The sequence below is a fragment of the Pistacia vera genome, unplaced genomic scaffold, assembly GCF_008641045.1.
Source record: "Pistacia vera cultivar Batoury unplaced genomic scaffold, PisVer_v2 Contig811, whole genome shotgun sequence".
In the NCBI taxonomy this organism is placed as follows: domain Eukaryota; kingdom Viridiplantae; phylum Streptophyta; class Magnoliopsida; order Sapindales; family Anacardiaceae; genus Pistacia; species Pistacia vera.
The window spans coordinates 188,708-255,793 of NW_022196681.1; the positions used below are offsets into that span (position 1 = coordinate 188,708).

At 35.9% G+C, this 67,086-nt stretch overlaps 4 protein-coding genes across 5 annotated transcripts; 3 read left to right on the forward strand and 1 right to left on the reverse strand.

Annotated features, from left to right (window-relative positions):
- Positions 1-7,787: 7,787 nt before the first annotated feature.
- On the reverse strand, positions 7,788-17,035 carry LOC116117466 (mitogen-activated protein kinase 9-like). 2 transcript variants are annotated; one of them, XM_031403489.1, is made up of 11 exons: positions 16,524-17,035; positions 12,763-13,171; positions 12,566-12,693; positions 12,382-12,441; positions 10,624-10,773; positions 10,215-10,370; positions 9,295-9,432; positions 9,134-9,207; positions 8,539-8,643; positions 8,230-8,461; positions 7,788-8,143 (listed from the first exon to the last, which is right to left on the reverse strand). In XM_031403489.1, the coding sequence occupies exons 1-11, from the start codon at positions 16,758-16,760 to the stop codon at positions 8,066-8,068; spliced, it is 1,767 nt and encodes a 588-aa protein (XP_031259349.1). In that variant the 5' UTR covers positions 16,761-17,035; the 3' UTR covers positions 7,788-8,065. The 2 variants fall into 2 exon arrangements, with proteins under 2 accessions (XP_031259349.1, XP_031259350.1); XM_031403490.1 differs by lacking the exons at positions 12,382-12,441; positions 12,566-12,693; positions 12,763-13,171 and adding exons at positions 14,545-14,604; positions 14,729-14,856; positions 14,927-15,335.
- Positions 17,036-27,914: 10,879 nt separating this feature from the next.
- Positions 27,915-30,735, forward strand: LOC116117473 (histone H1-II-like). Its single transcript, XM_031403495.1, has 5 exons — positions 27,915-27,929; positions 28,430-28,675; positions 28,788-29,531; positions 30,061-30,135; positions 30,260-30,735. Exons 1-5 carry the CDS (start codon positions 27,915-27,917, stop codon positions 30,488-30,490), a joined length of 1,311 nt encoding a protein of 436 aa, XP_031259355.1. The 3' UTR covers positions 30,491-30,735.
- A 1,125-nt stretch (positions 30,736-31,860) lies between these two features.
- LOC116117474 (putative disease resistance protein RGA3) lies at positions 31,861-35,156 on the forward strand. The gene is made up of 5 exons (XM_031403496.1): positions 31,861-32,973; positions 33,056-33,365; positions 33,474-34,396; positions 34,768-34,845; positions 34,959-35,156. The coding sequence occupies exons 1-5, from the start codon at positions 31,861-31,863 to the stop codon at positions 35,154-35,156; spliced, it is 2,622 nt and encodes an 873-aa protein (XP_031259356.1).
- Positions 35,157-42,382: 7,226 nt separating this feature from the next.
- LOC116117475 (putative disease resistance protein RGA3) lies at positions 42,383-58,455 on the forward strand. Its single transcript, XM_031403497.1, has 3 exons — positions 42,383-42,548; positions 56,590-56,810; positions 56,911-58,455. The coding sequence occupies exons 1-3, from the start codon at positions 42,383-42,385 to the stop codon at positions 58,453-58,455; spliced, it is 1,932 nt and encodes a 643-aa protein (XP_031259357.1).
- The last annotated feature ends 8,631 nt before the right edge of the window (positions 58,456-67,086 follow it).

Consider the following 67,086-nt stretch of genomic DNA (forward strand, 5'->3'; position numbering starts at 1 on the left):
CCGGTTTAACCGATTTGACCGGCGGTCAAACTGATTGATAAAAACTTTTAAAATTTAGCAAATACACCCCTAAAAATTAGCTACATCCCTATAAGTTTGAAATTTAGCAAACACACCCCAAATACAAATTGGTCGACGACTAGTTGGCGACAACGACACCCCAGATGCAACCCCAATTGTTTCTTGAGCCCATTCCCATTAAAATATACCCAAGATTTGGCCGAAATAGGTTCGATTTTGGCCAAATCTCACCAACGCCGGCATTCAAAGCCAGATCTCATCGATGCCAGCGTCGACAACCCTCCCCATCACCCAGAAATTACTCTCCTCTTCCTCCCGACCAAAACCCCCCTCACCCCACCCCCGTTAGCCTCGCCAATTGCTGACAAAAGCCGGTTGTTTCCGTTACCAATTTTGTTTGATTTCTAGTCGATTTACTCACCGAAAATCAACACCGTCACCACCATTGCATTCACTGGCAGTTTCTCTTCAAAAGCCCCAACATCCCGGCCGGCAATTGTTCGCCGATCATCCTCCCAAATCTTAGGATTTTAGGTTAATAGGAAAAACATAAACTCGGCCCGTTGAAGCTTCCGAGTCCCGATTCAATCGGTTAAACCGGCCAGGCCGGGCCGGGTTTTAAAACAATGAACACGATAATTGGTAGGGGTGGAGTGCACGGTGGTTAAACTAGGTCAAACCTGTTTGACAGAAAAGAACAATCAACAAAGTTTGATTTTTTTAAATCTAACTTGGGACTATTTGGTTGGGTGCGATTTAAGCCAGATCGCACCTCGCTTGACAACTTGGCCATCACCACCACGATGAACAATGAATTTCACTAACGCATCTTAACAATGAGTTGAAAATTGGTTTTTTCAAACTTTTTTGGTGGAAAATTTAGTTACGCCAAACCTTGGGTGGGAAATTGTTATTCTCTCCATAATTTTTTTATTCATATCATACTCTAATCCAATGGTTGATAAAGTTCCATAATTTTTATTTATTATTTCAAAGTTAGTATTTCTTGAAATAAATAGACATGTAGGGTGCGTTTGGTTTAGTATTTTGGGTAGGATTTTGAGGATAGTATTGGATAGTTGGATAGGGTTATGATTACGAGAATATGATTTTCAGAATATGTGTTTGGTAGAGTATTTTGATCTTGATATTTGTGTTAAATATTTGATTAATATATTTGTTTATAAATGATTTATTAATAAATATTTTATTGTATTTTGTTAAAATAATGTATTATTATATATATATAACTTATCACCTCACATTTTATAATACCAAATATTTTATTGATAATTTTGTTACCCTATTATTTAAAACAAAAACCCATATTAATTTCAGTAGTATCCAACAGTTTAAAACATCACATTATACATATATGACAAAAATACTAATTATCAACCCTTAAATCATTATTACACGTTACTCCAGTAACAACTATGACATGTCCACTGTGCTACCCACATGCATTCGTTATGTTATCCCGTACAGTCATCATGTTGTCTATAATACCTTGTTGCGGTTGACTCGATCCTTCTCCATTTCGCCATATTCTGCCCGTTTGGATGATCACATATGCTTGCTCATTACCCATACTATTATTGGTTTGTTCGAAGATACGGTCGTCCATATTGTACATTCTTATAAATTATGAAGTACACAACATGCCATGACAATCTTCCCTTGTTTGTCCAACGGATAATTGTTCATTCCATTTAGAATACGGAACCGTTTTTTCAAAACACCAAAGGTTCTCTCGATAACATTGCGGAGTGAAGCATGTCTGTAATTAAACAACTCTTGGTCCCCTTCGATTACGGCGGTGATCAGAAATATGGTAAGCCACTTGCCTATGAGGGCAGGAACCCATCCCTATTTGCATAACCCGCATCAACCAATATATTTCCCTGTAATAATATCAGACTTTATTTGAATTACGGGCCTCAACAGTGGATGTAATACGCTGTAATACGTCAGAAAATACTATACCTGGTGGAGGATATGGGAATCCAGAATTAGGATCATCAAATTTGAATTAAAACTCTTGAATCTGCGCTCTCTTCCCATCCAGTAACACATAAGTGAACCATGTTAATCATACAGCCATGTTATCTGTGACATCGATCCTTTGCGTTCCGGTACCTAATGCAAATTCACGTGGACCGAAGCGTATACATGTGTGCCATCTATGGCTCCAATACAGTCCTATCATGAAAATGAGTCATTTCACTAAATTAACCTACTAAACAAATTAATAATACAATGAACTTACTATCTACTAATACCAACTAATGAACCGTACCTTAAAGAAAGGGTAATATTTTCTGTTGGCTGATATTTCCCATGGAACATCATTGAAGTCAGGTGGTCTGATAAACTCTGTCTTCAACTCACATATAGCATCGCAAACTGCGGTAACATGTCAGAAATCGTCTCACCCAGTTGGAAATCCTCCATCATCGTTCTGATTGTCTCATTTTTTCCAACGATTGTTAGAAATATCATAACTTGTTCTTCTAAACTCGTTCTCCTGGTGTGGTGCAATTTGCCTTGATCGGACAAAAATTCACATAACAATGTAAACATTCTCTGTCCATGCGGCACTTGTCATAGATCCTGTAGATGACCGTTGAGTACTTCCAACTGTACTGATGACCAGTTAATACAGATGTATGTCGTGTGTTGAGGTCGACTTGCTTCTAACGCGGCACACCGCATGTGCAAGGCTATATCTGTCAGTATTTCTTCTTCGTCTCTCTCATCTGTAGCACGTTGTCTTCTTCCTGTACGGCTAGACACGCCATTTAAACCTACACTTTTGCAAAACATTTATCACAATTAATAGTTGTTGTACTACTTTGAAAAATATAACAGTCATATTTAATTGCAATGACAATCTAAAACGTGTTTCCACATTACAATATCACATAAATAAGTTCATACAGTAACGTTATAAATTGTAATTGTAATGACAACTGCCCACTGACGCATACAAATTGTTGCCAACAATTATAAAATATAGTGTCATCTACGAATTATTTGAAAAAGTTTTGTGAATCCTTAGCCCTTTCGTCCAGTGGGAGTTTCACAAATATCTCGCGCCACCCTGATTTTCATATAAGTACGTGACAGTCGGCAGGAAAAACTGTGTCGTACTTGCATGGCCGTCATGATGTCAATACAATTGCTCATGGAGAAAGGATCAGATGAGCACTGGTGTTCGCTTCTTCCCTCTCATCTCTAGGACGAGTCGAAGCCCTGGATCCCATTGTCCGCTTTTCCGCATCACCATCCATCAGCTATAAATGGCATCCGCAATTGTATGTCCGGCCCCCTTCATGCCTCCGATTTCTCGCTCCTCCTGACCGATATGTTTGGCCGTTTTTCCCCTGTCAAACGATCAGGATCAGTTCAAAGTCGCTATCATCCATAGGAACCGAGCCGATTGGAATAACTGGAGCTCCACCTGTTGGGATGTAGATGTGTACGCATATCTTCCAGTGGCAGTTTGCTTCTCATATTATTTCATAAAGTTCCTTGTGGGGAAGTCCCTTGTGGTAAAATTGTTGCGCCAGTGGGTTTTGCTGATAGTTAAACGAATAATATATTATATTTAGCAGTCCGAAAAAATGCGTATATTTACAATGACGTTGAATAATAATAGTTAAAAAATATATTTACCTTGACATATTCTTGCCAAACCTCAACGGGACACGTTGGACTTTGTGACTCTTGATCCACCCGAATCCTGTGTGTTGCAGCAATTTCCGCCATGCTTGATAAAGTTTTCGCAGGCGAAAGAACTTAGAGGCTAATTGTGTCACGTTGAGTCTCCTGCCAGCTAATGATGATATGTCTCCAACATTTCTTGGTAATCAGCTGTTTTTATTGCAGTACCATGTGAAGTTTTGGCCCGCTCAGATAGGACCAGAAATCTGTGTTCATCTCAGCAGACCAAGCCACAGAATCACCCACTAAGGACTACGGTGAGGGACAACCAACATTGGGGCACCATACGAATCACCAAGCACATTACACAATATAATAATCACATGTTAACGTAATCAACTAAACACATATAAAAGTACCTCTTTCGATCCGACACTGCTTGAAGACTCAATGCAGGGGAAGATCCAGACACTGTCACCAACAGGGTGTATGACGAACTCCAACTCTAAAAACGTCGAAACTTTCGCCTCTGTCAAGTAATAATCAATCCTGCGACGTCGAGATAAATTATGCTGACATCTATGCATATGAGCGTAATTTCTGGGTACGATTAAAGAACGATGTCAAATCTATAAACAAATAATCAATTAGTGAAACCGAATAAAATATTTCAGTTAACCAAATACAAAACGCATTATTAAAGTCCAAATTCAAAGGATTAATGAAAAAAAAACAAACTAATACAAATTATTTCCAAAAAAATTGAAAAAATAGCGGCTCGGTGTCTTGAAAACAAATAGATAACGAAAACTTACAAAATTGATTTGGATACGTCGTGAGTCTCTTTCCCTTCTCTGAGTCATATAACATCCAAATACAATTAAATGGATCCGTGTGTACACGAGATTAAAAGCTGTCAAACAAAACAAAAACCCAATTAAAACAATCCTGTGCCAATTACCGAATAAATAAAACCGAATTACAATTATATGCCAATAGCCTAATCAAATAAAACCGAATTAAAACAAAATCCCAAAAAACAAGAATTGCCCCAAAAAAAACCCTTAAAAGCCGAAAAAACCAATTGCTTTATATGTGTGGGTTTGGGTTTGTTTTTTAGACAAACAAAGTATGTTATTTTGAGAAAAAAATTCAGTTTCAAAATGGGGGGTGTCTTTACGCAGATATGAGGTGGGTTTGATGGAGATTGGGGTGTGGGTTTGATGGAGATCGTGGTGGCTCGGGGTGGGTGCGTGGTGGCTCGAGGTGGCCTGGGTTGGGGTCGTGGGTGTGCGTGTTGCTTGGGTGGGCTGGTTGGGTCGTGGTGGTGCGGGTTGGCTTGGTTGGGTCGTGGTGGTGCGTGGTGGCTTGGGTGGGCTTGTGTGGGTGATCGGGTCGTGGTGGTGCGTGGTGGCTCGGGGTGGTTGCGTGGTGGCTCGGGTGGGCTGGGTTGGGGTCGTGGTGGTGCGTGGTGGCTCGGGTGGGCTGGGTTGGGGTCGTGTGGTGCGTGGTGGCTCGGTGGGCTGGGTTGGTGTCGTGGTGGCTCGTGGTGGCTTGGGTGGGCTTGTGTGGGGTAGATCGGGTGCGTGGTGGCTTGGGGTGGTGCGGGGTGGCTCGGGTGGGCTGGGTTGGGGTGCGTCGTGGTGCGTGGTGGCTCGGGTGGCTTGTGTGGTGTCGTGGTGGTGCGTGGTGGCTGGGTGGGCTTGTGTGGGGTAATCGGGTGCGTGGTGGCTCGGGTGGCTGCGTGGTGGCTCGGGTGGGCTGGGTTGGGGTGCGTGTGGCTTGGGTGGGCTTGTGTGGGGTAGATCGGGTGCGTGGTGGCTCGGGGTGGCTGCGTGGTGGCTCGGGTGGTTGGGTTGGGTCGTGGTGGCTCGGGTGGCTGGGTGGGGTAGATCTCGGTCGTGGTGGCTCGGGTGGGCTGGGTTGGGGTAGAGATAGGGTCGTTGTGGTGCGTGGAGGCTCGGGGTGGGCTGGTTTCCCGGTTGACGGTGGGTTCACTTTGGGTTACAATGTAGTTTGTGACACAGCATTGGGGTTCACGGTGCTGGTACTGAAACTAAAGGGAGATGGTGGTAATGCAAACTGGAAGTGAAGCATCGAACCTGGTATAGGATTATCAAACTGAAATGGTGACTGAAATGGTGGTGATGGATATTGAGAAAGTGAAGCACTAAAACGGTTATTGAATTGAGAACTGAGCACGGAGAAGAAGTGAAATGGTGAGGATGCAGTGAAAAAAAAAAAGAAAAAAAAATTGTAACGGTCAATGTCAGATTGTGTCAGGATTCTATTATCAAGTTGATTCTTCAAGTAATAAAACAAACACAATTTCAAAAATCGGTCTAAAATACAGATAAAAGTAGTAAGCCAAACACGCACGTATATATTGATTCAAAGATTTCAAAGCCAGTTTTTGGATAATATTTAATTAAATAAAAAAAATTTTGTTTTCTCAGTCATTCTACTAAATGTACTCTTGTGGCCAAATTGAAGAGTTGAGCCAAACAATTAACGAGAAAGTGGGATCTCTTTACACTTAGAAATAGCCTTGTTAAAGCAATAAAGTTATAATTCACTAGTTATTACATATGCTCGCCAAATTTATACTTAGTTAAATCCAATTTTACGCCGGAAAAGTTATACCGACGAGCCTAGTTAGTAAATACGGTACGGCAAAAAAAGGGTACATGAATTTTACTGGTATAATACGCAAACGGTGAAAAATACGTTCATAAACATTCGGCCATAAATTCGGTACGGAAAAAATATGGTACGGTTATATAGGTTTAATACGGCGCATTGTCAATAATATGTTTTGAAAAATACGACAATATCAATCTTAGTTTTAACACTTTTATGGACTATCTGGTTAAAATCAATATAACATTTCAAATGCAAGTATTCAATTAACCAATACCACATACACAATATATAATATACGGATATTCAAATTATAGTCTCCAGACTCATACAATATTTAGCCAAGATTCACCTATAGTGTCAAATCAAACACAGTCATAACAAAACCAATTATTTACAAAAATTACAAATACACCCTGCAGTCAATTTACAAAAATTACAAATGTACCATGTAAAACTATATATTTTATTAAACACATTCTCTTCTCTTCATTTTCTCGTTCTTTTCAAAACTTTCTTCTCCTTTCTTCTGTAAGTTTCTCTTCTTTCTCTTTGTTTTCTCCACCTTCTCTTCACTTCCTTCTTAAACCTTCGTCTCTTTGTATACTTATGTCTATTTTTTTCTCTTCCCTTTTCTTCTCTCCTCTTTCTTCTGTTTCTTCTATTCTCCCTCTGCATTCTTGTCGACTGACAACTGACCACACTTGGCCACTGTGTGGGGACAAGATCTGTGCCCCTCCACACCGTTCTTGGGTTTGGTGTTTTGTGCTTGTGATGGGTTCACATGATTCGGTCGCCGATGTCCACAACCTCGTCGCTCTATTACCCGAGCAACTGTCTTATGGAAATTTGTTTGTTGGAGTCGGGTGGGAGTTGATAGCTGTTTGCTGGAGTTGATTGTGTGTGTTGATTGGGAGTTGATTGCTTGTGGAATTTGTGAAGAACTGAGAAGAAAAGCTGAAGAAGAACTGAGGAAGAGAAGAACCGAACTGAGGAGAAGAACTGAAGAACTGAAGAAGAAACAAAGAAGAGAGATCTATTTTAATTTTTAGTAAAAACCCACTAACACGACATCGTTTTGGGGTGAGATTTTGTTTTGTTTTTTTTTTGTCAATAATTCGCGAATAGTTCGCGAATTATACGAGACTTATTATATGTGAATTATACGACGATTTACAAAATACATATCGTGCGTTTTATACGCGAATTATACAACTGTCCGTACAATTCGCTTATAATACGCATTTTTACTAACTAGGCCAACGAGTCTATAATACTGGAGATAACGTATCTCTAACCGATTACTACATCTTGGTTCACCAGAGTTGCCCCGGGATATACACATTGCTTTCATTTTCACACAAACAATAAAACATATAACTTTTCTTTGAGAGAGATAAATGTATTAAGGGAAGGCAACACTGTTTTTCTTCAAGCCAAAACTTCTCTTCTGCCTGTTGTATAACACTACACAATCGCACAAAGTATACGGTTGCACATAAAGATATAAAATAAGAGTTAAATAAAAAGAGAGCATCTCCTCCGTATTTTGGTAACACAAAAAGGGTAACTATAAGAATGTAGTCCTACTATTAGCTTCTACCTAAAATAAGTGAAGATCTTCTATGCAGGTCATAAGACTCATCATCCCATTTCCAGGTTATGAGTAGAAAATTGGCATTATCACAAATTTATACCACATCTGACACTTTCCGTAGAAGATCGCATTAGTTTGAAATCACGCATGAAGGATTGCCACCTTCTGAGTTAACCCGTCAACCGTCTCATCGTTCGCCTCACGAATTGCTTCCTCGAGCTGTAGGAAAGAGTAAGCACGCCATAAACTAATGAATATGTTAAAGCAAGGGATAAACAAGAGTTATGTAAAATGACAGCATTTACCTCTCCATCTCTTTTTTGTTGCACAACCACACACTTGGAAGCACTAATGCTAGCGCTCTTCAATAGGCTACGAGCACTGCAGTTTGGCTTGTTGATTCCATTTTGCCCGTCCTTGTTTGCATTTTCCGAAACATCAGACGGAGGGCTGTGTAGAGTTGTAGCAACAGAAGCTGCAGTTCTTTCATAATTATTTTCTGCAGCAGTTTCATCCTTAGGAGCAGGAACCCTCTCTCTGAAGATAAGATATATCAATTAGATCTCCTATTTGAAGCACCAAGATAAGCACTAAATTAAGAAAATGGCACATACCTAGGCAAGGAAGCATGCTGCCTTTGGAGTGGGGGGGTGCCCCTTTCACCTTTACCATAATGCTCCTCAAGATGCGCAAATTGTCGCTTGAATCGATCCACACCACTACATAGAATTACAGAAATAACACAAAGTTATCAATGAAATGCTAACACAAAACAGACTAATGTGACTTAAAAACTAATAATTATAGTAATACTAAAATCAACCAACTATTTAGTATTTACTATAAATTTTCTTCATTGAGTTTATATTTTCTTCTTAAGTTGAATAAGTTGAAGTTCTGATTTGCAGAACATCTCCATGCTGACTAAAACAATCACCAGATCATAAAATTTTAAAGTAAAAATGTTTAGGTATCATCCTAATTAGGGGTACCCAAAATAGGAATTCTATTTAGCACCAAAAAAGTGGATCAGGAAGATGAGGACTACAATATTATTATTTAGAGATAAGTACCTTACATCGAATGTATAAGGGATCAAATGCAAAATTATTTCTTTCTTTTTATGCAATTGGTAGAAGATAATGACTAAAACAGCTCTCGCTACTAATGCACAGAATAAATACAGTTCAAAGACAGACAACTGCCTACCTTGGGTACATGAAGCTAGTCTGTTCTCCACCACGAAGATACTCCTGCAGCATCTGAGGATGATACTCTAATATCTGTTTCCCCAAAACATGAATTTCATTAACATCAATAATAAATAAAAGATTTACAATAAATTAAAGCAACAAAGATCATGGTTAGACCTCTCGATAGATCAACTCTCTAACATCATCTCTGGTCAATTTCCTCCTCTCAAACTCAAACTCCAGCTTTGAAATGGGTTGAGTGGATGGTTCACGATCCACATTTGCCAAACCTTGAAAGTAAGGATCAGCCAATGCCTGCAAGCATAAGAATCAGGGACATCAGAAAGCATCATGGTCTTCAAAAAAATTATTTGACAAAACTCCTTTCTCTTTTAGTTTTTTTACATTGACTTGAAGCTAACCACCCAAGAGATTGGGAATTGGAGCCAGTGGATGCATCACTTAATAAACTTAACGAACTGTACATTAAAAGATATAGGAAAGATGAAATTTGTTAGACTAAAAACAATGGGGTTGAATCACATTATATGATTCTGAAGAAACATATGTATTAATCTCCCACAGAAATTTTGGCATACTTGTTCTATTTTTAGAAGGATGCAACTCTTATAGAACCACACACAGATTTTAAGAGGCTCATGGTTGGCTAGTTGCTGACATCTGTAAGTAGAATGGAAAGACTGCAGGTCATCTTCCAATATTATTTCATATGCTAAAGAGCTGTGATCTTTACAGTTAACAGTATCTTGTGCCATTGGCAATAACTCGTATGATGCTCCAATTGTCAAATACTTGGTAGAGAAGATTCAAGAGGAGCTTCAGCCATTTAGATTAGAAAGTGGTTCCCTTATTCTTAATGCAGTGTTTTAGGTTAGACGGGATTCTTCAACATCTATCCCTTTTAGATTTTCTGGATTTACTATTAGTTTGCAGTTTTTTTAAATTAAATTTCAACATTCACTCTCTTACGGTACCCACATACCGGGTTAGTACTCCACTTTTCATTTTGGTACTTTCCAAGTAAAACGTTATTATCAATCAAACAGAAATTTTTATTGATACTGAATCCTACTTACCTCTTCAGCTGTTGGACGATCTTTTGGATCAAATGCAAGCAGGCGTTCCAATAGGCGGAGAGCTAATGGATCTACGTTGGGGAATTTGTGTGTGAATGGAACTGGTTGTTTCTTTCGCATGCTACTAAGATACCTCCTTGCCTTTTCATTACGAATCTGCCAATGTGGTAAAATACTAATCAAACTTTAACTCTAACTTAATTTAAAATAAAAAATAAGAAAGGCTAGAATGATTACTGAATATATTTTAAGGTCAAAGCTGAATAATGGAAAATTAACAGAAAGAAATATAGCAGAAAAGCTGCACGGTCAAAAAACATATAATAAGGAACATTTCAGAGCATCTGATTACATTTAACAATTAGTTTCTGATGATGACAGAAAATCAGTACTAGACTGGATTACCAACCCTTGAAATGGATTCAGCAGAAGGAGTGCCAAGTAAATCAGTCATGAGATCCAATTGGTGAACCACGTTCTTTCCAGGAAAAAGTGGTTTTCCTGTAAGCATTTCAGCAAATATGCATCCTATGCTCCATATATCAATTGCAGGAGTGTACTGAAAAAGAAACAAGTACTTAGAAATTGCAGACATCTTAATGAAATCCAATGCAAATCCTATAAACCAGAAAGGAAGTATTTCATACAAGAAACCGCTCACAGGGCTTAAAAAGAAAGATGCAATGTCATATTTATTTTATCAGAGGATAGACCCTCAACAAAATAGCAAAGCCAAAAAATTTATCAGCATACCAATAAAGCAAAAACAACTGTCAGAAATGAATAATACACTACAGTTCCCTAGATTGCAGATAATAGCATGAAGCCAAATATAAAATAGTTCTTTGTTAGAAAATATATTAAGGTTAAGGCACAGAATAAACTATAAATCAGTTGGGCAACTTAGCACTCTATAGGCCAATTTAGCAGATAAAAGATTATATGGCCACTATAAGATAATTATAGAAACTCATCAAATTTCAGTGCACAGCAAAGTAAAAATAGAGAATTCCTATCCGAGAACAAAAGAGCCTTTGCTTCAACAAGCACTACGACATCCACCAGGTAGGACATCAAATATGATACAAATGCTCAAATCCTAAAATGCACAATCTCAATTGTCAATGCAGCGAGAATTTGACTTTTATTAGGTGACATTCCTGAAAGTAGACCAAAGATGCCCTCATTATTGACAAGTAGCCAGCCAACATCACTTCAAAGAGCAAAAATTATTAAAAAACAAATGATTGCCTAACACTAATTTTCGACCTAGATCTCATAATGTTGGTTGATCTTTAAAAAAAAGGGGGAAGAGAAGTAAAGATTTGAGAATAAAGGTAAGCAATGAACTACCTCCATATATAATGTATTAACCAACATGTGTATATACATATTGGGAAGGATCTACTTCGTCACATTTTTACAAAAATTCTTACACTATTTCTAGACCACTATATCAAAGCAATTTAAAAGGTTGGTATTAGATCTAGAATGCACAGCGATCCAATTGTCTAAAATGGTATAACAGATATGTAAATTTATCAAGGCACACCTGTTGTTAGTATTAATTCTAGCATATAACAACTCTAACAATTCAAAAATAGGATCTTCATAAAAAGGAGAAGAGCTGATGGATAGTGAAAAGGTTTTGATAGATGAGTGATCCAAGTTTAGATTTTAGTTAAAATGTGCAACAGCCAAACGAGCTAACTTAGGTACAAGGAACTCCATATTGTAATTTCAATGGGGCAGAAAAAATATGCATCTAACAACATGAAACTTGCAAATGTTTATCATATTAATGGATCATCACTGGAATAAAATTATATAAGAGGTTTAGAAAGGGTACAACTACAGTTGGTCCAATAAATCAATAGAATTTCAACTACCGTACACAACATAATCAAATAATATCTTACTAAACAGTAGATTTTACCAAAAAGTTGCGGTGACCAATAATGAAAATGTACCCAAAAATCCACTTTGGAAACAAATCAATATAGACAAAGCCAAAGCATAGAAGCTTCCCTATTTGTCCCAGTTATTAGAATATGATAACCAAATATTTTCCATTCCTCAGGCCAACCTCAGAAACTAGAAACGGGATAGGATAGCAGAAGGAAAGGTCAAAGTATCATCATAGGTAAAGTCGTAAAGAATAACTTACCTTGGAGAAAAAAGATCCGCAAAGTTCAGGAGCACGGTACCACCGAGTTGCTACGTAGTCCTGTGCAAATTTTAGAAATTTTACTTAGAAAATAGCATTATATAGAAATAACTTAGTAACTTAAAATTAAGTAAAATATTTGAATTAGATGAAAATTCATGATTTGTATGACAGAAAACCGTACAGTCCAGAAAATGGCTGATGGAGCGTCATTGAAAGATACTCGAGCAAGCCCAAAATCACATATCTTCAATTTGCAATCAGCATTGGCAAGAATGTTCTTTGGTTTTAAATCTCTATGAAACACATTTGCTGCAAAAAATCAAAAGAAATCAGTAATTTTCAAAAGTATTAAGCCGAAAAGCAATACACTGGACCAACCTGTATGTGTATATTTCAGACCACGGAGAAGCTGGTACAAGAAAAACTGATAATGCTCAGGAGTAAGGTCATCATTTGCCTTAATTACTTGATGAAGATCAGATTCCATCAACTCAAAAACAACATAAATATCCCTGAATTCACGTCGTGAAGGTGGAAGCATAATATGCTTTATTTCTACAATATCAGGATGACGAAGCAACCGAAGGAGTTTAATTTCTCTCAAAATGCGAGTGGCATCAGAGACATGCTCGAAAACATCATTTATCTTCTTAATTGCAACCCTTTCTCCAGTATGTGTGTCAACTGCAGAACCAACAACACCATAGCTTCCTTTCCCAATGACTTCTTGAATTTGGTATCGGCTTGCCTCTCCGTACTCAGTGAAAAATTCTGTTTCTAGTGCACCCTGCATAAAGATTAGCAACCAGTATTTATGGAGTTAAAAATAAAAACATTACAGGGGATTAAAAATGTGAACATATGAAAATAAGGAGATAATTGAAAAAAAAAAAAATCATGTTGTTGCACTGCTGAAGTATAAAACAGAATATTCTAAAATGGAGACCAGTGGAACATGAGTATCAACTGAACAACCCATCACTCCTCTAGCAGTAAGTAATGCAAGATCCAAAAAATCAGTAAAGGAAACTCGCAATACCATAGAGGACCAAATTTTATTTTAAAGTTTAAAATCATCAGAAACATCAGGATGAGACATGCATCTTCTCACCCTTCTCCACAAAAATCATAGCTCTCCAAGAAGCTCATTAAGCCATCCCAAGTATCAATTAAACGATTTCTAATATGCCAAAATGGTTAGAAAGCAGCTTATTTTCCTAGCATCCGAACCTGCTTGTAAAACTCAAAACATTAAAGAAAGTGCCATTGTCTATTTCTACTTAGTCCTATTCCTAAAAGGCCATAAGATGGTCTCCTCACAAGGTTACTGAGTGAAATTCTATCTTCCAACACTATAAATCAACANCAGCATGTGTATATACATATTGGGAAGGATCTACTTCGTCACATTTTTAAAAAAATTCTTACACTATTTCTAGACCACTATATCAAAGCAATTTAAAAGGTTGGCGTTAGATCTAGAATGTACAGCGATCCAATTGTCTAAAATGGTATAACAGATATGTAAATTTATCAAGGCACACCTGTTGTTAGTATTAATTCTAGCATATAACAACTCTAACAATTCAAAAATAGGATCTTCATAAAAAGGAGAAGAGCTGATGGATAGTGAAAAGGTTTTGATAGATGAGTGATCCAAGTTTAGATTTTAGTTAAAATGTGCAACAGCCAAACGAGCTAACTTAGGTACAAGGAACTCCATATTGTAATTTCAATGGGGCAGAAAAAATATGTACCTAACAAAATGAAACTTGCAAATGTTTATCATATTAATGGATCATCACTGGAATAAAATTATATAAGAGGTTTAGAAAGGGTACAACTACAGTTGGTCCAATAAATCAATAGAATTTCAACTACCGTACACAACATAATCAAATAATATCTTACTAAACAGTAGATTTTACCAAAAAGTTGCGGTGACCAATAATGAAAATGTACCCAAAAATCCACTTTGGAAACAAATCAAATATAGACAAAGCCAAAGCATAGAAGCTTCCCTATTTGTCCCAGTTATTAGAATATGATAACCAAATATTTTCCATTCCTCAGGCCAACCTCAGAAACTAGAAACGGGATAGGAAAGCAGAAGGAAAGGTCAAAGTATCATCATAGGTAAAGTCGTAAAGAATAACTTACCTTGGAGAAAAAAGATCCGCAAAGTTCAGGAGCACGGTACCACCGAGTTGCTACGTAGTCCTGTGCAAATTTTAGAAATTTTACTTAGAAAATAGCATTATATAGAAATAACTTAGTAACTTAAAATTAAGTAAAATATTTGAATTAGATGAAAATTCATGATTTGTATGACAGAAAACCGTACAGTCCAGAAAATGGCTGATGGAGCGTCATTGAAAGATACTCGAGCAAGCCCAAAATCACATATCTTCAATTTGCAATCAGCATTGGCAAGAATGTTCTTTGGTTTTAAATCTCTATGAAACACATTTGCTGCAAAAAATCAAAAGAAATCAGTAATTTTCAAAAGTATTAAAGCCGAAAAGCAATACACTGGACCAACCTGTATGTGTATATTTCAGACCACGGAGAAGCTGGTACAAGAAAAACTGATAATGCTCAGGAGTCAGGTCATCATTTGCCTTAATTACTTGATGAAGATCAGATTCCATCAACTCAAAAACAACATAAATATCCCTGAATTCACGTCGTGAAGGTGGAAGCATAATATGCTTTATTTCTACAATATCAGGATGACGAAGCAACCGAAGGAGTTTAATTTCTCTCAAAATGCGAGTGGCATCAGAGACATGCTCGAAAACATCATTTATCTTCTTAATTGCAACCCTTTCTCCAGTATGTGTGTCAACTGCAGAACCAACAACACCATAGCTTCCTTTCCCAATGACTTCTTGAATTTGGTATCGGCTTGCCTCTCCGTACTCAGTGAAGAATTCTGTTTCTAGTGCACCCTGCATAAAGATTAGCAACCAGTATTTATGGAGTTAAAAATAAAAACATTACAGGGGATTAAAAATGTGAACATATGAAAATAAGGATATAATTGAAAAACAAAAATAAAAATCATGTTGTTGCACTGCTGAAGTATAAAACAGAATATTCTAAAATGGAGACCAGTGGAACATGAGTATCAACTGAACAACCCATCACTCCTCTACTGGTAAGTAATGCAAGATCCAAAAAATCAGTAAAGGAAACTCGCAATACCATAGAGGACCAAATTTTATTTTAAAGTTTAAAATCATCAGAAACATCAGGATGAGAAATGCATCTTCTCACCCTTCTCTACAAAAATCGTAGCTCTCCAAGAAGCTCATCAAGCCATCCCAAGTATCAATTAAAAGATTTCTAATATGCCAAAATGGTTAGAAAGCAGCTTATTTTCCTAGCATCCGAACCTGCTTGTAAAACTCAAAACATTAAAGAAAGTGCCATTGTCTATTTCTACTTAGTCCTATTCCTAAAAGGCCATAAGATGGTCTCCTCACAAGGTTACTGAGTGAAATTCTATCTTCCAACACTATAAATCAACAACATGAAAAAAAAAAATTAACTGGTTAATTGGGCATGAAAAACAGTAAGAAATTATAGGTACATATTGATTATGGGAACAGGTAGATAACACTAAAATGAGACCAGAAAATGAGCAAGAACCGCAAACATCAATGAACTCCTAAAAGGTACAAGATGATTACTAAAGAAGGGGAAACGGGCAAAGAATCAAGCATATCAAATATCCCAACTTGCCAACGCAAATAGCCGCACAAATGCTGAAAAAAAAAACACGAAATTGCACCAAGATGGTAGTAAAATAAAACGACAGAGTAAAACAGAAAAAAAGGTGCCCTAAAAGCATCAATAGTATGAAAGCAATAACAAATTGCATAAGATCGAAACAGACAATTTATTAACTAAGAACGTCATCCATAAAATAAACAAAACCATCAAAACTTAAAATTATATTTTCCCAGCAACTAAACAGAATGAATCCAATAAAGCAGCAAACTCTACCAAACAAAAACAAATCTTGATCAGTTTTATAAACGTCAATGTCATCACCTCTTGCTTAAACACAACGAAAACAAAAACAATATCTAAAACAAAAGGGCAAACAAAAAAATGAGAGATAAAAGAGAAACCTTCTTTTGAGGATCCATAGAGTAGGAAATTGGAAGGTGGTTTCTTTTGGGAACCCTGATGGGCTTTAAGCCAGCAAAATCAAAGTCTTCAACAATGGTAAGAGGACCTTGTTGTTCTTGAGATTGAGATTGAGATTTATTCACAGCATGATTATCAAGATTATTGTTATTAGAATGAAAAGTATGGCGTTGAAACCAGCGACGCACACCGTCCACGAGAGTTCCACTGCCCCCCATATAATCTAGTTAGACTTTGAATTAGAGCCAATCAATTCCAGCATTGCCCTGCTGCTCTCTCTCTCTCTCTCTCACTATAATCTCTCTGTGTTTGCCATCTAATCTCTCTATTCTACAACTCCATGTTTCTCTCTCTCTCTCTTCTCTTCCTTTTTTTTTTTTTTTTGGTTCTCCGATGGTTGCGGACGAGACGAGTGCGAGGGAGAAGAGAATTTTTGGACAAGTCACACTTTTGTCTTTGCTTTGTGTTTGATTTCTCTTTGCGTGGTCGCTATAATGCTACATTTAACTCCATAAAAATACAATAAATAACACCCCTTTCTTATTATATTTTAATCCTTTTTCTCTTATTTAAAAGAGAAAACGATGTCGTTCAACTTATTGTGAGATGTGAAAGTTTTGACAATATTATAATAATAAATTGTTTTAGTAAAACTCATTTTTAAAAACTAATTTAATAAAAGAGATAATTCAACCACATATATATATATATATATATATATATATAACAAATTTTAACAATCTATTAAATTGATGACATAAGATAAATACAACTAAATTAGTGATATAAGGTAAATACAACCTTTAACATAAGTTACGTCTGAATCTTAACTGTTTAAATTATTTGGTTTAATAACTTGAAATGAGAGCGAAAAATTGACAAAATTGGGTGAAAAATAAAATTATAAAAGTACAACTAAAGCTCGGAAAAGGGTTGAGCCTTGAAGGGTTTTTTTAAATAATTGTGAGTAAAAATATATAAATAAGTTTTTGTCAACTCAAATATAAAATGTTTAATTCATTGTGTATATTGATTAAATTCTAATATGAATGATTTAATAAATGGGTTTAATACAACTAATACTTTTTTATGTAAATAATTAACAAAATAAGTTTCACATCGTATTCGTGTCATGTTTTACAAGTTAACTTTATATCGTATTCGTATCATGTTCTAAGTCATGTCACAAATCGTTATCGCTAAATAAAGTTTATTGCTTTTGATTTAGATATAATTTTCATGTGATACGGTTATTTATATATAGAATAGTGAAGTAATATATGATATATTGCACCAAAATTAGCAATTATTTTTCATATTGTTTTCTGGTATTATCTCTTGCAATTTGGTCACGATTAGCTGGATATGTCACATACTCAATTATTTAAATTCATTTATATAATCTTATTTTGTATTATTATTCTTGGCATAAGTTTAGATCTTGTATTAAATTAAATTGAGTTAGATCTTGGGGGTGATAATGACATGGGATTCTTTATTATTTCCTTTAAGTGATCATCACCCCAAATAATTATAAATTACATATGTGTGTAGATATATTTGACTCGAAATTCGAAAATTTTAAAAAGCTACCTCAAAAGACGAAATTGACGATAGAAAACAAATACAATTTCTAACACTATATATATATATATATCATAATAGTCTATCAAATTAGCGAGATGGGATAAATACAATTTTTAATATCACATATATATCACATGACTCTTATGCCATAATATTATATCAAATTAGCAATGCGAGACACCATATATATATCACGTGGTTTTGATGTCATAATAGTCTATTAAATTAACGATATAAGACAAATACAACTTCTAACACCATATATATATTAAATTAATGATATAAGACAAATACAACTTTTAACACACACACACACACACACACACACATATATATATATATATATATATCATACTAGTCTACTAAATTGGCGGGACAAAATAACTTATAACAATTGCTATTAAAAAAAAAAAATTAATATTTTTAATTGTTCATTTTTTATATTGAACGGTGTTGATCTATCTTAATTATAACACCAATTCACTAGTCTACTAAATTGGTGATATGAGACAAAACAATTTATAGCTTCTAAAACATGTTTAAAGTTTTTTGACATAGAACTTTTTGTATTTTCATACTATTATCTAGGGGTGTTCGGTTCCAGGTACCCTGCACTTTTTGTCGGAATCGGAACCGACGATTCCTTGAAATTTGGAACCAAAACCGGAACCGACGGTTACGGTTCCTAGGTACCTAGAACCAGAACCTGTAACAACGGTTCCAGTTATGGTTCTGGGTACTCTGTAAAATTATATGACCCTCTAAAAGTTTTTAAAATGGCAAAAAAACCCTTAAAAACTTACAAATACCCCCCCACCTGGCACTTGTTAACAAAAATAAAATTACAAATTATAAATTCAAAATGAAAAACTTCATTACTTTGTAAAGGTAGATTCTCAAAAGTCAAACCAACTTACTTTAAATGTTATGAAATATAAATATAAATTTATTCACATTACTTTTTCTACAAAAGTTTTTATTAACCCCCCTAATATTTAATTTTATTTTATATTAGTCTCGGTTCCTGGTTCCTGGTTCCGGTTCCTAACTATAGGAACCGGAACCGGAACCGGAACCTACCCATTGATGACTGATTTTGGGTAAGAATCGGAACCAAACCTAGGGTACCCGCCGGTTCCAATCGGTTCTTTTGAACACCCATACTATTATCCTCATAATTATTTCTTTTTTCTTCTTGTTTAATTGTAAAAATGATTTATTCTATTGTTAAAGCATACATGACTTGTTACTCATTTGGATGATTAAGGAAAACATTAATATTCATTCGATTAGTGTAGTGAAGTTGTTAAATCTGATCACTCAATTCTACAATGACTCTTTGATTCTCCTCATCCACTTCATTTGTAACTTGCAATTCATCAATATCGGGGATCCTAATTTTGTAATGCTTAAAACAATTGACAATTGTCTGTAGCTTCACATTAGTTGTCATGCAGCAACTACATTTACAATTCCATCAAAGACTATTATCTTTATTGGTTTTAAAACACGATTTTCTATATGTTTCAAAAGTAGGCAATTAAAGTGTTGAATTGAAACTCTAATATTATTAAAATATGAATTGAAATCCTAATATTATTACTAAAACATGAATTATGAAATAATAAATTTTTTTAACTACACCTCTATTAAGTTATAACCTTCTCATAGTAATAAAATTAATTAATCCTACTATTATGACTATAGAGGTTTTACTGTATTATAAAGTTCTCGTAATAGTGCATTTGCGTAATTAATTGAGATTGTTTTTTAAATTAAAATTTTCGAGAACCATTTGTTATAAGGAATAATGACAATATTATAGAGTTCTTCAAATAATGCATTGGGTAATTGAGATTGTTTTCTAAAAGATAACTTTTTTGATATCATAATAAATTGTTTTGATACAACTAATTTCTAAAAACTAATTTAATAAAAGAGAGAATTCAACCACATATATACACCATAACAAATTTTAATAATCTATTAAATTGACAATATTAGACAAATACAACTAAATTGGCAATATAAGATAAATACAACCTCTTACACAAGTTACGTCTAAATCTTAACTGTTTAAATTGTTTGGTTTAATAACTTGAAATGAAAGGGAAAAAGGGACAAAATTGGGTGAAAAATAAAATTATAAAAGCACAACTAGAGCTCGGAAAAGGGTTGAGCCTTGAAGGGTTAAGCCTTGAATGGTTATTTTAAATAATTATGAGTAAAAAGATATAAATAAGTTTTAGTCAACTCAAATATAAAATGTTTAATTCATTATGTATATTGTTTAAATTCTAATATGAATGATTTAATAAATGGGTTTGATACAACTAATATTGTTTATGTCAACAATTAACAAAATAAGTTTCACATAGTTTTACAAGTTGACTTTACATCGTATTCATATGATGTTCTAAGTCATGTCATAAATCATTATCGCTAAATAAAGTTTATTGCTTTTGATTTAGATATAATTTTCATGTGATACGGTTATTTATATATGGAATAGTGAAGTAATATATGATACATTGCACCAAAATTAGCAATTATTTTTCATAATGTTTTCTAGTATTATCTTTTGCAATTTGTTCACGATTAGCTGGATATGTCACATACTCAATTATTTAAATTCATTTATATAATCTTATTTTGTATTATTATCCTTGGCATAACTTTAGGTCTTGTATTAATTAAATTGAGATAGATCTTGGGGGTGATAATGACATGGGATTCTTTATTATTTCCTTTAAGTGAATCATCACCCCAAATAATTATAAATTTCATATGTGTGTAGATATATTTGACTCTGAAATCCGAAAATGTTAAAAAGCTAACTCAAGAGAAGATTGAAGAAATGAGACAAATATAACTTCTCACAATATATATATAGTCCATCAAATTAGCGATAAGGGACAAATACAACTTCTAATACCACATATATATCATATGGCTCTTATCAATGGTGGATCCAGGATTTTTGTCGAGGGTGGGCCTCCGTGGCTCTGCCATTATTTGCCAAATAACTAATGAAAACATTAAAAAATCTCTAAACCTTAATTAAAAATATAATACAATATTAAAAACCTGAGAAAAAAGAATATATAATAGCACAATATTTTCTTACTTGAATAAATCTATGAGAAGCAAAATTTTGAGTAATAGTATTGAGTAAACCATGAACAAAACATTCTTTTAATATTTTTATTTTTGGCTTTCAAATATTACAATATAAATTTTCTTAGCGTTGATCAAACTTAGCCTAATTAAGCTAAAATCAATCAAAACTTAAATCAAGTTAACGTTACGTTGATTTTTAATATGAATTAATAAAAGAGGGGAATTTTTTTTAGTATAAGCATAGATAGTAACTCAAATTTCTTTAATAATTTTGAATAACTTAACGGTGACGTTTAAAAAGTAAAAAAGTGGTGGGTGAAGGGTGGAGAATAACGTTCTTTAAAATATAGTTAAAGTTTTAATTTGAGAAAGCACATTCATTCTTAGACAGAAAATACAAATAAACTCACAAGATTAATATCTTTTTCTCTCAAATTAGAATAAAAAACCTCAAAAAGAAAAAAAAAATGATTCAATCCTTAAATAAACTAAATTGAAATGAACAATGCACATACCTAAAATCGATAAAACAGAAAACGGAGCTAACCTTGAGTAGTGAAAATTTAATAAATTCAGTCTTCAAAAATTTTAAGAGCGAATAACATGAGAAAGAGAAAAAAAGAGTAAAGAATTTGAGGATAAAATCATAAAAAAACAGGTAAAGCTATGTAGAAAAACACTTAAGAGAGTTTTAAACTTTTAATATGATGTGGGCTTGGAATAATATATATATTAATAATAAGTTTTTTTGTAGACGTAGATATACAGTATGTATAATAGTTCTTATTTTTTTTTTTAAATCTAAAGGTGCATCTGGATATATATGTTAATTAACAATTTTTTATGGCTATCCTCAAATGGGTTGAATCCGCCCCTGGCTCTTATGCCATAATATTATATCAAATTAGCAATACGAGACACCATATATATATCACGTGGCTTTGATATCATAATAGTCTATTAAATTAGTGATATAGGACAAATATAACTTCTAATACATCATATATATTAAATTAATGATATGGGACAAATACAACTTTTAACACCATATATATATATATTATAATATATATATATATATATATATATATATATATATATATTATATATGTTAGTTTACAAAATACTACTTGGCTATGTGGGACAAAACAACTTATAACAATTGCTATTAAAAAAATAATATCATTATTTTTAATTGTTCATTTTTTTATATTGAACGATGTTCATCCATCTCAACTATAACACCAATTCACTGGTTCGATATGAGACAAAACAATTTCTAACAATTGTTATTAAAAAAATAATAATATTATTTTTAATTTTTCAATTTTTATATTGAACAATGTTGGTCCATCTCAATTGTAACATCAATTCAGCATTTCTCAAGGTCTTGGGATTGTAAAAATCCGAATATGAAATGGAAGGTTATAAAATCGTGACGAAAATGTTTTAAAATATAATAAAGGTGGTTTTCTTTCTTCTTTTTCTTTTTACCAACTACACAGATTCTTTTAAAAAAAAGGAAGGAGATGGTCCTGAATTATGCCATATTGTGGTGGCAACCAATTGCGAATTGATAACTACAAGCAATGATTATCTACCAGCTCACAAAAACAAAGTCAATACCTTTTAATTATTTGAATTATTTAAATCAAAGTGTAGGGACATGAACTTACAAAAGCAACCCCTACCCTATGCTGCCACCCATTTCCACCCCGTTGTTTGATTTAGAAGAGGCCCCTCAAGCTTTTGTGACTAGAGGTATTCGGAACAGTTTACACATACTTCAATTAATCTATCAGATCCTGAAATTAACAATCAAGTAAACTCCTCAGTGGTCACCCCTACTAAGACATATAGAGACTCGAACTCAAGAACTCATGAAATCTCTTTTTACTATCTGAGCACCCAATGTTAGTTAACATTATGTCTTACGGTAAAGGAAAGGTTTTGGTAAAACAAACAAACATATATATATATATATATAAAGAAATTCTTTAGTCATGGCCATTATGATAAAATTAGATATACATTATACATGACTAGATAAACATGTTTGCATCCGTTTTAATGAAGATAAAGATGTTTTCTCTATGATCAGGAGCAGAGCCAAAAAAAATTTGTAGGGGGAACAAAAGCAATGTTCAATGAATAAAGGAGTTAGAGAAAAATGACAAAGTTATATATATATATATATACAAATCAACTTTTACACACCACACACACCCACACACACATATAAATATATATATATATATCATCACTGTCTACTAAATTGGCGGGACAAAATAACTTATAACAATTGCTATTAAAAAAAAAAAATTAATATTTTAATTGTTCATTTTTTATATTGAACGGTGTTGATCTATCTTAATTAAACACCAATTCACTAGTCTACTAAATTGGTGATATGGACAAAAACATTTATAGCTTCTAAAACATGTTTAAAGTTTTTTGACATAGAACTTTTTGTATTTTCATACTATTATCTAGGGGTGTCGGTTCCAGGTACCCTGCACTTTTGTGTCGGAATCGGAACCGACGATTCCTTGAAATTTGGAACCAAAACCGGAACCGACGGTTACGGTTCCTAGGTACCTAGAACCAGAACCTGTAACACGGTTCCAGTTGTTTCTGGGTACTCTGTAAAATTATGACCCTCTAAAAGTTTTTAAAATGGCAAAAAAACCCTTAAAACTTACAAATACCCCCCACCTGGCACTTGTTAACAAAAAATAAATTACAAATTATAAATTCAAAATGAAAAACTTCATTACTTTGTAAAGGTAATTCTCAAAAGTCAAACCAACTTACTTAAAATGTATGAAATATAAATATAAATTTATTCACATTACTTTTTCTACAAAAGTTTTTATTAACCCCCCTAATATTTATTTATTTTATATTAGTCTCGGTTCCTGGTTCCTGGTTCCGGTTCCTAACTATAGGAACCGAACCGGAACCGGAACCTACCCATTGATGACGGATTTTGGGTAAGAATCGGAACCAAACCTAGGGTACCCGCCGGTTCCAATCGTTTCTTTGAACACCCATACTATTATCCTCATAATTATTTCTTTTTCTTCTTGTTTAATTGTAAAAATGATTTATTCTATTGTAAGCATACATGACTTGTTCTCATTGGATGATTAAGGAAAACATTAATATTCATTCGATTAGTGGTGTAATTGTTAAATCTATCACTCAATTCTACATGACTCTTTGATTCTCCCATCCACTTCATTTGTAACTTGCAATTCATCATATCGGGGATCCTAATTTTGTAATGCTTAAAACAATTGACACATTGTCTGTAGCTTCACATTAGTTTTGCAGCACACTACATTTACAATTCCATCAAAGACTATTATCTTTATTGGTTTTAAAACACGATTTTCTATATGTTTAAAAATAGGCAATTAAGTGTTGAATTGAAACTCAATATTATTAAATATGAATTGAAATCCTAATTTACTAAAACATGAATTATGAATAATAAATTTTTTTAACTACACCTCATTTAAGTTTAACCTTCTCATAGTAATAAAATTAATTATCCTACTATTATGACTATAGAGGTTTTACTGTATTATAAGTTCTCGTAATAGTGCATTTGCGTAATTAATTGAGATTGTTTTTAAATTAAAATTTTCGAGAACCATTTGTTATAAGGAATAATGACAATATTATAGAGTTCTTCAAATAATGCATTGGGTATTGAGATTGTTTTCTAAAAGATAACTTTTTTGATATCTAATAAATTGTTTTGATACAACTAATTTCTAAAAACTAATTTATAAAAGAGGAATTCAACCACTATATACACCATAACAATTTTAATAATCATAATTGACAATATTAGACAATAAACTAAATTGGCAATATAATAATAACCACTCTTACACAAGTTACGTCTAATCTTAACTGTTTAAATTGTTTGGTTTAATACTTGAAATGAGGAAAAAGACAAATTGGGTGAAAAATAAAATTATAAAGCACAACTAGAGCTCGAAAGGGTTGAGCCTTGAAGGTTGCCTTGAATGGTTATTTTAAATAATTATGAGTAAAAAGATATAATAAGTTTTAGTCACTCAAATATAATGTTTAATTCATTATGTATATGTTTAAATTCTAATATGAATGATTTATAAATGGTTTTGATACAACTAATATTGTTTATGTCACATTAACAAATAAGTTTCACATAGTTTTACAAGTTGACTTTACATCGTATTCATATGATGTTCTAAGTCATGTCATAATCATTATCGCTAAATAAAGTTTATTGCTTTTGATTTAGATATAATTTTCATGTGATACGGTTTTATATATGGAATAGTGAAGTAATATATGAACATTGCACCAAAATTAGCAATTATTTTTCATAATGTTTTCTAGTATATCTTTTGCAATTTGTTCACGATTAGCTGGATATGTCACATACTCAATTATTTAAATTTTATATAATCTTATTTTGTATTATTATCCTTGGCATAACTTTAGGTCTTGTTCACATCGTATTCGTGTCATGTTTTACAAGTTAACTTTATATCGTATTCATATCATGTTCTAAGTCATGTCGCAAATCATTATCGCTAAACAAAGTTTATTGCTTTTGATTTAGATATAATTCTCATGTGATACGGTTATTTATATATGGAATAGTGAAGTAATATATGATATATTGCACCAAAATTAGCAATTATTTTTCATATTGTTTTCTAGTATTATCTCTTGCAATTTGGTCACGATTAGCTGGATATGTCACCATTCACATACTCAATTATTTATATTCATTTGTATAATCTTTTTTTGTATTATTATTCTTGGCATAACTTTAGATCTTGTATTAAATTAAATTGAGATAGATCTTGGGGGTGATAATGACATGGGATTCTTTATTATTTCCTTTAAGTGATCATCACCCCAAATAATTATAAATTACATATGTGTTTATAGATATATTTGACTCGAAATCCGAAAATGTTAAAAAGCTAGCTCAAGAGATGAGATTGACGATATGAGACAAATATAACTTCTAACACCACATATATATACATCATAATAGTACATCAAATTAGCGATATGTGACAAATACAACTTCTAATACCACATATATATTACATGGCTCTTATGCCATAATATTATATCAAATTAGCGATACGAGACACCATATATATATCACATGGCTTTGATGTCATACTAGTCTATTAAATTAGCGATATGGAACACATACAACCTCTAACATTACATATATATTAAATTAGTAATATAAGCAATGTTTTAAAACCTGGCCCGGCCCGGCCGGTTGAACCGATTCAACCGAGACCCGGAAGCTTCAACGGGCCGGATTTAATTTTTTCCTATTCATCCAATACCCTAGGATTTCCGGTGATGATCGGCGAACAATTAACTGTTAGAATGTTGGGGCTTTTGAAGAGCTATTTCCGGTGAATGTAATGGTGGTGAAAGATTTGATTTCCGGTGAGTAAATCGACTGGAAATCGAACAAAACTGGCAGCAGCAACGATGAGATTTTTCCAGCGATTTACGAGGCTAACAGGGGTGGGGTGAGGGGGGCTTTGGTCAGGAAGAAAAGGGGAGCAATTATGGGGTGATGGGAAGGGTTGTTGTTGCCATAATCGATGGGATCTGGCCTGGAATGCCGACGTCGACGTCGATGAGATCTGGCCAAAATCGAACCTATTTCGGCCAGATCTTCGGTATATTTTGATGGAAATGGGCTCTAGGGACGATTGGGGTTGCATTTGGGGTGTCGCCGCCGCTAATCAATCACCAGTCGATTTGCAGTTGGGGTGTGTTTGATAAATTTCAAACTTATAGGGATTTACCTGTAATTTTTAGGGGTATATTTGCTGAATTTTAAAAAAATTTATCAACCAATCAACCTGGGACCCAGAAGCTTTGCTGGGTTTCACCCCAGGTTGGGTTTTAAAACATTGAATATAAGATAAATACAATTTTTAACATCATATATATATATATATATATATATATATGATGATGTTAAAACGTACTTGAGTATAACTTACTTCACACACACACACACACACACACACACACACACACACACATATATATATATATATAATTGTTCATACTAGTCAACTAAATTGGCTATGTGGGACAAAATAACTTATAACAATTGCTATTAAAAAAATAATAGGGTGCGTTTGGTTTAGTATTTTAGGTAGGATTTTGAGGATAGTATTGGATAGTTGGATAGGGTTATGATTACGATAATATGATTTTTATAATATGTGTTTGGTAGAGTATTTTTATCTTGATATTTGTGTTAAATATTTGATTAATATATTTGTTTATAAATGATTTATTAATATAATATTTTATTGTATTTTGTTAAAATAATGTATTATTATATATATATAACTTATCACCTCACATTTTAATAATACTAAATATTTTATTGGTAATTTTGTTACCCATNACAATTACCCATATGAAAATAATTATATAAAATTATTGTTAAAACTAAATTATTGTGTCCACAATTTTTAATTAAATTAATAATAATGCTATGCTTACTCACGAGCTTACTAACTGTCTTACTACCTTTGTTAAAATTACATATGGTACTTATACTATGCGTATGATATCCATATTACATATTATATTTATATAAGATGATTAATAAGATCGTGAGTAAGCATAACATTACTCTTAAATTAATTGTTTATTGAGTAGACCACCTAATCTTTTTAAATAAATGAATGGATAATTTTATTGACTTTTATTCAAGGTTGTAGGCAAATCCCTTCTTCATAATTCAATTCAATGTTTAATTATACTCTTATCTATATCGACAAGTAATTAATGTGTTGATCTTAATCTTATCTTACAATTGTTCACCTCTTGTCTATTTTGTGGGTTTAAAAATAAAAAAAATAAATGTAGTTAAAATAACAAATATTTTCAAATTAAAAAAAAAAAAAAATTTGAAGAAAAAGACAAGATGAAAAAAATAAAATCCACGTCAGCAATCTAAACCCACCCAAACATCTCAACGGTCCAATTCATCTCCCAATCCTTTCATCTTCATCTCCCCCAATTACACATTTCTCCATGACCTAACCTACCACTCTCTTTCTCTCACTCTCTCTTTTTTTCAAACCCGAATATCAAAAATCAAAACTTCGAGAAATTACCAAATTACCTCCTCCATCTCCATGGACCCTTCCTCCTTTCTCCACCTTTCCACCGACCCTCTTCCTCCTCAACCCCCACCGCCTTATCCACCGCCTATTCCTCCCCACCGCCTATTCCTCCCTCCCTCCCCCATCTCCACCACCACGCTCCTCCTCCCCCTCCACCCACATCTGCCACCATCGCCAACCCCACACCTCCCTCTCTCAACCACAACAACAATCACCCTCCTTACACTGAGGTAAAGTTGAAATCTTCGAAACTAACCTAAATTTTTTCACAGCTAACCCAATTTTAGTGTTTTCTGCTCGCTAAACTTTTAGGGTTTTTTTTTTTGTTTTGTTTTGTTTCAGATGATAAGTTCGGCCATCACTGCTTTGAAAGAGAAGGACGGGTCGAGCAAGCGAGCTATCGCGAAGTACATAGAGAAAGTTTACGCGAATCTTCTTCCTCCGAATCACTCGGCCTTGTTGACTCACCACCTCAAGCGGTTGAAGAACACTGGTCAACTTGTTATGGTCAAGAAATCTTACAAGCTTCCTAGATCTGATGATGTTGCTGCTTCAATTATTCCTCCTGAAAGTAATAATGTTATTCCCGAAAATGCCACTGCTGTTAGTTCGGCCCATGGGCCTAAAACAGGCCGAGGACGGGGCCGTCCACCCAAGGCTACTAACAGTGATAGTGTTTTGGCTTCCCTTGGGCTGGTTGATCAGCCCAAGCGAGGTCGAGGTCGTCCGAAGAAGGGTGACGTGGTGGTAGTTGCCCCACGTGGGCCTATGAAGGGGAGGGGTAGACCACCAAAGGCGAAGAAGAGGGGCCCTGGACGTCCGAAAAAGCCGAAAAGTGTGACGGGTAAATTGGGCCCCGGTCGTCCACCTAAAGTTCAAGCCCAAGAGCAGCTTAATCCTGTGGCGGTTACTTATGTTGCAAGTGATACAAATGTGCCTGGGGCAATCCCCAATGTAGCGAAGCCTAGAGGGCGGCCAAGGAAGATTGGCGCAACTCTGGCTGCTGCTGGTAGTGTGAAGCAGCGTGGCCGACCGGCAAAGAAGGCTGTGAGCAGTACTGGAAGGCCGGTGGGTCGTCCCAAGAAGGTATAACTTAAGTGTTTATTTCCTATTTATAACAATGACTAATCTTGGCATTAATATTGGTAAGGTAGTTAGATCACATAAAAATGGTAACATTTATAAGCTAAATTTATATTACCGTTTATATTTTGTAATCAATGTTATAAGTAGGATGTTGCACGTGATGTCGGTTCCCAATTTAGAGGCTTTTGGCATGGTACTTTCACAATTTTATTAGTAGTATGAAAGAAACGTGCTGTGAGATGCTGTGCTAGTCAGCTACAGGGATTAGTGGAATTAGTCAATGTTCGCCCAAGTTGGCCCGGACGTCCTGTTTCAGAAAAAGAAAAAAAACATGTCACATTTTAATAATATTGGTAAAGTTTGCTACTGTTCTTGAGATGTGATTGTTTGGTTTAATCATCTTATGAATTGATTTATAGATAATTGTTTTCTTGAATTTTGTTAAATCTCGCTAGGTTCAAGCACAATGGCTTAAACATTTCATTTTTGTTAACTCTTCTTTAATTGTTCTTGGCATTTTGAAATGAAGAACCCTTCAGGGGCATTAACTGAAACAGCAGGAGCTGCAGCCATTGGGGACCTTAAGAGGAAGCTTGACCTCTTTGTAAGTTTTCATTTTCATTTTCATTTTATTTATTTAAATAATATCTTTGCTGTGTGTGTTCTTATGATACCAGATTGTGTTGGGAACAATCAATTGTTGATCTTACAAGTTCTCTTACGTGCAGCAAACAAAAGTCAGGCGAGCCGTCAGCCTGTTGAAGCCTCATTTAAATAGTCAAAGCCCGATCAGTACAGTGGCAGCAATGCAAGAGCTAGAAGCGCTGGCAATGATGGACATTAGCACGCCATTGAAAGAGGATACTCAAGTAGCAGAATCACAGCCTCCACAACAACAACAACAACCACCACCACCACCACCGCAACCACAACCCGTGGCACCACTGGTTCAGACTTAAGATAAGTAAAAACTGTGCAAAAAGCTTGTGAATTTAATTTATTGTGATGTTTAGGAACCTGAACCTCATTCCCTGGATCAGAGAGAGTTGTAGAAGTATTCTAACTGAGACACCGGAAGGAAAGAGAATCTGTAAAAGGAATAGGATGATGTTGCAAATCTAATTCTCATTGTTTGTGAATTCTATGTTGTTTGTCCAACTGTGTATTCGACATTAGCTTGTGTTTCCATGTTACTGTATCCAGATTTTCTATGCAATTTCAGTACATTTTGACATTTCACTTCTTCTTTAACACCAGATATTCAATCTCTTCTGCGGACGTTATGATTCTTTTGAAAACCGGATCTCAGTTTTCAGTAACAAGCGTTAATTCGTGCATGCACGAGTTAATTCTGTTAGCGAAAATTCAAACTAGTTTGAATTTTACGTCCGCACTTGAGAATTTTCATGAACATGGACAATGAATTCCATATTCAATTATATTTCATCCTCATAGTAGATATGTTTGAACTTTTGAACAAATAATTTAATATGCTTTTTCCATGTATTTCTTTATTTGAATCTAAGATCTGAGTTAAATTTAAATAAACATTATTGGTTTTAGATCTTTATTTGAATCTAGGATCCGAGTTGAATTTGAGTAAATATTATTGGTTTTAGATCTAATTTGTGCTTCAAATTAATTGAAGGGATGAAAGGATTATTTTCTTTATTTATTTTTATTTTCAATATAAATAAGATTTTTGTGTTGTTAAATTTATAAAATAAGAAAGAAAAAAAGGAAAATATATTCAATTGTACGAGGTGGTTGATGGGAATAAATAAAGTGGGCTAAAATAAATAATTAAAAAGGAAAAGGAAACACTAAAAATAAATAATTTTTTAAAAGTATAAAATATGTACCATTAATTGTGAAGAATTGGACCCCCTAATTGCTTACTTGGATTAATTCTATTTACAAATAAAAATCCTTCATCCTCCTCCTTTTTGTAAAATAAAAATGGGAAAATAATTGTACTACACCCATAATTTTTTTGTACAAATTTTCTCTTATAAATTATGTGATAAAATATGATTGAATGATTTTAAATTTAAAATAAACTTTACTTAATCATATTTTATCAAGTAAGTTTATGATAAAAAATTTGAATTATAAGTTTTCCTTCCACTTAACAAAGGTAATTGATTAAACAACAACCGACTCCACAAGGTGTGAGCAAAAGACCAAAACACACTACCACGAAGGTTCGTCGAAGTGGCAGGCTTTCGGTGCCAATTGATAAAGATATTTAACGATATTTTTCCTGCATCACCGATTCAATTATCTTCAACTAGCTTATTCTCGCTCTCTTCGTTTCTTCTGAGAGAAAATGGCAGAATCAATTCTATTTGACATTGCGACTGAGGTTCTGAAGAAGATAGGCTCTCTTGTGGGTCGGCAAGTGTCCTCGTTGTGGAATCTTGAAAGTGATTTAGAAAGCCTTGCGGGAACCCTGAGCACTATCCAAGCCGTGCTCTTGGATGCTGAGAAAAAGCAGGCACACGATCATCAGCTGCGTGACTGGCTTGGGAAGCTTAAGGATGTTCTCCTTGATGCTGAGGACGTTTTAGAAGAATTCGAGTTTCAAGCTCCTGGGAGGGAAGTGGTGAGACAAAAGAGGAGCACATCAAGAAAGGTACGTCAATTCTTTTCAAGCTCCAATCCTGTTGTTCTTCGATCTCAAATTATTCATAAAATCAAGCAGATTAGAGAAAGGCTAGATCGGATTGCAGGTGATAGAAGAAATTTTACTCTTATTGAGAGTACTCCTGTTGAAGTTAGTTATGTGATTCCAAAGGAGAGGGAGACTAATTCCTTCTTGGGGGCTTCTTGTGTTATTGGAAGAGAGAATGATAAAGAAAAGATCATAAGCTTTTTAATGCAACAAACCGACAATAATGTCTCTGTCATTCCAATAGTTGGAATTGGGGGTTTGGGTAAAACTACTCTTACTAAAATGGTTTATAATGATAAAAGGGTAGATAAGTTCTTTCCATTAAAGATGTGGGCATGTGTGTCAGATGACTTCGATGTCATCAGATTGATGAAAGAAATTATTAGATCTGCAACAGATCATGCTCAGGATTGTGGTAAGTTAAAAGGAGATGAAATTCCGAAGCGTTTACAGGAAATTTTGACAGGTAAAAATTTTATGCTTGTCTTGGATGATGTTTGGAATGAGAAGCCGATGAAATGGTTGGAATTGAAAGACTTACTAATGAATGGTGTCAGCGGAAGTAAAATTATTGTGAGCACACGAAGTAAAAGAGTTGCAGAAATAATGAACACTATTCCCTCTCATTTTTTACAAGGTTTTTCCAGTGAGGAATCCTTGTCATTATTTAAGAAGTATGCGTTCAAAGATGGAGAAGGGAAAGATTTTCCAAGGCTTATAAAATTTGGGAAGGACATTGTAGCAAAATGTAAAGGAGTTCCGTTGGCTGTGAGATCTTTAGGGAGCTTACTTTATGCAAATACGGACGAACATGAGTGGTTGAAAATAAAAAAAAAATGACATCTGACAGGTGGATAGAGATAATGAAGACATCTTACCAGTATTGAAATTGAGCTATGATCATTTGCCATCTCCTTTGAAGCGATGTTTTACTTATCTTTGCTTGTTTTCGAAGGATTATAATTATAAAAATGATTATGTGGCCCAATATTGGATGGCGCTTGGACTTCTTAAAACCTCTTATGAAACTGAAGAGCTAGAAGATGTTGCTTCTCAATATATCAAAGATTTATGGTCAAGGGGTTTCTTAGAGGATTTCTGGGATCGAAATTTTTGCTGGCAATTTAGAGTGCATGATCTTGCACTATCAATGACAAAAGGTGAGTCTGCATTCATAAATTTCGGAAGCCAAAAAGTTGATGGGAAATTTCGGCATTTTTCACATGGTGACACAAAGTTATGTGGTGAAGAATTTTGACAACTCATAGTTGATAACTCAAGGAGTGTCCGAAGCGTTATCCTTCCAACAGCAAAGAAATACGGAGATGCGCCTATTCTTGGATCATTTATTAGTGAAGATATATCTAAATTCAAGTACCTCCGACTATTATTCTTGTATGGTATATTTTTCGAAGAGTTGCCAAATTCTATCGGTACATTGAGACATTTGAGATACCTTGATCTAGCTCATAATTCTTCATTGAAGAAGATCTCTGAATCTATTTGCGAGCTTCAAAAATTGCAAATGTTAAGACTTCGTAGTTGTTATCAGCTTAAGAAGTTGCCTAATAACATACGCAAAATAATCTCCCTTAGATACTTGGAAATAACCACACAAGAGGAGGTTCTTCCAGAAAATGAAATTGGATGTTTGGGTTCCCTTCAATATTTGTACTTATATCACTGCTACAATCTAGTAAGTTTGTGTGAAGGGATGCAAGGTCTGAAAAGCCTCCGAGCGTTGCATCTAGAAAACACTTCTGTGAGCTCGTTACCAAATACTATCAAATACCTGACAAAATTAGAGATGTTAGTGATTTCGTTTAGCCGCAAGCTTAATTTGAAGATGGAATTGCAAGCAGAAGATCTTGACCTGAGGCTGAGTCTTAAAAAATTCATAGTTTATGGTTTAGATTCACTAGTGGATTTGCCCCAGCTTCTTTTTCAAGCATCTGCTGGCACTCTGAAGTACATAGAGATTGGAACGTGTAAAAACTTAGAAGCACTACCGGAGTGGTTTGAAAATCTCACATCACTTGAAAAACTTCAGATTAAAGACTGCCCCAGATTGTCATCTCTTCCAGAAGGGATAAAACGCCTTACTTCCCTTAAGGAATTGGTGATTAGAGACTGTCCTGATCTGATTGAAAGCTGCAGAAATGATGAGTCGAAGATTGCTCATATTCAACTGGTTCGTCTTCTTTAAATAATGCAAAAGTGAATTAGTTGTATGAACTTTATAACATAAAACCATGCCTAACTGAAAGACAATTTAAATAACTGAATTGCATTTAAATATTCTTAATATCTTAAACATGATTTTAATATTTAAAATCAGTTTTTTCCCCATAGTTTTTTTTTTTTTTTAAATCATTTTCAAGTAGTTCTGAAAGTTTGCTAGTATTCTTGAGATGAGATTGTTTGGTTCAATCATCTTATGAATTGCATTTTAGATAATTGTTTTGTTGCATTTTGTTCAATCTCGCTAGGTTTAAGCACACTGGCTTACATTCTTTTGTTTAATTCATTTTTGTTAATTGTTCTTGGCATTTTGAAATGAAGAACCTTTCAGAGCCATTAACTGAAACAGCAGGAGCTGATGAAGTCATTGGAGACCTTAGGAGGAAGCTTGAACTCTTTGTAAGTTTTTTATTTTTATTTTATTTATCTAAATATATCTTTGCTGTGTGTGTTCTTATGATCCAGATTGTGCTGGGAACAATCGTTGATCTTACAAGTTCTCTTACTTGCAGCAAACAAAAGTCGGTCAAGCCGTCAGCGTGTTGAAGCCTCAGTTAAGCAGTGAAAGCCAGAGCAGTGCAGTGGCAGCAATCCAAGAGCTAGAAGCGCTGGCAAAGATGGACATTAGCACGCCATTGAAAGAGGATACTCAAGTAGCACAATCACAGCCTCCAGAACAACAACCACCACCGCAACCACCGCCGTTGTAAAAGGAATAGGATGATGTTGCAAATCTAATTCTCATTGTTTGTGAATTCTATGCTGTTTGTCCAACTGTGTATTTGACATTACCTTGTGTTTCCACTTACTGTATCCAGATTTTCTATGCAATTTCAGTACATTTTGACATTTCACTTCTTCTTAAACACCAGATATTCAATCTCTTCTGCGGACGTTATTCAAATTTGACTAATTGAATTCCAGATTCAAATATCCCTACTCAGTATTTCTAGGACCTGTAAAAGTACTGGACCTGTAATGGTCTGGCAGCCCTTGGATGGGCATATTCAAAAACAGATCATTGAATTTGGACGGCAGCTCATCCAAGTGGACCAGCAATTCTGAACCGCCTGGAAAACAAATTGAAATTAAACAATGAGCAGCTGGAATATAGCAGGAAGGCTTTAAAGGGACTGCTGTCCACATTAGATGCATATATGTCCATCTAGTGTGCTTAATTGGACGGTCGTCCATATTAAAAGGACGCTCGTCCCTAGTATTTGGACGAAAGTCCATTGATTTTTTATTTATTTTTTATGGACCGTCGTCTATTTCTGATGGCCGTCCAAAAATACTAAGCGGCTGTCTATTTACGGCAATCTTCTATCGTCTTACGAGGTGACATCCGAGTCACATGACACGTATTTCGATACCAACTTTCGGTATACATAGCATTTTTGCTCAATTAATAAAATCTTGACTCAAAATCCAATCCAATTAAAAAACTAAACTTGATTAAACAACCCCAATTTTAAATAGATTGAAATCCTATTTAATTAAATTTCATCCTCATAGTAGATATGTTTGAACTTTTGAACAAATAATTTAATATGCTTTGTAGAAGTTATAGTTTTAATTAAAGATTATTTTTTGTACAAACCACCAATAATCAAAGATGTCATCTACTACCTACTTTGGTTTTTTTAAATCCTAATTATAAGTTTTGAGTGATGATGTTATGTGCCCATTCATTAGATTTTATCTAATTGGCCCCACCTTTACAAATAGATTCTATAACATTTTTCAGAATTTATATTGAAATCTATCAATTTCATCCCTAAAAGTTAAGGTTTTTATAACCCCCGCATTTGCTGAACTTGACACCTTGGCCCCTTAAATTCAATTTCGTGAATTCATTCTTTTATCCTGACCCCATTATTCGTCAAATTACCTTTGGCTCCCACAATTTCAAATTCTCGGTTTTGGCCCTTAATGGACACAGAAAATTCAAATCAATGAGCAAATTTTTTCAGAATTTATGTACAAATATTAATTCATCCCTTAACATTAAGATTTTCCACTTTGACCCCCTTATTTGTTGAAAATGAAAACTTCCTGATTTCATTTCAGACCCCATCATTCATCGAACATATTGCACTTCGACTCCCATAAAATCAAATTCCTCATAGTCGCAAAACTTATAATATTTATAGATATCACTTTCATCCTTATATAGACATTGAATCTGCATTATTTATCAATATCTACATGATCCATTATGATACGATACCTCTTTCAAAACCCTAAATTTACAGTATATAAAAATTTACTTTTTGTATCGTGATTTCCTTAGTTTCATTATAATATATTAATATTATATTATATATACAAATAATAAATAATAAAAATAAAAATTTTGTAGTGGAATGAGGTGGCTCATTAATCTTCCACTAGAAATAAACTAAATTAACACACGCGCTCCCCCACGCTCCAATCATAATCAGAGAAATTCCACTTAAAAGCTCCTTTTTGATTGAATAATGCTNTCACTCAGGAGCCCATTCCTTTGATATTTCTCAAATGAACATGTCACATGTCATAACCCATCTTTCATTTGGCTGGATGCTTTCTTCTAAAGTTATGAGTGACGTTTGGCTGATTGAATTATTGTAACAAAGTTTTTGAATTTTTGAAATTGTTTATTACTAGATTTATTACATGTTTTTGTTGTGGACTTTGTAGCCGGTATGTATTTTGTGGTGAATAGAGTTTGTGTTGGATGATGAAAACTGATAAAGGTTTTTTTGTTTTTTGTTTTTAATTTTATTTTGTTTTTGCTCATTTAATGGTGCTGGGCAACCTTTTAAAATGGTGGAAGGTTAATGTTGAACTTCAAAGCAATGGTCATATTCCACGTAGCAACTACTAATTTTAAGAGGGGCAAAATTGTCATTTCAATTCTATTATTATGTTCCAAATTGTCATAAGAAAAGTGCTGCAACTCCTTTCTTTGCTTTGAAGAGGGAATATATTCCTATCACTAAAATGTTCCATTATTATTTCGTTCTTTAATTAATTTATTTTTTGGTGTCAAAATCACTTTCATGAGCAACTCGCGCAATGCACATGCCTTTCAACTTGTTAAAAAATAATTCCCACGGCAAAATTTAAACCCAGTTGGCTAGGGTGGGGATAAGGGTCACTCCTTCCTAGCCAAGGTAGGGATGAGGATTCACCGTCATCCCCATCCCAGGGGATGAGGCGAGGATAGGGATGGGTTTAGGAGGCCCGGGACGGGGAATAGGATCCCTGCCCCTATTTAGAAAGGATCTCCAATGTTGCTCTAGCATGCTCTCTTTACCAGGCTTCACTTCTTCATCAACCATGATTGGCATTAAAAAGTTAAGGGCTAAATTAATATCTCTTGCAAGGTCAAAATATTAAATGCCATCTCACAGACAATTTAATCAACACATAACAGAGAGGTAAGGAAAGGGATAGGAGAAGCGTACCGATGCCACCACTTTCATTGGGTTTAGGTTGGACTAACATAATTAGGATGACACGATAGGCTGTACGTGCTAGGGGTGTTCAAAACTTTTCTAAACCGAAACCGAACTGGTTTGGAGGGAAAACCGGTTTTTTGTTTAACCGAAAAACCGGTTAACCACTTTAAAAAAAGCGGTTAACCGGTTTTAAACCAGTTTTCCCTTTTTTTCTATAAAACTTTTTTTTTAATTTTTTCCTAAATTAAATTGTAAATATAAATAATACATATCCAAATAAAAATTAAACATTCATACATATTCATTGACCACTACTAACAATACATTAAAAATTGATACAAATAAAAGTCCGAAATGAAATTATTTTTTTATTTAATATATAATATATATTTTTATTTTTATTTTTATTTAATATATATATATAACCGGTTTTGGTTAACCGTTTTTTATTTTTTCCTGAATCGAAAATTCAGTTTTTTGAATTTTTCGAACCATAACCGAACCGTTTTTTCGATTAACCAGTTTTTCGGTTCTGTTATCGGTTCGATTCGGTTTTTGCATTTTTTTGAACACCCCTAGTTCGTGCATGCTTAAGGAGTTTTTGATCTCGGTATCAGAGTTAACATGACGATTCTTGTTGAAACTCTTATGGATTCCTTCGACAGATTTTCTAAGCATCACGATGTCTTTGGCGAATGATTTCCTTGTGACTCTTATGAAATCTTTGTAATCTTGCAATGCCTCACCTCTCACCATCTCTGCCTACTCTCTTAAAAACTGGACAATCAACAATCCATGTCAGTTGACACTCGATTCATAACATAAAAACCATCAAACTGATGAGAACATGAAAAATCGTATTCTACAAACCCATTCACTCTTATTTCACAAACAAACAAACAAAAACAAAAACAGAATTTGTTCATACAAAACCAACTCTAGCTCTAGGTAAAACATACTTCTAATCAAACAAATACAATTGAAACACAAAGCAAATTAATGGAAGTTGTTGATGCCGGATTTTAGACACCAACTACTCGCACGTGTAAAATGCTAAGCGGACTTAGACGTCACACATGATATGTGAATATTTAGTTAAATAAGGAGTGAAAGACAATGTTTAAAGTGGTTTGGATGCTCAAAAGCGAATCCTACGTCCACTGCTATTGTATTAATAAGAGGGTAGAGGTCAGGTCTCGTTTAACGAGCTGAGCTACCGTTTAGAGAGAGTACAAGAGAGAGAGAGAGAGAGAGTTATTTTAGAGTAAAATTAGCTAATCCCGCAAACGGGAGGGAATGCCCTTATTTATTGTGGGATAAACCAAAGTAATGATTACTAAATCTGCAAGTGGGTGGGTATTGTGCAAATCCTTCTCTGCGTCCCATTGCTCACTTGCCTGAGTGATTTCCTTGACTTATGTAGGGTTTGGACACGTGGACGATTTCCAACCATCTGCTAACCTGACACTCACCCACTACACTGACAAGGGCATGCCACTTACGCCATTACGCGATGTGGCTGCATCTGAACTGTCGCAGAACCTTCCCAAGTTCTAACCATCTCATGCTGACAAGGTGCCATATCAGCCCTACCTTTTCAGGCATAACAAAAGTCCTATAGTTTTTAAGGTTTGAGGATCGAACCTTGAGAACTTCACAATTATGCCTTGATTTGACATGTCTCGAATGATGCCTAGCCGAACCGACTTGGCTGCAAGGAGGTCACGGTACACATTCTTATGAGCAACTTGAGATGGTCTTCTTCCGCAAAGTCGGCGACTTAGGTTAGACCCTTCTAAGTGTCGTACCAATGTGCCTCATACCTCAACCTAGGTCTGCGGCCTGATAGAACTTGGTGCATTTCTATTGACAAGGGATCACCTCATTCCGTATTCAACATGCGACGAAGAGTATTCTATTCTAACGACCTCTTCAGGTGTTATCTGTTGTGCTAGACAGCTGACCCATTAATAAAGCGACCTTTATTCTGACAGACGTGTCATGTGTCATGTGCATAATAAATGTCTGCCATGCACATTAAATGCAAGCCATAATGAAACGATGTTCCTTATCGGTGCATTAAATGCGAATGAGAGCATATTTAATGTGGAGGAGGGAATCGAGTCGTCGCTCGTTTATTTCAATGAAAGGAAACGACGATTGAATTTTTCGAAGCGTGGCGGTTACTTCTTCTCCCCGATTGATGACACGTGGTCGTGATCAACTTCTAGAGATGTATTTCGCCCAAACGTCGCTTAGCTTCAAGAAAACCAGTCGCCATTTCTTCCACCATAACACCTCAGGCTTGCCTTAAGCAATGTCACAACACTCACTCTTTCAGAAAAAGCAAGAAGCTCTCGCGAGACCAGATTTTCCATCTTCCAATTTGGTGCGTGTTTGACATTCATAGTAGGAAGTTCAATCCCCACATCCAAGAGGTAAGGAAGATCCTTCCATTACTTTCCCTTTTCCGTTTTGTAGATAACCATGCGATAATGGTGGGTGTTTATAGGCGGTTGAATGGAGAATGGGTTTTCTTTTGCAACATGAATCTGTGGGGGTGATTCCCAAAGATTTTTAGGGTTTTTTCTAGGGTTTAAGGAAGGCATATTATGGTTTTCTGTTCTTCCATGTCATCGTACGAAACTTTGTATGAAGACTACGTAATCCCTACGTGTCGCTCTTTTTCAGACTATAGAAGAGATGGACCCTTCAACGACCAGAACAGACGAGGGAGCAAGCTCGCTGGTGCAGGACGCCCCAGCGAGTCCCTCACAAGAAATTTTGTCAGTGGTCACACGAGAGAAAATATAGAAAGTAGTAGACCAACACGCACTTATCGTAGACATCTACCAGTATAGGTCGCATTCAGCTTGGAATCTGCCAAAGGGAATGGCTGCGATCTTCGAGAATATATTCAAATACGGAGCACTGATTCCCTTCCATCCCTTTATAAGGTTGATCCTTGATCACTTCGGGGTCGCGTCTTTATAGCTGACACCCAACATGTATATGATAGTCGTGGCTATGTATATCGCGTGTGGTGAAAATGGTCTTGGTGAGTTGACTGTGCTAGAGCTCGCTTGCTTGTATTATTAGAAAAAGAGCAAGGACAAGGACTCTTATTACATCTCCAAGCGATCCACAATTGAGGGAGGCATATTCAATTACCCTAGTAATGTTGGGGCATATGAGACGAAGTTTTTCTTTTTCAACTATGATGGCATTTGCCATTTTAGGGAGCCGAGTAAGTCTTCCCTTCTTTTACTTGTGAATTTTGTTTTTCTTCAAATCTTTGCTAACGAACTCTTCCGTTTCTTCGCAGGGAACAAGACTATCAGGGTGACGGCTCTCACTGACTTTAATCGAATAACAGCATTTGGTCACCTGCCCGATTAGAGTCGCGACGCTAAACTGCTTGTGACAACCGCTAATTTGAGGAAGTACGGTTTTTTTAATTCCAAAGCGACCTTGGAACCCTTTCTTCGTAAGTGTCTGCAGCCTTATCCAATCTTTATTTTTTGCATGCAGCAAACTCTTTGACTAACGATACTTGCATGTAGCGACCATGCCACCCAAAGTGCCCAGGTTGCTGAGAGCTAGGGGGTTCATCTTTCCTCAAGTCGGTGCCACAGGACCAACCAAGGCAGGCCCCAGTGGTACCCCCGTCAAAGGAACATCGACGAGGGTGCCAACTCCCGCTGAACAGTCCGTAGACGCTCCTCAGCCCGTAGCTACTCATCCTAAGTAGAAGACTGTGGCTCAAAAATCCAAGAAAAGGAAGCAGCTGTAGGTCGAGGAATCAGAGTTTGAGCTGGAGGGCTTGGGCATGCAGCCTGAGAAGTCGCAACCTTACCAAGCTTTTCGCTAGGGAGGGGTTTCCAAGCCCGCGACCAACATTACACTAGCCCCTGAGGGTTCATACAGGGGGCAAAGGGACACTGCGACTCTTGGGAGCAAAGCAAGTAAAAAGACGGTGGACGAGATACCACCTACTACGGGAGCTGGCACGTCTGTGCTAGACTTTATGGGGCAATTCTCGGAGCACTTATAGCCGGTGATGTTCACCCTCCTAGAGTGCCAGCTCGCTGAGGCTTTTGAACAGTTCATGACTTCCAACCCTGTGGACCTGATGACCATTGCATTCCAACTGCAAAGGCAGGTAAAAGGGTTCGTCCTCATCCAGGACTTTCTTATATTTCCCTTGTTTTTTTCAATGGAATGGAATTTAACCTCCTGATTTCTTTGCTATGCAGTCTTTGCTTGCTATGCACTTGGCCCAGCAGAAGACCTAACTGGAAGCCACTGGGGGGCAAATCAAGCTGAAAAAGGAGAACGCGCAGCTAAAACGAGACTTAGAAGCTGCGTAGAAGGAGATAAACTTGTCCACCATTCAGGTGAACCAGTACATGTTGGAGAGGGATGCTACGTTCCGCATGGTGGATTTCTAGAAGGTCGAGCTGGAGAAGAGGGGAGAGGAGGTTAAAAAGATGCAAAGGACAGTGGTCAAGCTTACCAAAAAGGCTGGCAAGAAAGAGCTGGAGTTACGAGCGAACTCTGAGCGGGCCTTGCGAGCAGAACAAGAAAGAGCGCGATTGTGGGAAACCACCGAGAAGCAGAAGTGGGCACTTGAGGCAGAACTCGAATTGTCCCAAGGTGCATCATTTCGTTAATTTAAGAGATGAAATGACAAGAACTAGAAGTTGAGAGCAAAGCCGCTGACTGGTCGATTCAGTCCATTTATGCCCTACGACCAAAGAATCCGAACATGGACCTCACCTATCTCCCGAATGACTACTAGAGGATCCTCGCTTCCATGGCATAGGTCGACGATGAAGAAGAAGATCAAGGGCCTTATCCGGAAAACGATCATCTGGAGGAGTATGTCCCGGAGGAACCAGTAGTTGACTAGGCGGTCGGCGACCAACCTGGAGACACCAAGGTTGCACCTTTAAGGCCTAGGAACGAAGACCAGTGATTGTTTCTAATTTTCTTTTTTTAGAACCGTGCGTGTGCTAGCACATTTGTATTTGCACTTACTTTTAATAAATAAAAAGATTATTTCTTAAATCATTTGTGAACACTTATAATTTTTTGTGCCTCACAAGCATTACACATGTGGACGTAAGGTCGTTTTCTAACTGTTTGTGATAGCACTTACAAATTTTGTACTACACAAATATTTCTTATGCGAACAGAAAGGCAAAAAAATGCGAGGAACAATATTACATAAGAGTGATCTTATTTACAAAGCTTAAAAGTCTTTACAAGGAAATTCAAGAGCGAGTTTGGAATTACTGATAATAAGGGCGAAGATGTTCAGCATTCCAAGCTCGCGGAACTTCAAAACTGTTGAGCTTTTTTAGGTGATAAGTCCCCCGTCATATCATCTTAGCGATGCGGTATGGGCCTTCCCAGTTTGGCCCTAATACTCCCACACTTGGTTCCTGTACTAAGAAGAACTTCTTTCAGAACCAGATCGCCGACTTGGAAGTCTCTTCTCCCGACTTTAAAGTTGAAGAATCTTTTCGCGCACTGCTGGTAGGATGCTATCCTTAGCTGAGCCTTGCCGCGATGTTCTTCAACTAAGTCCAGACTTGCACGCATAAGTGTTTCATTGAACAGGTCTCTCCGAAGTGAACCAGTCCTTACTTCCACTAGGATCATTGCCTCACAGCCATACGCTATTGAGAAGGGTGTTTCTGAAGTAGAGGTTCTCAGAGTTGTCCTGTATGCCCATAGGACTTCTGGGAGGTTATCGACCCAATTACCCTTGGCAATGCTAAGCTTAGCTTTTAGAGTATACTTGATGGTTTTATTGACAGCTTCAACCTGACCATTGGCTTGCGGTCTTGCAACTGAGGCAAATTTTTTATGTATCCCTAGCTCATCGCAAAACTGCTTGAATTTCTTGTTGTCAAACTGTTTACCATTATCAGAGATGAGGGTATGAGGAATTCCGTAGCGGCACACTGTATTTTTGAAGACGAAATCCTTAAGCTTTTTGGTAGTGATCGCGACCAACGGTTCAACTTCCGGCTACTTGGTGAAATAATCCACCACGACAACTGCATACCTGACCCCTCCCTTTCCAGTTGGCATGGGTCCAATAATATGAATCCCCCACATGGAGAATGGCTAGGGGCTGGTCATGGTTATCAATATCAACTAGTGGGAAAGAGCTCACAGTATGTTCGCGAACCGCTGGCATTTGTCACACTTTTTTGCAAAGTTGAAAGTGTCTTCTTGAAATAGGGGCCAGTAGTACCCTCGACGAACAACTTTGTTGGCGAGGGATCATGCGACAGTGTGATTACCGCAGACCCCTTCATGTATCTCTCTCATAATATAGTCTACTTCCTCATCTGATACACATCGAAGGAGAGGGGCACTAAAACCTCGTTTGTACAACTGATCTCCTATGAGTGTGTAACAAGCAGCTCTGGTTTGCAGGGTTCTTGCTTAAGTCTTGTCATTGGGCAAAGTCCCATTTCGGAGATACTGAATAATTGGGATCATCCAGGAAATTGACTCGGTTGTGACCATGGTCTGTTCGGGCGAGCTGATACTTAGGATTTCTATGTACCGAACATGAATACTTTCTGACGCATCCGAGTCCAGCGATGAGGCTATTTTTGCCAAGGCATCTGTGACAGAATTACTGTCTCTAGGAATCTACGTGATCGTGAAGTGCTTAAAAGACTCAAGCACGGCTTTAGCTTTCTTCAGATAACTAATCATATTTTCTTCCTTGGCTTGATACTCCCCCAAATTTGATTGACAACCAGCATGGAGTCGCTGTGAATATTGATCGCAATTGACCCCATTTCTCTTACCAATTGTAGACCAGCGAGCAGTGATTCGTATTCAGCCTTATTGTTCATGGCTTTGAATCCGAACCAAAGGATACCGTAGATGCGAGTCCCTTCAAGACTAAGGAGGAGAAGGCCTGCCTCGACCCTCCTCCTGTTCGAGGAACCGTCGACATATAGGCTCTAGGTTGATAGATTTCGGACAGTTTCCTGGGCTACTTCGCTGGCCTGTTGCTCAGATTCCTAAGTTGGTTGGTATGTAAACTCCGAGATGAAATTGGCAACAGCTTGCCCTTTAATAGCTACTTTCGGTCTGTACTGCAGATCAAACTGACTTAGTTCCATCGCCCACTTGAGCAACTTACCCGAAGCTTTTGGTTTCTGAAGGACTTGCTTGAGTGGGTAGTTGGTCAATACGTGGATTGTGTGGGCGTAAAAATAAGGTCGTAACTTCATGGAGGCGATCAGCAGGGCATAAGCTAATTGCTCTATCTCTGAATACCACATCTCGGTATCCAACAGTTGCCTGCTCGCATAATATACCGACCATTGGACTCTGTCTTCTTCTTGAATTAGAGCTACATTGACCGCACGTTAAGAGATGGACAAATACAGAAGAAGAATCTCCCGAGGGAGGCTTGGATAGGAAAGGTAGCTTTCTAAGGTGCTCTTTAATACTTTAGAAAGTCTATTCATAGTTCGGAGTCCATTTGAACTTTTTATTGGCCTTGAGTATATTGAAAAACGGTAAGCAGCGATCTGTTGCCCTTGATATGAAGCGATTGAGAGCCGCTATTCTCCTATTGATACTTTGAACCTGTTTTCGGTTCGTCGGGCTTCTCATATCGAGGAGAGCTTGAATCTTTTCAAGGTGAATTTCTATTCCCCTCTAGTCAACCATATATCCCAAGAATTTTCTCAAGGATACTCCGAACGAACACTTGAGAGGATTGAGCTTCATTCTGTACCTTCGGAGTATACAAAACATCTTAGCGAGATATGTTATGTGATCTGAAGCGACATGCGATTTGCCCAGCATGTCATCAACATAGACTTCTATTGATTTTCTGATATGTTCGAAAAACATTCGATTAACCAGTCACTGGTAAGTCGCCATAGCGTTCTTTAGGCCAAAAGACATAACCTTATAGCAATACAGCCCCCGATCTATAACAAAGGAGGTATGTTCTTCATCTGGCACGTACATCAAAATTTGATTATATCCCGAGTTGGCATCCATCAAACTCAGCAGCTCGTGCCCGAAGGTGGCATCGATGAGCTGGTCGATCCTCGGTAAGGGAAAGTTGTCCTTTGGACAAGCTTTTTTAAAGTCAATAAAGTCAACGCAAGTCCGCCATTTACCGTTAGGCTTCTTTACTGAGACCAGGTTGGCAACCTAGCTCAGGTAAAGTGCCTCTCGGATGGATCCATTTAAGATGAGATTATTTACCTTAACTTTTAAGGCAGCATATCGCTCGGGGTCCATTGTTCTTCTCTTCTGGCGAACCAGCCTGACCGCACTATCCATATTCAGGGCATGACATATAATATTCGGCTGATCCCAACCATGTCGGCATGAGTCCATGCGAATACGTCGATATTTTTCCTAAGGAAGCTTGTCAAGTCGTTGGCGAGCTGAGGGTGGAGATTACTTTCGATTCTCAACACTCGGCCTGGCTCACTTTGATCGACCGATACCTCAAATAGGTCCTCGATCGGCCCACTGCTAGGGCATTCCTAAATATAAGGATCCATGTTATCCTCAACTGGGCTAGGCTGTGGCTCGATCTTGCTGATCGTCATTTCCTGTTTAGGGATACCGATTGGAGTTCTTTTTCCTTTGCACGCTATCTACCCTGCCCTTACATAGCAGTTGCGAGATGCGTGTTGAGATCCGCTTACTTCCCCTATCCCCGTTGGGGTAGGGAACTTCATCTTCAGATGGTAGATTGAAGTAACTGTTTTGAAGCTTCGTAGTAGAGGTCGTCCCAAGATGCCATTAAAAGTGGATAGACAGTCCACTACTAAGAACTCAGTCATTTTGGTCATCTCGTTGGTCTCTCCCAACGTGACCTAGAGCGAGATCGTCCATTTGGGAATCAAATGATCCCTGATGAAACTATATAGAAAGATAGAGGTAGGCTTCAAATCTGCCTCGTCTAGCTTCATCTTCTCGAAAGCTCGTTGGAACAAGATGTTCATGGCGTTTCCATTGTCCACCAACATTTTGTGGACCTCGCATCGACCTATTTTAGGTGCGATGACGAGAGCATTTTCGTGGGGATGATGCAATCGCACCGTGTCCTTCTCGGAGAAGGTGATTTCCTCCTCAATGGGTTCATCACTCTCTTACAGTATATTGCTTAGGTAGCTTAGCAGTATTGAGAACTTCATGTTCGCCTGGAAGTGCCTCAGAAATGTCAAGCTCATTTGAGGGCATAAGCTGACCGATCTTGCCAGGAGCAACCTAAGCCATTGCTTGGCATGGGCAGTTAAGGTTACTGCCAAGCAATGGCATTTTGCCAAGTCAGAGACTTGGTGGAGTTTCATGAGGTCGTTGAACTCGTACAGATGATACTGCGGATCAGAGTTCCCATCGAATGCTCGCATGTGGGGCATTTTGAATCTCGATGGGAAAGGGGCAGCTAACACTACTAGAGAAAAAGGAGACACCTCTGCGACCTTCCCCTGCTCGTTCTGTTGAGCTTTGAGCTAATCCAGAGCTCGTTGTAGTTCCTCTATCTAAGGCAGCGGCGATACTTGGGGATTACTTTCTACAACGTGGGTTCAACCTTTACGGTTGTGGTTAAGGAGAGACCACAAATCGGACTCTTCCTCACCTCGGCAGGAAGCTCAGGCTAATCTCGACACACGCTAGTTAGAGCCGTGTGATGGCATTGAGTGATTCAGGGAGTCTTTCCAACCTCTATGGTGGTATGAACTGACTCACAGACGATGGGAATCCCCTATGAGATGACGATCGAAGTCGTCATTTTAGTGATATTGGGAATCTCCCCACTTTGTACTTTTGTAGGAGTGCTCGTGCGATATGGCACGGGACGACTCATGCTGTGACATGTCGCTGAGTCGCAATGCCATGGATATTTTTCCTGGGACGTGATTGGTGTTCGTTGGTCCTTCGGAGCCCTTTGCTCCATTAAGCGCCACTTGCTTTCCCTTTCTTTGACGCGTTGCAGTGCACGTGGTATGGGCTTTCGCCCTTCTCCATGCTTTTGCACGACCTGCAGGCATTTTTGGCAGTGGCATCGCCTCATTGGATTCGGGTGGCATGACCCAATCCAATCGGTCCAACCTATGGCTGACTATTTGGAGAGTATTATTGAATCTCTCCAGGTAACTCATGACGGCTGGATCGAGCCGCGAGCTTGAAAGGATACCCCCCATAACATTTTTTCGGATAGGCGACACTTCGGGAGGAATGTCCACCTATTCCTGGGGGATCTCTTCATTGTCATAATTGGTTGCATGTATAAAATGCTAAGCGAACTTAGACGTCATAGGTGATATGTGAATATTTAGTTAAATAAGGAGTGAAAGACAATGTTTAAAGTGGTTCAAATGCTCAAAAGTGAATCCTACGTCCACTGTTATTGTATTAATAAGAGGGTAGAGGTCAGGTCGCATTCAGCAAGCTGAGTTACCATTTAGAGAGAATAAAAGAGAGAGAGAGAGAGGGCTATTTTAGAGTAAAATTAGCCGATCCCGCAAATGGGAGGGAAGGCCCCTATTTATCATGGGATAAACCAAGGTAATGATTACTAAATCTGCAAGTGGGTGGGTACCGTGCAAATCCTTTTCTGCGTTCCATTGCTCACCTACCCAAGTGATTTCCTTGACTTATGTAGGGTTTGGACACGTGGACGATTTCCAACCATCTGCTAACATGGCACTCACCCACTACACTGACAGGGGCGTGCCACTTTTGCCATTACGTGACGTGGCTGCATCTGAACGGTTGCAAAACCTTCCCAAGTTCTAACCACCTCATGCTGACAAGGCATCACGTCAGCCCTGCCGTTTCAGGCATAATAGAAGTCAACAAAATTATGGACCTCATCATACTGCTGAAATTCTTCAATATAGGCAAACCAAACATGCCTTAAAAACATGGCACTATTTAACCACCAAAACCAGGCCCTATTAATTGCACAAAACAAGGTTCCCAATCATTTGATAAATATAACAGTAGCGCAATCAGTATGCATATGGAGTTAGAGACATGCAAGCAATTAAACAAGCAACATATGCGATTGAATAAAACGGCCATCCGATTAAACAAGATCAGTTTGTATACACTAATATCATAAACCAATAATTTAGTATACATATAGCAATTAAAAACATCAAAAACCAAAAAAAAAAAAAAAAGAAAAGCTTGCCTGATGAGAGATAAATGTGAGAAGTGAATTGATTTTGTTAATGTTGAGAAGAAAAAAGAAGAGTAACGGAAGGAAAGAAGGATGGGAGAGAGAGAAGGATACGGAAAATTAATTGAATTATCATTTCAAGTTTGGAATGAATTAAATAGTTATAAAGTTTGAAAATCTTTACCAAATGACTATTCGCCTAATTAGCCATATAAGTTTATCACTCAAGCGATATAGACTTATCTATAAGCTTATCTTTTAAGCAATATGTGTTAAATTGTTTCAATAAAGTCCATGGCTATTTAATTTATTTCAAAACCTGAGATGATGTTTTAATAGTTAGCCCTGGGAGGATACTTTAGCAACGAACACTTATACAGTAGAACCTCTCTATAGTCATAATGTTGGGACCAACTAAATTTATTACTATGAGAAGGTTATAACTTAATAGAGATGTAGTTACAAGAATTTTTATTCAAAAATTATTGTTTTGATTTCTTATTTTATAATTCATGTTTTAGTAGTATTAGGATTTCAATTAGAGTTGGTCAAGGATCGATCCCAAGTGGGCTAGGACATGAGCAATTTCAGGACCTGGATTGGTCCTATGGGCTTGCAAAATTTTTTTTCCCCCCTATCTTTTTTTATATTTTAGGGGCAAAATGAAATTCTATAAGGGGGTTTAGTAATTTTCAAGGGTAGATTAGTAAGTTTTTAAAAGTTTAATTAATTTTAAAAAATAATAAATTAATAAACTAATTAATGGCTAATTTTAACATAAATGTAATATTCACACAATGACACATTCACGCTTCACAAATAAACAATTAAATATTTTTTTTAAATTATTCATCTTCATCGTCAACAATATTTAAATCATTAAAATATATGTTCCTAAAGAGTTCGAGTAATTCAGGATTCTTCAGTGTGTTGTTGTAGTTTTCTCTTTGCATGAGTCCAGTCCCATAAACATGTTATCAGTTCAATCATCTCATCGGTTAAAGAGCATTTTCTGTCTTCAACAATCTGGCCACTCGTTGAAAATGTTCACTTGGATGCAATTGTAGAAACCGGCACATATATAATGTCACGTGCCATTTGGGCTACAATGGGGAATCGACTTTGATGTTAGTTCCACTATTGAAGCAAATCCATCTCACGTTTCTCCTTCATCGTCATGTAGGACAAGTCTATTTGTAGGTAGCGATTCAACTCATTTGGTTCATGTATGTATGAGCTAAAGCTGTTACTTCCGCCATGTTTCATATACGTCCACATGCTCTATCCTTGATAGAAGTCTCCATTAGGGTCCTGATCGTCTCTGCTGGATGTTCCACTTCCACTTCCATTGTACTTGTTCTGATATAAAGAAAAAAGGTTTTCCAATTTTTGCTTAAAATCAGTCAAATAAGACGTATAATCATGTCCTAAATTCTAGCCTATCTCAGTAATTATACAATTAACTATGTGTAATTTAAACTTAGGATCTACAACAAGGCCTAATCCATATAAGAATGGAACATCTAACCAATATTTCTCGTATTTTTCTTACATCTTTAAAACAATTTCCATTAAAACGTCATTATATCTATATTTAGCAAAAATTTTAGAAATTTGAAGTAAAATATTTAACGCTAAATTAGTATCGGATAATAAATATCACTTAATGTATTAGTGAAATCATAAAAAAATTTAAGACATGAATAAAAAAGTTCACAAATCGTCAAATCATCATAGCTGACAACTTCCTCTGGATGGTTCTTCCGGTTGATGAAATCTGTAATTGTCTTGCGGTTGGCAAAGTTTTTTCCAACATCAAGTAGGTGGAGTTCCAACGGATAGGCTGTCCATACATAACTTCAAAGGTTGAACCGGTGGGTCCTCTTGTCTACAATATTTGACGTACTCCTGCCATCTTTTATTGTTACTACCGACAATAAATCTGATAGCCGTGCACACCCTATCCATCTTCGAATGTATAGCATATAAATCTGCTTTAACAATCAAATTGATGATGTGGCAAGCACATCTTTGATGAAAAAATTTGCCTTCACCATGCGGATCCAATCTCTTTTCAAAAAAGAGATTGACGCGGTGTTAACAGCTGCATTATCAAGCATTAGCACTACAACTCTATCAATTAATACATATTCTTGCAAAACTTCAAGAATTGTAAAATAAATAGTGTCAGCACTATGTTTTTCATATAATAGTTTAAAACCTATCAATTTTTGTTGTAAACCCCAACTATGATATAAGAAATGTATGTGATAGTTAAAAAATTTGTTTTTGATCTACAAGCCTATATGTCTGATGTAAGGGCAATAAATATATTCCTAAAATTTTGAAATTCGTTTTTAAGTTTATTATTTATTTTGTTATAAAGTTTTAGTATATCTCTTCTACTTGTACTTCTACTAACAGGGTATATGTTGGACAAAATGCAGTTTTAATCATGTGAATAAAATAAGGATTTTTTAGATAAACAAATGGGAGAGTCCGTAGCAACTATGAGCCTTGATATTTCCTCTTGTGCAACATATGCATTGTATTGCCATATTGAGAGAGTTCAAGATTGTGGATTAAAATTAAGTTGAGTTTAAATTTGCCTACCTGATCCGGTTGAAGATGTACCAAACAGCCGCATTATTTGGGGTTGCTTCTTCTCCAAGTGTCGTCGCATCATCGAAGTCCCCTTCTCAGCTCCAATAATGGTTCCACGGAAATTACATACCCCACACAATTCTTCCCCCTCCCCATTTGTCTTTGGCCGTTTTGATTTGGTGAAGTGTCGCTATACATCGAGCACAACCCTCTTTGAAGGTTAGGGGGGTTGGGCCATGCCCGTGCCTGTTGAGTCGCAGCTCACTTTTGTTTGGCTGCACCTCGTCCTAGTCGAATGTGATTGTTGAATTGCAGTTGTTGCCTTTGGAGTAAATGATGAAAATGGATTCAACCCTTCCATTTCATCGGTGGATGGAACGTAAAACTTATTTGGGGATGATCCTCCGAATGCATCATTTTGGGAATCCATTATGAATTTATGATGAAATAATAAATAATTAAGTAATAATATGAATAAGAGATGATATTGAAAAATAGAAAAAAATTGAATAGTATAAATAAATAAATTATAATATGAATAAATTATAAATATAAATATAAATTGAATGAGAATTTGATTGGAGATTTGGAGTAGAGAGTAGAGAGATTGAGAGATTGAGTGGTGTGGAACAAACCCCCCCAATGACAGTTGGTTTCCAGCAAACGGTTATTAAATGAACTTTTTTTCTTAAATTTTGTAAAATTTTATTTTAAACCCTATAATTTTTGTTTATTTCAAAATTTATAGAGGGTTTTAGTAATTGTCCAAGAGGCTAAAAAAATAAACCAAAAGGATTTGGGCCCGGACCTGGGACTAGGCCTTGAATAAGGGCCTAGTGGAGGAACCAAGCCCTTCTCCTTAGGCCTGGTTCAGTTTTGGGACCAAGCTTGCTAGGACCAGGTTTTGGACCCGGTCCCAAATGTCCAGCTCTAATTTCAATTCATTGTTTTAGTAGCATTAGGATAGTATGGAAATGAATATCAAAGAGTCATTACAAAATTGAGTGATCAGATTCAACAACTTTATTACACTAATCAAATGGATATTAATATATGCCTTAATCATCCAAATGAGCAACAAGTCGTGCATACTTTAACTGAAGAATAAATCATTACTGGAATTAGACAAGAAGAGGAAGGAGATAATCCTAAGGATGAATATAGTACTGAAATACCAAAAGTTTCGTGCCAAGAAGCTCCAAACATGAAGTTAGAAATATTTTGGCTTCAAAAACGGTATCCATGTTGGCGACTTATTACGTACTCACAAGATAAAAGATATGATAACAACTCTAAAGCATAAATCATTGTCTCAAACAACTTTAGATAGATATTTTATTTCATCTTAAACATTTAATGTGACATAATTTTTTTTTTATAATATACATACAATTATTACTATGTAGAGACAAATTCCTTAAGATGGGACTTAGAAAAACTATAACTTATTACAATGTGAAATTTATTCTTATTTATAACTGGTCCAAGTTATGACCATAATTTTTTATGACTACATGAAGGTTATTTATATATGGAGTATCATTATAGAAAGGTTCTACTGTATTAAAAAAAGTGGATTTATATACGGAGGGCAGTTCTATAATTATTTAAATATATCAAGGGCAGTATAGTTATTTACCGGATCTGGGGCAATTATGTAATTATATAATATATCAAGGACAAAAAGGTGTCTTTAGTCACAAGTTTTAGTATTTTAGGATAATTATTTCCTTCCTTAATTTATTTCTTTTTTGTTGGTAAATTTTTCTTTTAAAACTATTTCAATGTATTTTTACTCTTTACTAATTATGAAAAGATTTGTACAATTACGAAATTTTTATTTACAAGAATATATATAATTTCTTTAAAATTAAATATTCGTTGATTTTATCTATCAATATTAACATGTACATATACTAACACCTGTACAAATAATTACAAGTATATGGATTTGAAGAGATTGAACAACACATTTAAGTTGATTAAATATGAGTTAGTGGATGCAGCCTTGGATTTGCAATGTACATTAAAGCTTAATTAATTAATAATTTAGTTTAACATATATATCTTGATTAACAAAACTGAATTGATACTTTGTAATAGTAGAAAGTACATTCTCTATTCCATATCAAAAATATCTTTAGGATCACATTTGCTGTGTGTGAATAAATTGTGATTATCAATTAAGCACATAAAATTATTGGAGATTAGTAGCTAGTTTGGTCCCTTGCCTATAGGTATCTTAACCATATTTACCGTAATTATTTTTTTAATCTCGTTATTTAATATATGTAGAGGCAGGCCCGGCTCAAGGGGTAGGCAGGTGAGGCACAAATTTTTTATAATTTTTTTTTATATATAAAAAATAAAATGGTGTTGATTTTTATCCAGGCTAGAAAAAAAAAAGATCAAAATTTATTATAAACTTTTACATATATTCCCATCCAAAGTTGACAAAATAGTAAATTTGTACCTCTAATTTCATATATTCTAATTTAGACCCCTAAATTAAACATTGAATTTCTTTTAACAATCAAAGGCTTAAATAGTTATTTACATGTCTCAAATTACTCAACCCCAATCCATCCCAAAATTCAACTTTGACACAAATTATCTCCACCCTTCTTCCGGCCAGCCATTTGGAGCTGATTCCGATCAATTTTCTCACCAAAATTGACCAAAAATCATCACATATCATTTTCCAAGTGTTTCAGCCTCGATAGTCCCGATTGACTGATTTTTACGAATCCATAACCCAACTCCACCGCGCGTGACAGCCATTTCTAGCCTTTTCAGCATGTACCCGACATGTTGCCTTCCCAAACCACCCCATCTCCCCCTCAACTCTCTCACCAAAATCTCTATCATACCTCATCCATTATCCGTCAATCGCGGCCACCGATATCTTTGGGCTGCGACTTTCAAGCCTTTTCTGGCCAATCGGCCATTGGAAATTACCTATTTCACCACTCACGCTTCTCCAAACATGCTCTCAAAAACCCTTACCAAACTGACCCCATAGTTGTGATTGTTGTTCACCTCTCTTAGTGATTTTGTATCTCAAAAGGCCAGAAAAATAATTGAAAAATTTTTTTTAATATATGCTTATTAATTAGAAGGCTCCCAAAGTAACTCTTACCTATGGTCACAAATGTTCTTGAGATGACTCTGTGTAGAGATAGTATTTTCGTCCGGAAATACAATAAAAAGCTAACTTAAAATGTGGTGAATTAACTACGTATATAATATTATTTTGTATAATAAAATAAATGACGTGTAAATACGACAAACTCGACCACTTTCAACGTCATAATTATCGTTCAATGGAAACGACATACTCCTTCTCTCCTCAATTCTATCTTTAAGATCGAAGCAATATGACGTTTCGTGCCCGACTCTGGTGATAATTACAGTTCCTCAAGGTCAAGGCAGGATACTTTATAAGGAGGAGGTGGCGTATTCTCTCAGGCATTTTGGCTACAATAGGTGCCCTAGATACCTCGTCTGAACCTTTCTTAACGTCAACATAACTCGAGAGCAAAATTTATATATACAAGTGATCATAGGCTTGGGGAGTGGAGACAGATGGTTGCCAAGCCACTACTTGGTCTCCCCTGTGACCAACCCTTGATGGACGATCTTCTCATTGTCATTGTATCTGTCGCTTGGTGTGTACATTGTACACTGAGTTTTACATATTAAACTTGAAGCTAAGGTTCTGATAAACAGCAATAAGAAAACTGTAGAGCACAATGTGAATTGTATTGTATTCAACGTAGATGGTGTTAGTAAACAACAGTCCAGAATTGGCTATAGGCTGGAGAATCAGAGTCTTCCCTTGATACAGCCTTGATCGCTTGGAGATAAATGCCGATGGTCAATGGCGTGGTTCATCACATGGATTGAGACATTGAGTTTCAAAAATTATATAAGTCGCTACAAGCAGTTAATAAATTTTATATGTTCAAGAGTCCCATTCTCATACCTACTCCACGCGTGAAACAAATTTTTTATTCCTGATGCTAACTTTTGATGTTTATGTTAGCAGTATCGCTAGAGTTGAGATTCTCATACCAAACCAGCACTGGAGCGAATTTTTTATTCCTTGGATGCTGTATTTTTGGTTTTATGTTAGGGTATAGCTAGAGTAGGTGCATACTAAGCATCCATTATCTTCAACAGCTTATTCTCGCTCTCTTCGTTTCTTCTGAGAGAAAATGGCAGAATCAATTCTGTTTGTATTGCGACTGAAGTTCTGAAGAGATAGGCTTCTTGTGGTCGGGAAGTGTCTTTGTTGTGGAATCTGAAAGTGATTTAGAAAGCCTGAGGAACCCGAGCAGAATCAAGCCGTTGCTTGGATGCTGGAAAAAGCAGGCACACATCATCAGCTGCGTGACTGGCTTGGGAAGCTTAGGATGTTCTCCTTGATGCTGAGGACGTTTTAGAAGAATTCGAGTTTAAAGCTTCGGAGGGAAGTGGTGAGACAAAAGAGGAGCACATTTAGAAAGGTATGTCAATGCTTTTCAAGCTCTAAATCTGTTGGTTTTCGATATGAAATTAGTCATAAAATCAAGGAGATTAGAGAAAGGCTAGATAAGATGCAGGTGATAGGAGAGATTTACTCTTAGCGAGGGTACTCCTGCTGAAGATGGGCATGTAATTCCAAAGGAGAGGGAGATCACTGATCCCTTCTTGGGAGCTCCTTATGTTATTGGAAGGGGGATGATAAAGAAAGATTATAAGCATTTTAATGCAACCAACCAAAGGAGAGGGAGTCTCTGTCATTCAATAGTTGGAATTGGGGGTTTGGGTAAAACCACTCTTACTCAAATGGTTTACAATGATGAAAGGGTAATGATTTCTTTTCATTAAAGATGTGGACATGCGTGTCAGATGACTTCGATGTTATAAGATTGATGAAAGAAATTATTAAATCTGCAACAAATGATGATTGTAGTAAGTTAGAAGGAGGTGAAATTCGCAAGCGGTTGCTGGAAATTTTGACAGATAAAAAGTTTTTGCTTGTCATGGATGATGTCTGGAATGAGAAGCCCCACAAAATGGATGGATCTGAGAAAATATTGCTAAATGGTGTCAATGGAAGTAAAATTATTGTGAGCACACGAAGTAATAGAGTTGCAGAAATAATGAGCACTGGTCCCTCCCATTTTCTACAAGGTCTTTCCAATGAGGAATCCTTGTTATTATTCAAAGAAGTATGCGTTCAAAGATGGAGAAGGGAAAGATTTTCCAAGGCTCATTGAAATTGGGAAGGAAATTGTAAGAAAATGTAAAGGAGTTCCATTGGCTGTGAGATCTTTAGGGAGCTTACTTTATGCAAACACGGACGAACGTGAGTGGTTGAAAATAAGAGAAAATGACATCTGGCAGGTGGATCAAGTTAATGAAGACATCTTACCAGCATTGAAATTGAGCTATGATCATTTACCATCTCCCATGAAGCGATGTTTTACTTATCTTTGTTTGTTTTCGAAGGATTATACTTATCTCAGTGAGTATGTAGCCCAATATTGGATAGCGCTTGGACTTCTTAAAACCTCTGACAAAACTGAAGAGCTAGAAGATGTTGCTGTTCAATACATGAAAGTTTTATGGTCAAGGGGTTTCTTAGAGGATTTCCGGGAGTATAGTTTTTATTGGACATTTAAAGTGCATGATCTTATGCATGATCTTGCAATATCAATGACAAAAAGTGAGTCCGCATTCATAAATTTAGGAAGCCAAAATGTTGATGGGAAATTTCGGCATTTTTCACATGGTGACACAGAGTTATGTGGTGAAGAATTTCTACAACTCATAGTTAATAACTCAAGGAGTGTTCGAAGCATTGTCTTTCCAGCAGCAGATAAATACGGAGATGCGGGTATCATTGGATCATTTATTAGTGAAAATATATCCAAATTCAAGTACCTCCGGCTGCTACACTTGTGTAGTATACTTTTCGAAGTGTTGCCAGATTCTATTGGTACATTGAGACATTTGAGGTACCTTGATCTAGCTTGGAATTATTCATTGAAGAAGATCCCTGAATCTTTTTGCGAGCTACAGAACTTGCAAATGTTAAACCTTAGGGATTGTTATGAGCTTAAGAAGTTGCCTAATAACATACAAAAGATGATCCGCCTTAGATACTTGGAAATAACCACACAAGAGGAGGTTCTTACAGAAAAAGGAATTGGATGTTTGAGTTCCCTTCAATATTTGCATTTACGTAAGTGCAAATATCTAGTAAGTTTGTGTGAAGGGATTCAAGGTCTGAAAAGCCTCCGAGCTTTGTATGTACGTAACTGTCCTCTGATCTCGTTACCAGATACTATCAGATACCTGACAAAATTAGAGATGTTAATAATTTGGAGTTGCCCTAATATTAATTTGAAGATGGAATTGCAAGAAGAAGATCATGAGTTGAAGCTGAGTCTTAAACGTTTCATAATTTTTAATTTAAATTCATTGGTGGATTTGCCTCAGCTTCTTCTTCAAGCATCTGCTGACACTCTGAAGTACATGCGGATTGAATGGTGTGAAAACTTAGAAGCACTATCAGAGTGGTTTCAAAATTTCACGTCACTTGAAGAACTTGAGATTACATCATGCCACAAATTGTCATCTCTTCCAGAAGGGATAGAACGCCTTACTTCCCTCAAGGAATTGAAGATTACAGACTGTCCTGCTCTAATTGAAAGCATCAGAAATGATGAGTCGAAGATTGCTCATGTTCCACTGGTTCGTCTTATTTAAATAATGCAAGTTTTTTGCAATGCCATTTATTGTGATACCAGCTTCTCTTGTTAATGCTGGTTTGTTTTCAGTGGGTGGTGTGTTGCTCCTTTTGTTTCAATTTTGTTGTATTTTATTATTTGTTATGCATGGATGTTGTTGTATTTTAACTTTTGAATAACCACTTTTAAGTGTATGTTGTTGTACTTTTTATTAATATATTTCCCTTCTATTTTCGAGGTTTTTTTTTTTCTAAAAAAATGAATAATTATGGTTTATGTTTATTTTTCTATTCTCATTTTGTTTGTAATTATAATTAGTATTATTAGTTCAAAATTATACTAATATTTATTTAGTGATGACTAATTTTATTATTAATGCAATTATGTAAACTTTACTGAATATAGATTTTATACTTGGTTCTTATTTGATCCAAAACTGAGAACATGAAGATTGAATTTAATTTTGGTTATTCTCACAAGCAATGATGGAAAAAAGGTGATTATTTTGGGAATATGTTTAATAGTTGACCCAATGTCTCAAAAGCCAAAAATTTGTAATTTATGTTGTAGTTAGAATTTCTTAGTGGAGTTTAACCTAAGAGGGGACAAAATAAATTCTAATGCAGAACATCAAATTTGTAATATGTCTAACAGCTACAACATTCTAATATTTGCATTTTGTGCCCAAGAGTTCCACTAAATACACGAATGATGTGTTTATATATATATATATATATGAAATTTGATTTGGTACATACATACAAAATATTGGAAATCTAACGTCATTCTTTCTGTCAACAAAATTGTACCTATATCTCTATTTTTTTTTTTTTTGCATTTTTTCCCTAAATTGATCCCTTTTTTTTTCTTTTTTTTTTTGGCCATAAATTTTTCATTTCTTCTCACTGCAATAAATTTGCAAGAATAATAACACTACCTGTAAAACTCACAATAAGGTTAAATGGCATCTAGAATGAGATTAGGGCTCGGATCTAACTCACCTGTACATGTTATTTGGATTATGCATTTAGCAAACAACGGTCGTCTCTTCTTTACTTTTATTAAGCAAAGCTTGAATAATTTCGCCAGCTTCATCATCGCCTTCCAAATTAATGCTCATCAGTTTCGTCACTGGTCCATGGGAGAGTTCCACCGTTGGTGTAGATCTCAGCTTTACCATTTTGCATGTTGGCTGGCATTTGATCTTCATTGCTGTGTTTATCTACAGATTTGGAAAGCAACAATGACTCAGAGGAGGAACCAGCTTCAGCAGATTTAAGCTTTCTCTTCTTCAACTCATTACGAAGAAAGCAAGCAAGTGTTACGTCCTCTCCATCTGATGCTTCTAAAAAGTGTTCAGAATAAGATCTACTTGAAGCTTCTGATCTTTTACACCCATCTTGCTGACAAGAAATGCTTGCAACATCCTGTCGTTCCTCTGACAGCTCATTACATCTTTTCCTTTTGTTATTTTGCTTTACAGCCTCACGAATACTCTCCAAAGACATGTTTTCGCCTCCATTCCTCTCCTTGCCCAATTTCATGCATAATTTCTTTTTTGGTGGCAGTTTAAGAGGCCTCTTCTTCATGGACGGAAAGTTATGAAAGCAGATAGGCTCTCTGTGGGTCGGGAAGTGTCTTTGTTGTGGAATCTTGAAAGTGATTTAGAAAGCCTTGAGGGAACCCTGAGCAGAATCAAAGCCGTTCTGGATGCTGAGAAAAAGCAGGCACACGATCATCAGCTGCGTGACTGGCTGGGAAGCTTAAGGTGTTCCCTTGATGCTGAGGACGTTTTAGAAGAATTCGAGTTTAAAGCTTCTGGGAGGAAGTGGTGAGACAAAACAGGAGCACATTTAGAAAGGTATGTCAATGCTTTTCAAGCTCTAAATCTGTTGGTTTCGATATGAAATTAGTCATAAAATCAAGGAGATTAGAGAAAGGCTAGATAAGATCGCAGGTGATAGGAGAGATTTACTTAGTGAGAGTACTCCTGCTGAAGATGGGCATGTAATTCCAAGGAGAGGGAGATCACTGATCCCTTCCTGGGAGCTCCTTATGGTATTGGAAGGGAGGATGATAAGAGAAGATTATAAGCATTTTAATGCAAAACAACCAAAGGAGAGGGAGTCTCTGTCATTCCAATAGTTGGAATTGGGGGTTTGGGTAAAACCATCTTACTCAAATGGTTTACAATGATGAAAGGGTATATGATTTCTTTCCATTAAAGATGTGGACATGCGTGTCAGATGATTTCGATGTCACAAGATTGATGAAAGAAATATTAAATCTGCAACAAATGATGATTGTAGTAAGTTAGAAGGAGGTGAAATTCGCAAGCGTTTGCAGGAAATTTTGACAGATAAAAAGTTTTTGCTTGTCATGGATGATGTCTGGAATGAGAAGCCCCAGAAATGGATGGATCTGAGAAAATTATGCTAAATGGGGTCAATGGAAGTAAAATATTGTGAGCACACGAAGTAATAGAGTTGCAGAAATAATGAGCACCGGTCCCTCCCATTTTTTGCAAGGGCTTTCCACTGAGGAATCCTTGTTATTATTTAAGAAGTATGCGTTCAAAGATGGAGAAGGGAAAGATTTTCCAGGCTCATTGAAATTGGGAAGGAAATTGTAAGAAAATGTAAAGGAGTTCCATTGGCTGTGAGATCTTTAGGGAGCTTACTTTATGCAAACACGGACGAACGTGAGTGGTTGAAAATAAGAGAAATGACACATCGGCAGGTGGATCAAGATAATGAAGACATCTTACCAGCATTGAAATTGAGCTATGATCATTTACATCTCCCATGAAGCGATGTTTACTTATCTTTGCTTGTTTCCGAAGGATTAATTATGACAGGGTTACGTGGCACAATATGGATGGCACTTGGGCTTCTTAAAACCTCTGATAAAACTGAAGAGCTAGAAGATGTTGCTGTTCAATACATGAAAGTTTTATGGTCAAGGGGTTTCTTAGAGGATTTCCGGGAGTATAGTTTTTATTGGACATTTAAAGTGGCATGATTTATGCGACTTGCAATTCAATGGAAAAGGTGAGTCTGCATTCATAAATTTAGGAAGCCAAAATGTTGATGGGAAATTTCGGCATTTTTCACATGGTGACACAGATTTAGTGGTGAAGAATTCTACAACTCATAGTTAATAACTCAAGAATTTTTTTTTTTCCTTATTACATGGTGGAAGATTAACTGTTGAACTCCAGAGCAATGGTCATATTCCATGCAGCAACAACTAATTTTAAGAGGGGGCAAAATTGTCATTTCAATTCTACTATTATGTTCCAAATTGCCCTAAGAAAAGTGTTGCAACTCCTTTCTTCTCCTCTGGAATATATTCCTATCACTAAAATGTTTAATTATTATTTCATTCTTTAATTAATTTATTAATTTTTTTTTTGTCAAAATCAGAATTTGTTCATACAAAACCAGCTCTAGCTCCAAGTAAAACATACTTCTAATCAAACAAATACAACTGAAACACAAAGCAAATTAATGGAAGTCAACAAAATTATGGATCTCATCATACTGCCGAAATCCTTCAATACAGGCAAACCAAACATGCCTTAAACAAACTGATGGACAAGATCAGTTTGTATACACTAATATCACAAACCGATAATTCAGTATACATACAGCAATTAAAAACATCAAAAACTAAAAATAAAAAAGTTATATACGGAGGGCAATTCTATAATTATTTAAATATATCAAAGGCAGTAAGGGTGTTCAAAAAAATGCAAAAACCGATTAACAGAAAAAACGGTTCGGTTACGGTTCGAAAAATTCAAAAAACCGAATTTCTGGTTCGGTTACCTGTTCGGGAAAAAATAAAAAGCGGTTAACCGAAACCGGTTTTATAAAATATATATATATTAAATAAAAATAAATATTATATATTAAATAAAAAATAATAATATTTTTAATGTATTGTTAGTAGTGGTCAATGGATATATATAAATGTCTAATTTTTATTTGGATATGTATTATTTATATTTACAATTTAATTTAGGAAAAAATAAAAAAATAAGTTTTATAAAAAAAAGGGAAAACCAGTTAACTGAAAACCCGGTTTTCCCTCCAAACCGGTTCGGTTTCGGTTCGAGAATTTTCCCGAACCGAAAAACTGGTTCGGTTCAAAAAAGCGGTTAACCGCTTTTAAACACCCCTAAAAGGCAGTATAGTTATTTATTGGATCTGGGGCAATTATGTAATTATATAATATATCAAGGACAAAAATGTGTCTTTAGTCACAAGTTTTAGTATTTTAGGATAATTATTTCCTCGCTTAATTTATTGAACAACACCATTAAGTTGATTAAATATGAGTTAGAGGATTTGCAATGTGCATTAAAGCTTAATTAATTAATAATTTAGTTTAACATATATATCTTGATTAACAAAACCGAATTGATAAACTATGTAATAGCAGAAAGTACATTCTCTTTTCATTATCAAAAGTATCTCTAGGATCACATTTGCTGTGTGTGATTATCAATTAAGCACATAAAATTAGTGGAGATTATTTTTTTAATATCGTTATTTAATATCTGTAGAGCAGTAGAGGTTAGTATTTTCGTCAGGAAATACAATAAAAAGCTATACTTAAAATGTGGTGAATTAACTACGTATATTAATATTATTTTGTATAATAAAATAAAATGACGTGTAAATACGACAAACTCGACCACTTTCAACGTCAATAATTATCGTTCAATGGAAACGGCATACTCCTTCTCTCCTCAATTCTATCTTTAAGATCGGAGCAATATGACGTTTCGTGCCCGACTCTGGTGATAATTACAGTTCCTCAAGGTCAAGGCAGGATACTTTATAAGGAGGAGGTGGCTGTATCTTCTCAGGCATTTTGGCTACAATAGGTGCCCCCTAGATACCTCGTCTTGAACCTTTCTTCAACGTCAACATAACTCGAGAGCAAAATTTATATATACAAGTGATCATAGGCTTGGGGAGTGGAGACAGATGGTTGCCAAGCCACTACTTGGTCTCCCCTGTGACCAACCCTTGATGGACGATCTTCTCATTGTCATTGTATCTGTCCGCTTGGTGTGTACATTGTACACTGAGTTTTACATATTAAACTTGAAGCTAAGGTTCTGATAAACAGCAATAAGAAAACTTGTAGAGCACAATGTGAATTGTATTGTATTCAACGTAGATGGTGTTAGTTAAACAACAGTCCAGAATTGGTTATAGAGCTGGAGAATCAGAGTCTTCCCTTTGATACAGCTGTGGAGATAAATGCCGATGGTCAATGGCGTGGTTCATCACATGGATTGAGACATTGAGTTTCAAAAATTAATATTTAAGTCGCTACTGGCAGTTAATAAAATTTTATATGTTCAAGAGTCCCATTCTCATACCTACTCCAGCGCTGAAACAAATTTTTTATTCCTTGATGCTGACTTTTTGATGTTTTATGTTAGCAGTATCGCTAGAGTTGAGATTCTCATACCAACTTCAGCACTGGAACGAATTTTTTATTCTTTGGATGCTGTATTTTTGAGGTTTTATGTTAGCGGTATAGCTTGAGTAGGTGCATACTAAGCATCCATTATCTTCAACTAGCTTATTCTCGCTCTCTTCGTTTCTTCTGAGAGAAAATGGCAGAATCAATTCTGTTTGATATTGCGACTGAAGTTCTGAAGCAGATAGGCTCTCTTGTGGGTCGGGAAGTGTCTTTGTTGTGGAATCTTGAAAGTGATTTAGAAAGCCTTGAGGGAACCCTGAGCAGAATCAAAGCCGTGCTCTTGGATGCTGAGAAAAAGCAGGCACACGATCATCAGCTGCGTGACTGGCTTGGGAAGCTTAAGGATGTTCTCCTTGATGCTGAGGACGTTTTAGAAGAATTCGAGTTTAAAGCTTCTGGGAGGGAAGTGGTGAGACAAAACAGGAGCACATNAGATTTTTTTTAATGTATTCTGACTTTTGGTTTGTAAAAATAAAAATTACAGATAACCCCCCATTCTTTAAGAATACCTTTTTACCCCAGTTCCTAGCAGGGTATCATACCCAAGTTCCGATTCCCATTCTTGGTTCCTACAACATAAGAACTGGAACTAAAACCAACTGGTTCCACAAAATGGGAACCGAAACTTACCGTATGTAGGCCGGTTCCGGGTAGGAACTGAAATTGATTTTCTGTCTATCTGTTGGTTCTGATTCTATCCTAATTTTATGCTCACCCCTAAGTCAATGGACTTGACCTAATTAAATAATAATAAACTCTATGGGCTTCAACTATTTAAATAATAATAAGATCAACCATAACTAAGGTTAAACAAATTATCTTATTAATTAATCTTATAATTTATGATGTATATAAATTATTTATTAAATTGTTTACATTTAAAAGATAAATTACATAAATTATGATGAAGAAAATTAAATTATACATATTTAAGATAAATAATTTGAATTATAAATGATGAATAAGATAAATCATCTCTACATAATGGGGTTTTTACACAAGCTAGTCATAGTCTCATGTGATTCAATTAAGTTCAATTTTTATAAGCAAACTTATATTCTTATTATAAACAATACGTAAAGATATTGTGAATTAAATCACAAGTGGTTTGAATCAATTGCAATTGATATCTTGAGAATAATTTATTAAATCACAAGGAGGCGAGAGTCACTTAAATCCTACCATTGCTAAGCTCCGTAATGAATTCTTTATTTCTTGTTCATAAAATGAACTTGCAAATAAATCCCCAACTTAAACAATGAATTTTTTTTAAAAAAAAAAAGGTAATTTTGCTGTATTTTATATAATTTAATTTGTATCATATCTCCTATAATTTTAACTATATTTCATATGATTTAATTTGTTTTTTTCTATTTTCTTGCATTTTTTATATATAATTAACAATAAACAAATGTTGTCATTCTCAAATATTAATAGTATTATTAACGTTATCATCATCTAAAACATACATACAAGTCCATATATACAAATATGTAACATTACTAATTTTTATAATATCTCATATCTTACACCTAAAATCATCTATATTTCTTGAAATGTTAGTTTTAAATCATCATAAAAAAACAAAAACCTCGAAGATCCTTTAAAAATGAAATTTTATTTTAAAAAGGCCCACACTCTTAACTTGTTGAAAAGTTCTTTTAAGTTAGCTATTAGCTGAACGTTCTAATTTATTATTGACCTTAGGTGTAATTAACACTATGACTATAACTATTTAATTCATAAGTAATAAAAATATAATTACTCACGGTATGAATTAGAATATCTATAGCTGCATACTATAAGAATTGTAACAAATTAATTTTCACATTCTTTATTTGCTACAAGTTCAAATAATTTATAGATAATACACACATACTAGCTATATATTTAAACTAGTAGCTAACAATGATACTATAATTTTGTTACTACCATGCCTAGTTAGTAAATACGCGTATTTACGCACTTTTTAAATGACTGCTGAATTATTCACGAATTATTGGAACATCCGTATAATTCGCGTATAATTCGTAAATTATTACAAAAGAAAAAAAACCTGATTGAAACGACGTAGTTTTGGTGGGGGAAGAAGAAATCAGTGGGTAAGGGAAGAGATTATTCGCGAATTAACCACCATCTCACACCTCCCCACTTCCAGCGTAGCCCCTCACCGAGTACAGCCCCCAATGATTTTCATCCCTGCTATTGAATTTCAAGATTTCTTTCATACTTTTTTCATTTGTTGGTTCTGATTTCGGTGGCTGATGATTTTAGTTTAAAGTGTTATTTTGGAAAGGAAGGTAGGTTGGGTGGCCATAGGGGATTCGCTCGAAGGTGGAGGCGCTGGGAAGGAAGGGGTGAGGGTCCATGAGGTGATTGGGCTTTGCGGAAGTGGGAAGGGTTGATGACGGTTTGCTGCTTTGCGGCAGCTGTGTGGTGTGACTTGTGAGACAGTGAGAGTGAGTTGTGGGTCATGGGTGCTGGTGAAGAATAAGCATCAAGCGGTGGCATTTTATCCAGAAAAATATTAATAAATCCTTTTATTGAATTATTTTATTTATTGATTAATCTTATATTTCAGGTTGTATTGTAATACTAATCTTTTATATAGACAAGCTAATTAACTCAAAGTAATCAACATGCTAATAGACAAGCATACGATCCTTTGTGCCTCGAGGATATCTCAATACTTTTTTGACTGCTGTGTAGTGGGCCGGACCAAGAAAGCTTCCTCTCTCCATTCTCCCATCCTCATTGAAAAACACATGAACAGAGATCTTGTCGTTGAAGTACCACACTGGCTGTTGATTATTTTTCACAGCAACCCGCAGAAGCGAGCTGGGAGCACCAGCAGACATACTCTGGAATAATACCAGAGGAAACAACGTCCTGGCCGAAGTCCCCGATTGCGATTACGGAACCTGAAATACAAGAAATTAAAGCCCCATGATACATGAACCAATCTACTTTATACCACAAATGTATTAACTACCTGAAGGGGTCCAACAGTTGCAAGACCAAATGTATTCTTATTAAACTGAATCATGAACCCATCAAGGGGAATCTGAGTGTTGTTCTCAAACAGCATGCTGTATAATAGTTGACCATCCTGACGTGTTAACTGTGCGCTGATTTGCAAACCCTG

Bases quoted from the DNA above. Each gene is read 5' to 3' on its own strand.
- LOC116117466 (XM_031403489.1), bottom strand. From the start codon at position 16,760: ATGGGGGGCAGTGGAACTCTCGTGGACGGTGTGCGTCGCTGGTTTCAA. The intron at 13,172-16,523 runs GTTTCTCTTTTA...ATCTTTATGCAG, and splicing joins CTATGGATCCTCAAAAGAAG to GGTGCACTAGAAACAGAATT. The intron at 9,208-9,294 runs GTCTAACCATGA...TTGGGGAAACAG, and splicing joins GAGAGTTGATCTATCGAGAG to ATATTAGAGTATCATCCTCA.
- LOC116117473 (XM_031403495.1), top strand. The intron at 28,676-28,787 runs GTAAAGTTGAAA...GTTTTGTTTCAG, and splicing joins ATCACCCTCCTTACACTGAG to ATGATAAGTTCGGCCATCAC. The intron at 30,136-30,259 runs GTAAGTTTTCAT...TCTTACGTGCAG, and splicing joins AGAGGAAGCTTGACCTCTTT to CAAACAAAAGTCAGGCGAGC.
- LOC116117474 (XM_031403496.1), top strand. From the start codon at position 31,861: ATGGCAGAATCAATTCTATTTGACATTGCGACTGAGGTTCTGAAGAAG. The intron at 32,974-33,055 runs GTGAGATCTTTA...GACATCTGACAG, and splicing joins GTAAAGGAGTTCCGTTGGCT to GTGGATAGAGATAATGAAGA. The intron at 34,846-34,958 runs GTAAGTTTTTTA...TCTTACTTGCAG, and splicing joins GGAGGAAGCTTGAACTCTTT to CAAACAAAAGTCGGTCAAGC.
- LOC116117475 (XM_031403497.1), top strand. From the start codon at position 42,383: ATGCAAAGGACAGTGGTCAAGCTTACCAAAAAGGCTGGCAAGAAAGAG. The intron at 42,549-56,589 runs GTGCATCATTTC...CATGCGTGTCAG, and splicing joins AGAACTCGAATTGTCCCAAG to ATGACTTCGATGTTATAAGA. The intron at 56,811-56,910 runs GTGAGCACACGA...TATTATTCAAAG, and splicing joins TCAATGGAAGTAAAATTATT to AAGTATGCGTTCAAAGATGG.